The sequence below is a fragment of the Vigna umbellata genome, chromosome 2, assembly GCF_029865625.1.
Source record: "Vigna umbellata cultivar VRB3 chromosome 2, Vumbellata_1.0, whole genome shotgun sequence".
NCBI classification, from domain to species: Eukaryota; Viridiplantae; Streptophyta; class Magnoliopsida; order Fabales; family Fabaceae; genus Vigna; species Vigna umbellata.
The window spans coordinates 45,622,391-45,693,156 of record NC_142166.1 but is presented as its reverse complement, the minus strand read 5'-3'; the positions used below and the strand labels follow the sequence as shown (position 1 = coordinate 45,693,156).

Sequence of the window (70,766 nt, the reverse complement as noted above, 5' to 3'; positions counted from 1 at the left end):
GATTTTTTTTTCTTATAGATAATGAAACATTGTTCTCACTTCACGTAACTTGGATTATAAAGATGACCACATACATGGTTAACTTGGTGAACGTGAATGAAGAGGTGGTAGATCCAATGATTGGTGGTGGTGAAGTTGAAGGTGATAGTTACGTGGAAAACCCTGAGAATAGTTATGATGGTAAGGTTGGTGAGGTTACGTATTATAAAGTGGGTTTAAACCAGCTTGTAAGGTGAGGTTTGCATCTCACTTATAAACAACGGGTGAAAACAGAAATATTCACTTAGAACTCGCTAGGATAGACTCTAACCATAACTCTAATATCATATTAAGAAGTGAGTTTTAAACCTAACTCATTCCTACAAAACTGGCTTGTAAGGTGAGGTTTGCACCTTATTTATATATTATAAATTGGCCTTATTTCTAGTCGATGTGAAACTTTAACATTACGTAATAAAGGACCTCAAGTTCTTCCTACTACTTCCAAACCTAACTTCATAAGACGGTGATTCAAGAGTTGGAGTATGTGTTTATCTTTGTAGCCCTCGCACATGACACTATTAGTTGTCTTAAGACAATTAATATTCCTGAAATTTCAAAATGAGGTTGTTTGTGATTACTAGGGAAACATTCTAATGTTGTTTGTTGTCAAATATGTTTTACATTATTTTATAAATTGTGATGATGAAATTAATACAACTTAAGTAAATAATATTGAAACATAAAATATATATTGAAACACAAAATATATTTAATTTTTCTTACTTTTACTTATTTTAAATATTTTTATTATTTATTTTTCAACATAAAAAAAGTCTTTTACTCTCAATTGTAAATGTTTAATTAAATAAATTTTTAATTTAAATATCTTTACTTACATGTCAATTAGGCTATTTCATTCTATCGATGCCTGAGTTACTTAGTTTAAATTGAACTTAAATCGATTTAACTTGATTTAGTTTTAATCTATATTATTTCGGTCATTCTATAACCTATACTATTTCGATCATTCTATAAGTTGATGTTCTCTTATCCAATTTAAAATTTCATAATTTGAAAATATTTTCCTAAAGAAAAAGTTTGAAAATATAAAATTAAAAAACCTTAAAGAACTTTATAAAAAATAATATCAATAAACATTAACTACAAAATATGATTAATATTATATTTTTAAAATTTTTAACAATTATTTGATAATTAAGTAATTTTTTAAATTTGATAATAGTTGAAATACCTTTAAAAAACTGTTCACTATATTTAAATTGTTTTATTCAAAATAACATTTAAAAAGAATAAATTTAATTCAAATATAATGTATTTAAATGTTTTAAAAATAAAAATTGTAAAATTTTCTATCAAAATACAAAACTAGTTATTTATTTAAATAATTTTTACATTCAAAATTAATTATTTATTTGAATATGCATTTAATTTACTATTCTCATAATTACTTTTTTTTTCTTTGTTCCACTTCTAATTACTCTCGTTTTGACCTAGTTCTATCTATTAAAGATATTTAATGTTTATCGTAATAATTTATCATACAAAACAGTAATTTATTTGATGCAATGTAAAAAAAATTATAAACTAGAATAACAAATAATAATTTTACAAATATTATTATGCAGGTATAAAAAACTGGTTTTAATTGTCAATTATTTCCAACAAAAATAAATAAATACAACATATATTTTTAAAATAACGAGGAAAAGACCCTGTTTTAAGAATGACCAATGCGAAAGAGAGAGAAGAGAAGAAACATAGTATTAGCAGATCGAGTTAGAAAGAGAAAAACAAAATTCAATATAAAATCACCAACAATTAGAAATAAAAGATAAATAAATTGGAGAAAAAAAAAGAAAAAAAAAGGAAGAGAGAGAGGCAAAGGCAAAGCTTGGAAGATTGAAACCCAGTGAGTGAGGTTCGAGATTTGTGAGCAATTCGTGAACTTTGCGAAGGTCAGAGTTCAATCAATGTATAACTACTTTGTTTTTCCCCAAAACACCTAGTATTTCTTCGTGTTCTTCTTCTTCTTCTTCATTGTGCTTCCTTCCATTGTAATTTGAATTTTTTGTTTCTTTGGTTTCGCTTCCTATTTTTTTTTGGGGCACCTCAGTTTTGATCTCTTCTCATCTACTTCGAATTTCGGAATTCGAAGTTCGAAGGCACAGAATTCGGCGAAACAATGGGGGTTTAAATTGGTGCAGTGGTGTAATGTTCGCTTCGCGTTGTTCGACACGACAATGGTGTTTCGGACCCGGGTTTGGTGATTCAGACTTAGGGTTTTGATATGCCATTCAATTCGATGAATTCGAGTTTGATTTGGGGGTTTTCGTGCTCGGAGTTGGGGAGTTTTGTTGCTGTTTGATCTCTAGGGTTTTGGTGGGAGGAAGATGGGATTTGGCTTTGCATTGCATGTTCTGTTCGTTTGCTGAATTTGGGTTTTTTTGGGGCGTAAGGGTAACCCTGTTTTTGTGCAGAATTGCAAGTTTGACTGTGGGTTACTCTGCCATTAGTATCACTCATACATCTGGTGTTGATATATGTACGAATTGTAGTTATCTGATTAGGGAATTGGAATAAGGTTGATATGGGGGAGGGGAAGTTTAGTGTTATTTGGAAACGGAAAGAGCTGCAATTTGGTTCAAATTGAGGCTTCTGCTGTTTTTTTTTTTTTTTTTAATTATTATTATTTGTTGGGTGTTTTGTGAATCTGTTGGTGAGAAATGCAACCCCAGCAGAGCTCAAGAATTGATTTGGGTGAATTGAAAGCACAGATTGTAAAGAAGCTTGGAGCGGATAAGTCAAAGCGGTACTTTTATTGCTTGAACAGGTTTTTGAGTCAGAAACTGAGCAAGACTGAGTTTGACAAGTTTTGTTTCCGAGTGCTTGGGAGGGAGAATCTTCCATTGCACAACCATTTTATAAAGTCAATTTTGAAGAATGCCAGCCAAGCCAAGATCCCACCACCAATCCATCCGTCAGGTCCCCAGAAGTTTGGAGAACATGCGTCAGACATATCTCCTGGTAGAGAAGATGGGCACGAACAGAGTGTTGGCAGCTTCCACACTCAGAATCAAAAAGCTCCCGTTTGGTCAAATGGGATTTTGCAGGTATCCCCTAAGGTTAGGCCTGGCATACGTGAGCGGAAGCTGAGAGATAGACCAAGCCCTCTTGGACCAAATGGGAAGGTTGATTCTGTTTCTCATCAATCCATGGGTACAGAAGATTGTGGTAGTAAGGTTGATATGGAGAATGGAATTCTTACTCCTTGTGATTATCAGACACCTATGCAGCATCTTCAAGCAGTTGCTGAGCTACCTGAGTATGAAAGAGGAGATGCTGATCGGCGACCTGTAGAAAAGCCAAGAATACATGGGAAAGGGCCAGCTGAAATGTCAGTTGTTGAAGACGGGGAAGAAGTGGATCAGTTAAATCGCTTTGGCCTTTCTAAAAGTCCCTTGATAGCACCACTTGGGATTCCTTACTGCTCAGCAAGTGTAGGAGGAGCCCGCAAGGCATTGCCAGTGAGTAGTGCTGGCTATTTTGATAGTTGTTGTGACAGTGGCAGGTTGTCTGATACAGAAACACTCAGGAGGCGCATGGATCAGATTGCTGCAGTACAAGGTCTCGGAGCCATCTCTATGGAATGTGCAAACATGTTGAATAATATGTTGGATGTCTACTTGAAACGGTTGATCAGGTCTTGTGTTGATTTAGTTAGAGCTAGGTCTACAAATGAGCCGAGGAAGACCCCTGCCCCCAGACAGCAGATGCAGGGTAAGGTCATCAATGGTATGTGGCCAAACAATCATTTACACGTGCAGTGTGATGGTGCGTCAGCAGAAGCTGTGTCAGAACATAGACCACCATGCTTAGTTTCTTTGCATGATTTTAAAGTTGCCATGGAACTAAATCGACAGCAACTCGGAGAAGATTGGCCACTGTGGTTGGAAAAAATATCCATGCAATCGTTTGAAGAATAAAACCTTCATGAAAATTTGTCTTCTAGTTCCAATGGCTCAGCAATGGTTGATCAGTGGTCCTGTTCTGTGTTGGTATGAGCCGGAGGGTGACAAATAGATTCTTCTAGCCCTTTCAAGATGAAATATTGATTTTGATCTTCAAAGCATCTTATCTCTGGATTCTCTGCTATTTGTAGGGCTCGAATAGGTCAGATTTATTTAACTGCAACCAAGGGTACCATCAAATCAAACCCATGATTGGTTGCTCTGTTGTATGTTTTTAGCATTTATGTTGGCTGTATTTGCCATTGCTAGAGATCTTGATGCTTTTGTATGCATTACAGCCAATGAGAAAAGAAAGAACTAAGGAAGTTTTGCAGGGATACTGTTGTGTAGCTGGGTTCAAGGAACTATGACTTGTATAAGAGCTGCAGGGTCGCTCTGTATGTATTTTTAAAATCTGAGGATTGATTGAAATTCAATATCAATAACACATTAACATCTATTGAAAATTTCCTAGTCATTTTAGTTTTATGGTTGAAGTCCCTCTGTCCAAATTCATCAAACCCAAAGTAGTGTTTTTGTTTTCTAGTCTTGTGTAGATCTGTAACTTATCCTATGTTTTTCGTGCAAATTAATTTGGTGACTGTAATTGTTATTTTCAATAAAAATGTGAGATTTATAAATTTGACACATCTTTTCATCAGTGTACCGTACAGTTTTTTGTTTCATGAATGCCCTATCAGGTATCCTGTTCGATTGATGTTTCATTATCTCTGGTTTTAGTCTGAATGAATATAGTAATCTTTATCCTTTTAGTAGTTGATCATTAACCAGTTTGATGAAGTTGTTTAAACTTCGATCGATAAAAGTCACTTTTACATTTGTTGGTCTTAGTGGGATATATGATTTGATATGTAATCTAAGGACTTTTGGAATTAAAAGCAGGGTAGGCGTATAGTGCATGAAAGTTCTGCAGGAAAAGCTGAAGAAATAATAGATGTCTACATTCAATTCTCTTATATGATTGAAAGATTTCAACTCCTATATATGTTTGTGTATTATCATATTTTATTATACTGACACTCGTGACATTGAAAAGTGGTGGCATGTTAAGCAAAAGTCTTGCAGAGAATCTGGTGTGCCTGTAAGTTGTGCAAATTCATAGAGACTGGAGGAGGTTACTTGCAAATGGTTTGTTGCTTGTCGTTTATGATTATGAATGCTGTGGAGGGACAAAGAAAAAAAAAAGACTTTATAATCATGATCTTGCCATATCTGGATTTTCTACTATTTGTTATAACTTGGATAGCGATGCAATTTACACAATATATGAGAAAATTTCATGAATTTATAAAATCAGTAAATTCACAGATCAGTGGAAAATAAAATTTTCAACATGTTTGAGCTGCAACATGCGAATGCAGTAGTGGTTGAATTTTCAAATGCATTCAACATTTAGTCATTTTTAACTGTCTATATGTTATTGTTCACTTAAATTTCTTGACATGTGATTTTGGTAGAATTTTTTCTACTGTTGGGAGCACGCTTGGAGGAAATGCAGAAAATCACCTTGGATTTGTCACAAGGTACTGATTGTTTGATGGTTCATTTTTTAACTGATGCTCCTTCTGATCATGCTTTGAACACACTATTGTTTGGTGGTACACGGGTGAGTAAGTACTTATTTTGATTGGATTTTTTGTCTCCTTATTACCATAACTTATATCTGTGGACATCGCGCTTCAAGTGTTAATGCCATTAATCCATAGTATATAACAAAATTATGGAAACTGATTTGATTTCAATGCTAAAGGATCATTGAAGTTTCCTTCTTCATTATTACTGCTTGAATATTTAGAAAAATTATCCTTTTCTTTCTTCTAGGTTGTAACTAACTATCATTGATTATACAACGTAAAACATTTTTCTGGACCAAAACGATACGGGAAGATTTGTGTTTTGAATATAGTTGCAGGGTTTTATTTGCACTGTTTCTTATAACTTTGAACAGCCATGTGTTATCTGATTGGCTGTTGTGTCTGGCATCTTTTCAATCTTCTGCAGGTGCAAGGTAAGATTCAGGTAACTGGTAGAAGATTTGTCGGAGCCCTCAGTGAAGTATTGTAGAGACGATATTACATTGTTTTGTTTAGTAGAGAAGAGAAAAATAGGCTGGATGAAAGTAAGTTGGTAGAGTGGAAATAGATGGGAAATAAAGGGAAATTTAAAGGTGTTTCGTTGAAGAGAAATAAAGAAATGAGGAGAAAAATAAGTAGAAATAGGTGAGAAATAGTACATTGAGTCCTATCTTAAAATTTATTTATCTCCTTTGTCTCTCTCTCCAAACACACTATTTTAATTCTATCTTCACCCATCCCCGCTACCAAACCTACTCTAAGGATATGTTTGGTAGAGATAAGAGAAACATGTAAGATGGAAATAAATAGGTAGAGTGAATATAGACGAGGAAATAAAGTGGAAACTAAATATGTTTGGTTGAAGAGATTAGAGAAGAGTATAAATAGATTAGTGAGTCTTACTATTTTGTTAAAATTATTTTTCTCTTTATCTTTTACCAAACACCCTTTTTTAATTCTATCTTCACTCTTCCTCTCCCATCCTCACAACCAAAGGGAGAGAGCCTAGGTTTGGGAAAATTTGCGTATAGAACATATATATGGCTGAACTTTAAAAATCTGCATAGCCACTTTCACCTATTCTGTTATCTTCTGTTGAGTGTCAACTCCTCAGTTTGTAGCTTTAAACTTTTTGTTCGAACGAGGCAGGAGTGCCCATGTACTAGTTTATCAAAGTTGAGACAATGATTTCCAAAAGGCTCAAGTTGAAGTGGATAGCAGGGTACTCTGTTTTCTAGAAGACCTTAGTGTGCTATTCTGCTGTGTATTTTGTACTTGTTGACTGTTATGAATATTTATATTGATCACTGAATAAGGTGAAGTGCACTCTCTGTATAAAGTGGAACAAGCATATTCTTAAGATCTAAACGATTATAAGTCTAATAGGCTGTCAGATTCGGGAAAGTTAAGAATGTACAGGCTGGAGAAGGATAGGATAGTAGAATACGTAATGCATTTGACTGTTTTTCTCACTGATGTCTATCTTTGGTTCTGCATATCACAGAGCTTGAGGAAACTTACTTTGAATACTCACACATACGCACATTTTCAAAATGGCAATCCAGTGGATTTCGAATTTATTTCTTTAGTTACCATTTATGCATAAACTTCTTTACATGTATTTGCTAGAGTTTTGTTCTACTTCTGACTGATATTTATTTTTATATTGTCAATCAATTATTAGAGTTTGAATAGTCCCTAGCCAGTTGAGTAAAAATTTAAGTTTGTCATGGTAGTATATTTTTATAAAACGTAAAATCAAGATGAACGAAAACATGCAATGCATTTCATGTTCTCCTAAATTACAGTGACTCTGAGTCTAGCCAGTAGCGGTTGGCCATGGTTACTACTATTAAATGTTTTCATTCTTGTTCTTTGCTACGCTAATTTAAATATTAAGTATTCATACAAAAAACAGTTGTCTGTGATTACATACTCTTTGTTATCTGTTGAATTTGAGACTGCGCATTTCAGTGCTACTGATTAATGTCTGGTTCTGTATGGTATTAATTTCGTCATTTATTTTGTCATTACATTTTGTTGATTTTGGCAAACATACTAACACTAGTGCTGCCAAAAGGGAAATATTTGCATCCCTCCTGCTGAATCATATTTCATAATTTCTCAAGGAAGATATAAGTATGACTTGCAAGAAATCTTCAGCATCAGAAACTTTGTACTGGTCTTAAAATAATTCTATTCGGATACCGCCAATTTGTCTTTCTTACCAAATGCATTTAGTTGGTTTATGTATGTCAGCGAATTTCACAGTAAGGAGGGGTTTTACACTGCTACTCCTTTCAACCAGAGCCAGGAAATGGAAGCTGTGACCTTTACACAGATTGTGTCTGCAGGCCATGATTTCTCTATGTACATTATGTGTAATTTTAAGTATGCTACAATTGATTTGTGTACAGAATCTCTTGTAGTAGTAACTTAGAGAGCATTTTCAATGAAATAATTAATTTGAGTTATTAATTATATATTTTAATGGACTTTTTCGTTTGCCGCTTAAGATTTAAAAATACTCACTATTTTTCAATGTAATTGTTTCTTCCTGCACTCCCAAATTTTTTATAATGGCAATTTTACCTTTTAGTAAATGAAGGCTAAAACCCCTAAAATCCTTTTTCCCGTATGTGCAGCTGCAGCTGGTTCTTCCTTTTGTTTTCTTTGATCCTCGTGTTAACAGGAACAGAATGGGGTAAAGTTATTTATTCAATAACAGAGAGAAAGCTTTGTAGAAGAAAAGAGAAATCAAAGAGATGAAAGAATTGTGCAGGAGAATAAAGGTCGAGAAAATTGTGAAGAAGAGGAAGAGACACCACAACACCCTTCGTCTTCTCGTCCGTCGTATCAAAACAGTTTTTTTTTTTCTCCTGTTTTTTGAGATTATTATTTTGGAATAACCCTTTTATTTTTTAACATCATGTTGCAGTTTTTGCTTGGCAGGGAATCATGTTAACCACTGAAGAATATGTAGAATAAAAAGAAGGTTTAATACATTTGATTCTTACTTTTAGGGAATTAGTTCAAAGTGATCATACCTTTTAAAAAATTCAGTAAGATTCCATATTTCGTTAAAAATGTTTAATCCAGTCCTTTTCACTCAAGCCGTTAAAAACATAACGGTGCAAATGCCACCGTGACTAAACCTAAGTGAGCTGTGCAATTTGATTAATAGGTGACACGTTTGAAGAAGTTGCATTGTGTAAATATTTTAAAATAAAATAAAATGACATAAGTTAGATGCAAATCCCAACAGTCACACCATCTGCAAATCCTCCAACCTGGTCCAAAATCACTCTCTAATGATGATGGAATGATAACGTTATTGCATTTGCATCAGAGGGCTCCACCCCAATAATCCTCAGCTTTGGATTAACCCTCTTCACATAACAATCACTGCAAAGCAGATAACTTCCTTTTCCAACAACTCCCTAGGAAGTTTTGCCATCATATTATAAGCTCCACGAATCTTAAATGAGAAAACGGGTTGCAAATCCTCTCTCTTGAGCCAAACTTTAACCCCGAGTTTCCCAGAAAGCTTTGGCGTCAATTGTAGAGAGGACTCAATTGCTACGTCGTAGACCTTCGAAGTGAGAATATCCATCAAATAACTCAACGCATTCATCACGTTGTCGCTACCACTGTCGGACCGAGACGGGTGGGGAATCGCACCGACGTATCCCGGTGGGTACTGGAAGGAATCTGGCGAGACTCGGGGACGCGAGGGAGCCACTAGCTGGGTATCTTTTTGCAAGTGAAGAGTTTCAATGCATGTGGGGGCCACGGTAAGATGAAGAGAAATATTATATTTTCTTCCTATATAGTGTAGATGTTGGAATCTAGAGAGTTAGAAGGGGTTCTTGATATTGGCATTTAATGGTTTTCGGGGTAATCATAATATGGTTAATACTAAGGGCATGAAATTGTTGTTGGGCATGTGCCGCTATGTCCCTTGTTGATAGGTAAAGTACGAAAATGATATTCTAGGGTTGCATGAGTGGATTATAAGAATGGTGAAGGGTTACAGGCTAAGGTTTTCGTTGTGCAGATTTTAAATTTTGGGTCTATAAAATAGGTCTAGGGAAGCTAAAGGAGTTTTCTTTGAAGATATAAAGATTGATAAGAGAGATGCAGAGGTTATCTAATGGTCACGGTTTTGTTGTTAATAAGCAAGGATTCTTTGTTTTAGTTATATTGATGTTGTGCTAACAGTAAAATATCTAATTTTATGGGTTTCGAAAATTATATCATTTTTGAGTTATTATTGAGTGAAATAGTATATAGGGTGATATAGGGTGGAATCTGGAGGTGGGTGTAACTGGTGCATTGTTGGGTAGTGTACAGGGAAATATTATCTCTCTAATCAATACATCAATATCTCTCTCTTCAACCATTAAAAGTCATTTACGTTTATCTCTCTGCATTTAATTGTTTAAACAATCATTTACGTTTTTCTTGGCCACGGTTGTGCATTCTTTGTAGAGGAATTTTTCCGTTATGGTTTCCATTTTTTTTTTCATTTTTATCCTTCAAATTTTTATTTTATTTTAATTTAACTGATTTTTTAAATTTAACTGTTTTTCAAGTTTAACTATCTTTTGAAATTAAATAAATAAAAATATCAACAAAATAAATAAAAATTATCTATAATTAAATTATTAAAAAAATATTTATATTTATTTTCATAATTATAATTTCTATATTTTTTATTATAAAAAAAACACAAACTCATATTTTTACTAGTTTAGAATTAAAATTAAAAATGCAGGGTTTGGTTGTTTTCTGCACATTTTTTCATCATTTCATGTATCAATAAAATTGTACAATTTCTCTTGTTTCTCATTCTATTCCCCGAGTAGTCCTTTTCATAACCTTTCCCTTAGAAGATACAAAAGCGAAAAAGATATTAATCTTTCCGTACAATCCGCTTTCCCTGGCTGCTCCAGATTTTTTTGTTCACATAAGGAATGAATGAATGGTTGAAAATGAAAAATTCTTTATAACAGGACATAGACATCATCTAATGTTGTAAACATGCATCTTATATATCAATTCTTAACAAGACTTCTTATGGTTGGGTTCACACTGAGCTTTGATATTGAATTTATTTATTATACAATATAAAATATTGTTATTATCAAAGTGTCAAAGACCATCCTTAAAAAGTTAAAAATGAAATATCATTAAAAAATAATAAAACTACAACCTTTTATTACAGTTTCTAAATTCTAATATAAGCATTATATTTATTAATTCTTTTATCATTCTTTCATACTTTCACTGAGAAAAAAAAATCTATTTCTTCTGCCTATTTACCATTTGGTAAATTAGTAATTCCTTATCTCAAGCCATTATTATTATTTTTTTAAAATTGAGTTGAGAAGATCCCAAAAGCTTCTTTTATTAGGTGAAAACTAAAGCTGCCTATAAAGCTTAGTCCCTCTATTCCTAAACATCAGGTTTTGAAAACATGCAAAACTCCTTACTTGCACTACACGTTGAACTATAATGAAAGAAAGAGAACAGCTTTTTTGCCTACACTTTACTTTTCCTTTAAATTCTTCAGTGCTTTTTATATGAACTGGAAAAGAAAAAACAACAAAAACAACGTAAGAGGAGGGCTATAAGATATTGCACCTGCAGCTTAACATATAAGTTTCAGTCTATCAAGCCCAGTGGCTTGCTTGGATTATTGTATAAGGGGGATGAAAATATTGGCTATGTACAAAAGACCAATAAAAATAAGTAAAGACCAACTGCATTTTGTACAGAAGTGAAGAAAAAAACGAACAGAAGGAGGGGTACAAAGAAATTAGTCTCCCTCGTCTGGCCTAACATTGCAATTGATTGAATCATTGAGATGTGGATGGATTTGACGGTACCACAGATGCTTTGCAAATAGGGCACCAATTCTTCATCCGAAGCCACTGCTGTATGCAAACCACATGATACATGTGCTCGCAATGCAAACTCCCCAATTCATCCGCAACCGTATATTCCTCCTACAAATCAAGTCAATTAAGTGCATATCAGTTTGAGAGGCTATGGCTGGTCCAGAATTCCTTTTTGCAATGAATGAACATGTGTGTATGAAATGATTATATAAGCCTTACACCATTGTCAATCAAATTCCACAGGAGATGCAGGTAGATCATAAATCCATCACGGAGAAAAAGCTTAGAGCCATGATGATGCTAATGACACACTCTCTGCCACGAAAGTGCAAAAAGACTTCATTTAACTATAGAAAAATACCTGGCAAATGCTGCATTTGGTGTCATCCTTGGCTTCCTTGCAACTGTTGACTGCATTTTCAGAGGGTGAGGACTGGAAGAAACTTTTCTTTAGACATTCTGATAGCGCTTCCTCTGTTAGAGCTGTGCTCACAGAACCCATCCTCTCTTCCAGAGCCAGCAGTTGCTGTCATTTCCAGAAAATTTTGGGATGTGAGAATGATTAGACAATAAAATATTGACAAAATATTTTCATCCAAATCTGTAGTAATCACAGAACTATCAAGCCACAGTAGATATCATCAGAAAAAGAGGAAACAAGCAAACAAATATAGCAAGCTGTACTGTGGCAAATTATGACATTAACGAACCTCATATGACATGTTATCAATGTCCAATCGCATGTCTCTATGCGGATCGTAGAAGTTAAGCCCAGTAAGGAACAAGTTGGATTCCAGTAAACGAATTTGCTGCAAAGACGCCAAATGAATGAATAAAATAATGGAACATTTGGTCTAATATTTTTTTAGTCGGGATTTACCTCATGTGTTAGCTCAACATCTTGTTCAATCCTCTCAAGTGCCAACAATACCTAAATAAATTATGAAGAATTAATCTTATAAACTTACAGTAAAGACCATGATAAAATAAAATGCAATACTCATGTTAGTAGTGAAAATTACCTCAGCAATACTATCCACGTTGTAACGCCTTCGAAAGCTATCCAGATTCATTATAGAATGAGTGAGGCCATATTCTGAAGGAGACCCAGGCATAACACCATATAACTCCTCACTGCTAGTACCTGGCCTACTGTGAGAACTAGGACAACTTAAGGAACTATCTACAGAAGTACGATGTGATACACCAGAAGCATTACGACCACCAGAATGAGACAAAGAAGGTATCATGACAGGGGACCGATTGGGTGACACGGGATTGGCATTTCCTTGGCTAGAAAGCCTTCCCCTGGCATGACCACTAATTGATTTTCGAGTTCTAACTGGTTCCATGTTGCTGTCTGACCTGTCCCTGTGAGGAGGAGTATTCCTAGATATTCTTGAATCAGAAATGGATATGCCATTTCTGGAACCAGAATTCCGTCCTTCTAATGAAGACCCGCTTATTTTCTTCCCTCTTGCAGACGAGCTACCTTCCCCTTCACAATTCCTCTTTTTTATCATGTCCTTCCTTCTGTTAAGGGTTGAATCTGAAGGTGAACAGCCGGCGGGGAGGACATCAGAAATAGAGTTGCATTTGAGATTCCTCAATCCATACCTACTGGTACCAGCACGCATCACTGGACCAGTGTTTTTAATTTCCTGACCACTAATTCCAGACTTTGGATGAAAATTCCTCCGAGATCTTGAATTGGATACCACACTTGAGCTACCTACTTCCATTATGACATTACCAGACACTGTCTTTTCCATTTCAGCTTGAAGCCCTGTCTGACTTTTTACAGGGGAAGGGGCGAGTTGTGAAACCTCTGACTCATCCAATACACTACTAGTTTCAGATGAATCTGTCTCTAACTGAGATGATGCTTTTTTCCGAGGCTTTATAAGCGGTTTTCCAGGGCTACTAGTCTTGGGAAAAGTTCTAGAGGAGCTTCCAACAGCTTCCTTTCCAGCAGAAGAAGATTGAATAGAAGGTTTCAAAGATTTTCCTTTTTCAGAAGAACCAATTTGAGCACCTTTAGAAGTGTTGACTCTGCTACTGCAAGTAAGGCGGCTGCACACCTGACCATTTCGATCTTTAGCATTAGCAGTGTCTCTAAACACATGGCTCACCCCTTTTCTAGGGATTACCATCCCATCAATGGCTCTTTTACCAGAATATTCATCCATCAATGGCGTACTCCCTTCAAATCTGTAACACGTTATCGTGGTGTATTAGATCATAAAAAATTCCAACAAGCTACACGATTGTCAAAAGCTTAATATATATTGTATAAGACTATATTTTTTCAAGTATGATGATAGCAATCACTTATGTGCCGAACTCAATTCAAGCAACAACATATAGACTGGATAAGACACTAAACCCTTGGTCTATAAATTTGGGTTCAGATACCATCAAGGAATAGCCCAATTTCCTAACTAATATCTACAAACTGTTACAAACTAGTCCTATATACCACACCGAAATTTTTTCACAACGATACCTTCTTTATAATCTCCTATAAATAATTCTAAGAACAATTACATAAAGTTAAAATATATTTGCATATACTTGAAAATTGGAGCTATAGCGCAAATTTCATTTAGATTCTTAAGAAGAAGCTTCAATTGAAGGAAGCTAAACAAAGCCTTACAGAAAATATTGAAGTACTTGGAATTTAAGTGAAAAGGGAAAAAAATATTTTCAGCAATTTATAAGATAAAACAGGGGCCATAAGACAATGTTTGTTAACATGATCGTGATGTGTTAAGGAGGTAAAAGCAGTCAATCTCAGTGAGCACTTAGAAAGCTCTTTGACTAGAAAATTCAATCAATGTGAAACATTGTTACAACATTAAAGCTATTGTAGTACTTGGAATTTAAGTGAAAGGGGCGAAAGGAAACTTTTTCAGCAAATTATAAGATAAAACAGGGGTTATAAGACGATGATTGTTAACATGATCGTGGGGTGTTAAGGAGGTAAAAGCCAGCCAATCTCAGTGACCACTCAGAAAGCTCTTTGACTAGAAAATTCAATCAATGTGAAACATTGTTACAACACTTAAGCTATTCTCACGCCAAATTCATCCTTAGAAATATTTGTTTCTCAGAATATTGTCGTGGATTCAGCAGAAACAATTTGTTAGATTATGCATGTTCAGTCAAATACATGTCAGGCAATTTGAACTGCACCGAAGCAAGCGAATTGAATAACATGTCGAAAAGTTAAAATAAACAGGTAATATTGAAAAGTATTGCATTTATAAAAAAAATACGAAATGCTAACAGGGGATAAAACAAATACCCAGAAAATAAGTTTAACAGAATAAATATATAAAATCTAATCGCATATGGTTAGAGTTCCAAGAAATACATTAAATAAAGGCTCTCCAACTCCAACAGAGTTTTTTTCTTCTTCTCACTTTCCCGTGAACCAACAGGGTGCGAAACCTATCATCTATGCGTGATGATTCTCCTTTAACTTCTGAACATTACCAAAACCTGAAGCAGTAACCCTCATCCAGAACAATTCAAAAACGAAGTGAAACAGAAAATAACAAACAGATACACGATGACATGACGACGAACCCCAGCCATCACGAACCATGACCGATCAAAAAAGCAAAGCAACCTTTTTTACGAGGAATCACATAACCCCAAATCCTCAAAACCATCCTATTCCAAATACCCAGAAAACTCGAAAAACGAACATGATTTCAAGAGTGAAAGAACAATAAGTGAACGAACGAGAAAGGATAAGAAGAAAAAGAGTAAAAGGGGGGCGTGAAGGCTGATTCCACAAAAAGTGGGAGGACGCTTCGTTTTGAAAGGACGAAGGTTTGCATCAAATATTCTCCACACAATCACAGAGACTCCGTCTCCGCCATTTCAGCGCTGAAAAGAAGCTCAACACTAACCACACCATTGACCATACTCACTCCAATCCCAATCCCAATCCCAAAATCCCAAACCAAATCATTTCACCTAAATAGTTAAATAAAAATCCCACCTCCACCTATTCCCCCACACAACCAAACATCTCCATCCCTTAATTCCAATTTTTCACCACCAAAATTCAAATTCAATCACAAATTAAACACCGTCTATTATTAATATTTATAACAAACTATACACATATATACATGGCCATGGACCAACGCCAATAAAACTTACACACACAGACAAATTTGAACCATCCATTTTTTTCAATTCAGATTAATTGAAAAAAATAAATAAAGCATAATTGCTTGAGCAGAGGCAAAAATTTTGAATTCTGCTACTACCTTGTTTTCTTGCGGTTTGAAAGGTGGAAGATACAGAGAAGAGAGAAATAAAAGAGGTTTGATACAGAGAGAAAGAGAGAAGAAATGTTCAGTATTCTAATCCAATGAAGCTGTTTTAATAATAAACTTTTATTATTATTATTGTTATTATTTTATGGTTAGGGAGCGGAACCTGAAGGGGGAAAAAAACGAAAAGGGTGGTTGTGGCGCCGTCCTAGTTGAAGAGCGAGAGGAAGAGATCTGGAGCGTTGATTCTGAGCGTGAAAAATGGAGGGTGTGGATTGAATGTTGTGTCACACTCAAAGAACCTGTGTAGGAGTAACCAATGTGAGGTTCATTTTGTGGGCGCAAGAAAGGAATGGAAAGCCACCCTCATACTAGTATCACTCCTTAAATACATTATTAAAAGTAAATTTACACATGATAGATATAATTATATAGGTTTAATCATTCACGAAGTCTCTAATTTTGTGTACAATCTCAATTTAGTCCCTTTGTTTCTGGAAATCTCAATTGGGTCCCAAATTTATGAAAATTGCAACAATTGGATCCTTACCGTTAAATTGTCTCCAACGGCATTAGTGTGTGTTTTACGTGGCACGCTGTAGTCAGTTTCTTAACTGACGTGGCTGACTGAACGTGGATAATAAAATTTTTTAAGTAAAAAGAAAATGAAACCCAAATCCCCCACCAAATCACGCAACTTCCGCCGCCGTGGCGACAGTGACACCAAAGCCAACGACGAAGGCGGCGATACCTCCACCCTCTTGTCTAGACCCCTTCGTCCGCCAAACCCAAGAAGCCTCAAGTTCCCAAACTCCTCAGCTTCGCCGACGACGAAGATAACGAAAACCCTCGTCCATGATCCGCAAAACCTCAACGTTCCACGAAACCCTCTTCTGCTCACAAAATCACCACTCATAAAGACCGAATGGCGTCTTCTTCCCCTTCGGTTCCTTCCAATGTTCAACCCCAAGCTGGAACCTACACAAAAGAAAAGGCAACAATCATGGTGCTGCTGAGGGGCTGAGTGATGAGGAGCTGGAGTTTCGGGGCCGGATTGCAATTTTGGGTGACAAGGTCAAAGGTGGGAAGAAGGGGGGTTTTGAGAAAGTGGAGAAGAGGAGAGTAGGTGTGAGGTTTAAGGAGGAAGAGGAGGATGATGAGGAGGAGGAGAAAATGTGGGAAGAAGAACAATTCAGGAAAGGGTTGGGGAAGAGAATGGATGAAGGGTCGGCTAGAGTTGATGTTCCTGTTGGGCAAAGTGCTCAACAGCACAAGTATGTTGTTCCCTCTACGGCAACTGTGTATGGTTCTGTTCCAAATGCCGCTGCATTAGTGAGTCCTGGCATCGGAGGAGCAATTGAATCAATGCCGGCTTTGGATGTCTTGTCGAATTTCGATTTAAAACTTTCATTTTCTTTTTACTTAAAAAATTTTATTATTCACGTGCTTCACTGCTCCTGCTTCAGTCAGCCACATCAGTTAAGAAACTGACTACAACGTGCCACGTCAAACACACACTAACGCCGTTGGAGACAATTTAACGGAAATGATCCAATTGTTGTAATTTTTATAAATTTGGGACCCAATTGAGATTTCCAGAAACAAAAGGACTAAATTGAGATTCCACGTGAAAATAGGGACTTCGTGAATCATTAAACCAATTATATATTATTTCAATCGTTTTTAAACATGTTTTATATTAAAAAAAATAAATAATAATGTAAAGTGATCGTGTTTTATATGAAAGGTATCTTATGAGATGACAAACATAAATTTAAGTGGAAAATAATTATTTTGAATGATAAAATCTTTCTTTTAAATATTTGAAGTAAGTCAAAATTATTGATACAAAACATCTTTAAATGATAATATAAATATGAATATTTCGTACCTCTTTTAGAAAATAAAGAATAGTATCATAATTTTTTTCTATAAAGGAATAATATCACCAGTTGATAATAATAATAGATTTGGATGAACATATTTAATTTAATTAAATCGAACAAAATTTCAAAACACTTATTGCATGGTTGCAATATTGTTTTTTTTTTAATTTTCTTCTTTCTCTCGATGGCACTTACCAGAAATAACAAGTCAAAAAATCCTTTAACCTTTTTTCTTTTGGTGATTTTCTTATATAGCACTGGAGATTATCTTTTATTCTGAGAAAATAATATAGAATTATCTAATCTTCTATGCTGTTGATTTTCTTTTATATTTTCAATTAATTTGTTTGTTTAAATATATCTCTCGTGCTCAAAGATGTTTTGTATACTCTTGATAAAAAAGAATAAATTTAAAAACTTTATTTTAATAAAAAAGTTATATTATCAGTTATCGGTATATCACTTTTCATCTATAAAATGATACGAATTGACTCTTAAAAATAAAAAAGAAATTTAAAAAGGTAAAAAATAAGAGTTTATAAAGATGACAGCATTTAAAAATAAATAATTAAATAGTTAAATTTTTAATTTATAAATTTAGTATAGCTGAAAATCTTAAGTTGTATTACTTTTTTAAAATCATATGCAGCAAATGTCACTAACATATTATTCTTATATTTAATTAATTAAAAATAATTGAATTAAATGCAAATACATGCAATTAGGATGTAATCAGGGGTAAATCATGTCAGTTGCTCACAGATTTGTAATTAAAAGGGTAAAATTAATTAAATATTTTAACTCGATAACTCGATCGACATAACTTATTGAAGAGGTTTATCCATGTTTTAGAAATCCTTGATTTAGAAAAATACGTAACTTGTGAAAAAGAAAGTATACAAAATGTTCTCATTTAAAATACATGTGTGTGGTGCCAGATTAGGCAAGTAAAAAGAAATTGGGTAAATTTAATGTTTAAAAATTTGAAAATCTGATTTAATATATCAACGAGCGAAGAGAAAAATACAAACTACCCTTTGAACTTTTTAAAATAAACCAGCCCTTATATAATTATATGATAAAATAGTTTTATTAAATCGGTCCTTTATAATTGATTTTTTTTATAAATAAATCAGTCCTTATAATTGAATTTTTTTTATAATAAATCATTCCTTCTAATAAGAAAATAGTTTAATTGTTATTTGTTAATTAAAATAATAGTTTGTTTATTTTATTTCTCGAACCTTTAATTAAATATGATTAATTAAAATTCTATTTTAGTTATATTGTTTTGTTGCTTTTTAATTATAGGCCATAGTTATATTTATTTAAAAAAATCAGTGCCTTTTAATTAATACGAGTTATAAATTTGTATACAATTTTACTATTTTTGCTATAAATTTTTATATTGGTGTATGTAATATGTCATACTACTAAAATAGGTACGTTACCTAATTTACAAAGTGACATTTTTATAAATAAAATTAAACAATTTAAGACAAACATTTTTATCTCACACTTAAAATTGATCATTTATTTTAACTTGGTAATGTTTGATGTAAAATTTACATCGTACATTAGACATAAAGATATTTAAGATAAATGCTTTTTTATATATCAAAACATAGTTCCTCATCATTTCTCACTTCATTTAAATAAAGAAAGTGCTTTTGAAAATTCAATTACGCATTTTTGTTAGTATTTTTTTTTTTCGCCATTGAAGTTTGTTTTGTTAATCTTTCTTTTTTCCATTCATGACCGTTATTATTTATTGAAAAACTCAATCATAGATTTGTGTTCCATTTATTTTGTTTATGGTGTTTGTTTGTAAAAATAGGTTAGTATTGTTTGTGGTTTATGTTAGTAAAAACAAATTTCTTTTTTTTTTACTTTCGTGATATTTAAAATTGAAATCGAATTTCTATCACTAAATAAAAAAGGTTATATTCAAACGAGTATATCTGAATTTAAATTCTATTTGGGTGTTGTGTATGAAATAAATGATTTTTAATAAAGTGAAAAAAAATGTGAATAGAAAAGTCAAATTTTGGAGAGAAATTGAACTAATCCCGAAGAAGATTAATTAAGCGGCACAGATTCAAAGGTATGTACTCTAAAGACGAGTGAATCTTGAAATTATACATTTTACTATTTTTTTCTTTTTCTTTTTAAGTTTGACTTATTTATTCACTAACTATTCTTCTAATTTATCAAAATCATTTATTTGATGTATAATATGCCAAACTCATAAATGCACATTTCAATGGAGGTATTTTATTAAGACATATTGTTCAACCTAATAATCTACATTTATATGAGACTTGTAGAAGTGTCATTTACATTAAATACTTTTATAAATTTAACACAAATTTCATAGTCTGATTTCCATATTTTTTTGACGTAAAAAATTAAAAATAACTAACGTAAAATACCTTTGTTATATAATGAAATGTGGTAGTATTAAGTTTGAGGATGTGAAATCATAATGCATTTTATTGTTTTATTTCAAATATTTTTGTAGTCTATATTTTAAATGTTGTGATGCTACAATTTTAACAATTTTTTGTGTCATACATTATTTTCAGTGAATTTTAGTTTCCAATTGGATATTCTAAAAGAAGTAATCTGTACTAATTCTGTTTAAATTGTTAATGTGTTTTATTCGTCTATAAAAATAAAAATAGAAAGCAATGATAATATTTTGAAATTTAAATTGAAAACGTAAGAAGATTAAACATTTTTTATATAGTTCATTAGTGTAAATATTTTAATTACATTATATATGTTTCATGACATTTTATTTAATTATTTTTTGGATTGATAATTGTATTATATCTTATTGTAATTAATTTAACGTTACCATTTTATTTTTGTGTCATCTCTTTTAATTACATTATATATGTTTCATGACATTTAATTTAATTATTATTTTTAATGTGATTATTATATTTGTGGTATTATATATATACCTTTTTACTTAACCAATGCAATTTAAATGTATTTCTAATACATGATAAATAAAAATATAAATGTTTGACAATAAAAATAATTATATACAAATATTTACAAGTATATAGCGTATTTGTTCTTGACAAAGTTTAATCTATTATATGTTGATAGTTTATATTTTAAAATAAAGAGACAAAAAAAGTGGAAATCAATAAACGAAATGGTGACTGAAAAGGTTATTTGACATTATAGTTAAAAATATCTAATGATAATATTGCTAGTCGTGACTATAAAAAATTCATACATAACGATATAAAAAACAAATATTAATTTAATTTAATATTTATCATATAATATGATAAAGGTCGGATAATAAGTGATAGTCTTAATTCAACGGTGCTTGATGAGGGTAATAAAAGTGAGTTAAAAGTCACATAAACTTTACCAGTTGAGTTCTTCCAAATGAATAGTAATAGCCATTAAAAAGTACATTAACTAAACGTTCATAAACTCTATTCTAAAACTTTTCAAGTTCTATCCCCACTTAACCACTACACATACCAAATCGGACCATTCTACAAACACTCTCACTTATCATATTATTAATAATCCTTCTTTCATAAATCAATCACCTGGTCAACTCTCTCTACCTACCCCTTTTTTCATATATTCGTAATTTTCAAATGCCACCCATAATTTTATGAAATTTTATTTATAATTTTGATATATTTTAATTCTCAAATTAAAAATAATAAATGTTTCTGTTTACATAATGGAAATCAAATCTTCTTTTTGGATATCATTTTCAAACTTTAAGTATCAGTTAAAGGTTTTTTTTTTTTTAATTTTACGTTCGTTATTGTTTAGTCAGACTAAAATTATAGGTAGAAGACACTATTACTAAATGAGTAAAAATTCGACCGTATTATTAATGAATGTGTAATAAGTATAATCAATTTATCATTTTATTTTAAATTTATATTTATAGATTTTGAGATAAATTTTAATTTTTTTTTTCATACCCTAATCCATAGATAAGCTTGGTTGATCTATCTGGCTACATACCAAAACCCACAAAACAAACGAGTGGGGTAGGCTGACCAATCACTCACTCCATTCAATACATAACATTAATATTATATTTAAATCAAACCAAATAATAATGAACAATTTGGCTTCCTCCACTACGGTTGGCCTTAGCCAACATATACTTATTGGAGTTATTGGTGTGGTCAGTCAACCTCAACTCATTCCGTCCCAAAACCCAAAACTTTTAAAGTTACTACAACTTTTACGTTAAATAAAAATAAACAAAATAATTAGTATATAAATAACTTATTAATATACAATTAACTTATAAATCTATTTTTTATTCTGTAATTTTAAAATTTTATATTGAAATAAAATTCTCATATTTTATATAAACTTTTTACATGCCATATCTATTTGATGGGTTTCTCCAATTCTTTCCAACCATTAATGTATAATCAAGATTTTCCACATTTTTAGCTACAACATGAAGTGCCAAATGGAGTTACATGCCACAGACAACCTATGAGCCAACACCAATACTAAAATAAAAGAAAAAAAACGTATATGGCGGTTTTTTAAAATTGTGAGGCTGTGCTCTTTTCTACCCAGTGACAATAAAATGAAGCAAACCACATGTCTCTCTCTAACTATAAATTTTAATCCTCAGTTGCGTATCAGTATTTTCTAATAAATGTGAATCAAAATATATAAATAGACAATGACCTTTCTCAATTCTCACATCACACTCTTTATTAACGACAAAAAAATTGAAAAAAAAAAATAGAAAAAGGGTATACATACTGCCAAATGCAATGCCACCACAATTCTCCGGCATTGACCGCCTCAGGGTCTCATACCACGTCATTTCTACTTGGGCCAGGCCCAATAAGGGAAAACTAAAATAATAATTCTATACAATAATATTTATTATTTTAATTATGATTCACTTGAGTGGTTTATATATTCCAAACTAACGATAATATGCAAATAAATAAATAAATAAATTATAGGGTGTTTGGAATTTTGTTCTTCCATCTTTATAAATACGTTTATATACATTACTTACAAAGAAGTTGTTTTTATCAACTAAACTTTAATTAGCATTATTCATTAATTGAGAAAGGAAATCCATAACATTACGTAAAAACATGATCTTTAAGATATTTGCATTGGTCCACATCCAACTTTCTAATTTCTTTACGTTTTTTTTAAAGGTAATTTAAATTATTTGGGATAATGTTTGCATCAATTGAATGCGTGTAATATTTATATATCATTATCCAGATATTTTTTTTGAATTTATTTTTTCATATTGCGATGAACTACGTTGCAAGATAGTTATTAAATACATATTAACATGGAGTGAAATGAATATTAAATACAATGCATATATATTACAAGCTAAAAAATTTGTTTTAACATTTTTTTATTTGTTTTGGATTATAGAAGGTCAACTCTCGAAGGCAGCTATTTCGGTCATTCACAGCTTTGTCTGATAAAATAAGACAATTAATCGTTGAAAAAACCGAGGTTAACTTCACAAACACCTTTACATCCTTAAAGTTTGTGCAAAATTTACGGTTATTTACGATATTATTAGAAATAAAAATCCCATTTTTTGTTTTTCTCGTTTTGCCTCTTTCTTCATATATTCTCATCTTCAAAAGCAATTTTCTGTGTGTGCCCACAAATTCACTCTTCCATGAACATTCTTTTACGAAGGTACGTTTTCTGAACCTTAATCTTCTCCGCTTTGGTTGTCGTAAATTTACTCCTTTTTAGCTTCAATTTGCATCGACATTTTGAATATTGTTTGCTTCTCCTGCCACCAAAAAAGAAGTGTAAGGTAATGATTGTGCCACATGCCCATTAGTTGTTTTTCTTCTCTTTGCATTTTCAAGGAACATGTTTATTATTTTTAAAACTGTCCATATTCCACACATGATGATTAATTTATTTAATTAAGTATATCACCTCATCTTTTCTTTTCGTTTGCAATGAATTTTATAGCAAATAAAAACAAATATTGTGGAGGATTTGGATGCAAAGAAGGAATATGTAGTAATGAGCTTAGATGTTCAATTATGACAAACTTTCTTATTTTCAGGAGTTAATATAGTTTTTTTTGGATAAAGTTGGAGTAGACTTTTCATGTTATTCCATCACAGTACTACATTTATTTTGTCTGAGTTTTTGATAATTTATTGTGGATATATGTTTTTTTTAATTAATTGTGATCATGTGTGTATGATCTAGCATGTGTGATTGAATTAATCCCGTTCACCTCTTGGTAATATTTCCATATATTGTTTTAATTTATATAAAAATAACAAAAAAATGTAATAATATTTAGCTTGCAAAATGAGATTTTTGAACTCTTTTCATGAAAGCATCGATAAAGGGGACACGATTTGTATAGTTCATTATCTGTTGTATGTTCTAAGAAAAAAAAAACGAAAACTAATTTCTAAGATAATTCTCACAATTTATTTAGAAGAGCAAAATTGACGCGACAAATTAATTATAAAAAAAAGAAAATATACTTGTAACATTATCTTCAGCATGTTCATTTTAGGTTTGTATATTCTTTTCTGAACTTCTTTTTTTGTTGAAGTTGATTGAATTCTCGCATATATTGTTAACACTTAAAATTTCTTAGAGATAATTATTATGCAGAAAAAAATACCCAATATTGAGAAATGCCATAGAATTAGATTTGCACAACAATAAAGTAAACAGAAATAATAATTAGTAATTTTTTTTATATAAAAGAGAGTGTAAGGTATGATGGTTGATAACATAATGAAAGAGTTTGAAAAGAAGGGTTTTATGAATAATATATCTCTTAAATAATTTAAAAGAGAAAATTTTGCAATACATTTTTCTCCTTGTTCTTTTTAATATATTTTTGTTGATTGTAATTTATGAGTCTTATAAAGCTTTCCTTCGAAATAAATATTGTGGAAGAAATCATACTTTGTATAAAAAAACTATTTTATTAATTGAATCTTAATAATCATTTAGGCTATTGAAAAAAAAACATTCTTTATATTTTATTTAAATAAAGAATACAACATATATGTTAAGATGTGTATGTTTTTTTTGGAATAAATTTATAGGCAAGGTAGCTAAGTATATATGGCAACAAAAATAAAAGACACGAGTGTGCTGGGGAAGGAGAAGAAGGTTGCATCTTCAAATTCTTCTACCACAAACGCAAAAAAGACCACAACAAAGTCATCCTCAACAAACAAGGTTACTTCAAATCCTACGTCGGATAAACAAATCCCTAATTATTTAAAGCCAACAATAAGTTCAAAACGCCTTGACTCTCACTCTTCTTTCAAGTTTCCTAAGAATGATCCTCCCCCCAAACCCATCCTAAACAGAAGAAGATCTCTTGAACCATCATCATCTTCACGAGTTCATAAACAAGCACTTTCACCTTCTCCTTCAAGGCAACACAAAGCTCTTGTGTCCCCTGGTCCACGAGAAAGGAATATTCCACATAGAGCTTCAAGTCTTCCAAATAAAACTACTTTAAATCCTTCAAAACCTACTTCGGATGCACTTACAAAGAACCCTATAAAAGGAAAAACACAATCATCAAGTGAAAAAACGGTTAAGAAGAGCAACAATAATGCTTCTACTTCCAATCCTAAACATGATGCTTCTACTTACTCAAATAACATTTCAAAAAGTAGCGATACTACTCAACTAGAAGGTAAAGAATGTACAAGTGAAGTGGTTGAAGAAGCAGAAGAAGTGAAGAATAATGAAAAACTGACACATAAAGTAGTTGACTCTGAACATGAAAATGAACACGGACATGAGCTTCATCACCAAGAACATGACCGTGCATATGAGCAAGATCATGAAGTGGAGCATAAAGGACATGATCATGGAGAACATAAGCATGAACATGATTCTGAAAAGTATGATCATAAACACGAGCATGATCCCGAAGAGCGTGAGAATAATCACGAACGTGAGGCTGAAGAGAATGAGCATAATCATGATCATGATGAGGAGTTTAAACAGAAGCTTGAAGAGACAGATCAAGCTCATGTTGAAGATGATAATGAGAAGGACGTTCCCAATGTCTCAGAAGAAGAGAAACAAAATGAGAATGACAATAAAAATAAAACTGAATGTGACATTCAAGAAAGTGATAATTCAACAGTTAAAGAAATTGAGGCTAAAGAAGAGGAAGAAAAAATAGAAAGTGAAGTTGTAGAAGAAGTTTGTGAGAGTAAGAGCAACAATGAAGTAGTAGAAGAGAGAAAGGAAGTTGAAGATTCAATAGAAGAAGAAAGAGAAGGTGAAGTAGAGAATGAAGTTCAAGAAGAAAATGTTGCAAAGAATGAAATTAAAGAAGAAACAAGTGATGTTGTGGAAAAGGGCAAAGAAGCTGAAACTTGTGTGTCCAACGATTCCATTGAAGAGAATGAAAACAAATTATTGAAAGGGAAGAGGAATAGTGTAAGAGCATTGGCCGGTGCATTTCAAAATGTCATTGACCATCAAAAATAAACAAAATAATGTAAAATAGGAAAATGAAATAGAAACAAAGAACAATACTTAAATTAAACACATTTTAATGTTTTTACATTTCTTACCCAAAGATGAGAAAATCATACTAGGCATTTGTTAAATTTTATTACCTAACTGGGTTTCACAAATGTAATCCACTAATTTACTTATGTATGATTACATAATTCAAATGCATATACTTGTTATTTTAGTTATTGTGTGCTTGTAATAGTTTACACTATGTTTTTTCAACATTCACATTTTAAGTTATTCATTTTTCTATTTTGCATTTGCTATATTTATACACAATTTTTTTTTTTATCAATTCTTATAATATTTAGTAGCATACTAAATATACATTCATAATTATTTAATTTTGAATATTCATTTTTATGAGTATTATGTTCACATGACTTGAATTTTGTGTGTTTATAATTAGTCATTTTGAAATTTATTCATCATAAAAATTTAAAATATATTTAAAAAAGATTTATATTTTATAGATCTGAAAAAAATTTAAATTGAATAAAATAAAATAACAAATGTTAAAAATATTTTTGTTTAAAAATTAGTTATGAATAAGAAAAATTAAGATTATATTATTATTGTTATTCGTGATAAAAAAAGGTATATTAATATATAATAATATAATCCCCCCCCCCCCCCCTAATTTTAGTTTAAAATAAAATATTATTATTTATATTTCAATTAAAATAATTAATTATTAAAGGTATGTAATAAGCACAATCAATATGAGCTTTTTTTTATTAAACACAAATATATTTGTTAAATTTGATTAGATCGTATCAACAACTACAATTCTAAAAAGTTGTTTATAAAAATTGAATTATTTTTCTAAGTTCAAAGATTTAGTTACTATTAAGATTTTGAGGCAAGCAAACCAAATTATTTATTATTAAGACTGTACTAATTAAAATTTGAAAGCAAAATATTTATAATTGATATAAATATATTATTGTTCACTATTTGGAGACAAGCGGACTTAGAAAAGATTTTTCATTTCTCCTGCCAAACGAAAAGATTTATAATTAATCTAAATAACTTAATTATTAAATTTACCAATTAAATAAAAGTATATAAAATATAGATATTCTTATAAAACTAATAATTTTACGTTAAGAGTTAAAGTAAAAAATATTTCTCTTTCAACACTTCAAAACAACATTTTGTAAGGACAAAATAGAAGTTTATGATAATAATACTGAAATATAGGTTATGTTTACCTTTAGGTTCACTCCAGGGTGATGATTTGAGAAGATGAAGGGATGATTTTGATTGGATTTGAAAGTAAATTTTATGTTGTTATTTTAATGGATTTGAAAATGATTGAGATTGGGTTTGAAAATAAAGTTTGTAAAAATTTGTGTAAGATTTGATTCATGTGATAGATAAAAAAAATGTATTAATCGATAAAAATTAAAGATTATCAAAATGTCTTTAGTAGTAAAAATAAAATTATATTTATTATATAAAATAAATTTAAATATGAATAAATAAATAAAATTAAGTAGAGTGAAATTATTTTTTTTAAACTTCACCCAAAAACATAATTGCAAATAAACTTCACTCACATAAATCACCATTATAACAATTTTGTTAGACTCAAATATAAATTTCTGAATTATAAAAATGTATAATTTATAATAGTGAACGAAAAATAAGTTGAAGTATTATTTAGGGTTTGTTTTCTTCCCTCCTAAACAAATGATGAAAGAAAGAGATTAATTCCATAATGGAACAATTTTGTGGGTGGTGGAGGTGTATGAACATATGTGGAGTAGTGAATATTGAATTAGGGCAAACTAGACATTTCATCAAAAGTTGTTTCAAATATGTGCAAATAGTGAAGATTGAAATTTTTACGAATCTCACAAATTCGTGTAGGGATCACTTCTAAATCAATGAAAACGAACACAATTTATTTTATAATTCTGTCTTCACAAATCTGAATAAAAGTAGTATCTATTCATTCAAACACACCTTTAAGGAGGATGAATTTGAGAGGGTGAGTGAGTGAATTTGAGAATAAGGTCATTATTTTTTAAGAGATTTGCATGTGAGTAACATTGAATTTGGAAATAAACTTTGTAAAAATTAGTATAAGATTTGACTGACAGATAAAGAAAATATTTAATAAATAAAAATTAAAGATTACTAAAATATCTTTAGTAGTAAAAATAATATAAAATTATATTTATTAATAATATATTTATTGATAAAATAAATTTTAAGTATTAAAAAACCAAAAAGAATTATTATTATGAATAATAGTAATATAAAATTATATTTATCAATAAAAAATTATTATTATTTAAGTATATGATTACTTTTATTATATATATATATATATATATATATATATATATATATATATTATAAAATATAAATTTATTGTTTCACAAACAAATCTCTCATGTACAATAAAATAACAAAAGTTTTAGCGTAAAATCTTTATAAAAGTATAAGGATATTTATACAAAAGTATTGAATATAAACAATAAATACCATTAAAGTAAAATCCTATTTTAACATCTATTTTAATTGTATAAAGGAAGTGTAACATTCTATTTTAATTATATAAAATTACTAAAGTATAATATTACATATATGATAATAGAACAACTAAATGAAACAAATTTACCACAAAACGCAAGAGATCTACATATGTAGGACCATCTAACAACTCATCTACATCACTCTCATCTCTTGCTGGGATAACTGACAAGAAGTCCCCCTGAGCTCATACCATTTAGGTGATCGATGTAAAAGAGAAAAACAACACACAGATAGACAACACAAAAGCAAGGGTAAGCAAGTGGTAAAACAGTTCATCATAATCAAATAAAATTTCATCATATATTTTATTACACACATAATAAAACATCCATCTTAAACATATTAGAAACTTAGACCTGACTCATCTAGATATAGTATAAATGTCGAACTATGGTGATTCATGCACTTGTAGTGGTAATACTGTTGGCCCACCCCAAGCTACCACACAAAGTTAGTCCTTAACAAAAGTCTTTGGCCAAGGTAAAACTCATAAACTAGAACCTCTTACTTTCTCCACGACATAACCATCTATCTCTACTTGAGATTGAGGTTATTGAGAGCGTCAAGATAAACCAATAGTACTTAGCTTCCTACATTCGTACAAACAACAACACTTTGATACAATCATTAAAAACCCTCAGGATTCTTGCACACCTCATTCCATTCAAACATAAGTTCTAAACATTTCCATAGATCATACAACAAATCAGTATAACTTTTAAAACCATACACATAGGTAAAAGGATTCAAAAACACTTAGGAAAACAGACTCACTTGCTCAGCTAACAAACTCTACTCACCCAGCTAGAGGCAAAACAATAAGTTTCCCAAGATGAGCAAACTGGCTTGCTCAACCACTACAACTCTGTGCCAAAACCCCCTAAAACTCGCCCAGCTAGCCAATTCTTCTTGCCCAACCGAACTGCATAATTCTGCAGCACTAAAACTGCAAAATTAGCAATCCTAGACCACCCATTACCTTTTCTAACCACTTTTACCAATTTGTAACATTCCTAGATTCAATTATAAACTATTTTAGACTTAAGCAAAAGTGTATAACCTCTTAAACTATTAATAAATTGTTTATAACAAGACATCAACTCAAAAGCCTCTAAATTCTCAACTTAGAGACCAAATTCTCATTCTACCTATTGTAGCTCATTTATAAGTAACTTAAGGACTCGAACAAGTCAAAAATGACTTATCAATACCATTTAAACTTATTAATAGAGTATAAACGTAGACCTCGATGTTGTGATCATTTAGACACTTCTTGATAGTCAAAAAGATGACTCATGAGTTAGAAAAGGTAAGGAGAATACACAGAACTCAAGAGAAGAGTTTTTAAAGAGATAGTTTGTGTTTTAGATAATGAAACACGATATAAACTTCTATTTATATTACAAAATTTTTATTATTAAAATAAGTCGACTTCATTAAAATAAAACACTCATTTATTTTATATACTCAAATTTTTCGATTCTTATAGGAAATGTATATAAATTAATGGTGATCTGCACACTATATTTTTGGGTGTTAATTCTCTTAAAAAATGTTAAATATACTAAAATTAAAAATAATATTTTTGGTTATATATTAATTTATACATGTTTAAAATTGTTGATAGGATCAAGAACTCATAAGCACCCAAAAAAATCCGCTACTGTATAGAAATATTAAAACCAAAATCATTGTTTTACAATGATTCATATTTTTTTTCACTTTTTATTTATATGAATATTTTTATACAGAAAATAATTTTAAGTCTAATTTAATTTTACAAAATTATTGTTTTAAAATAATTTATATTTTTTTTTATCTTTTATGCGTTTTTGTTTTTATTTGAATATTGATATATGTTAAGAAAATAATTTTAATTCTAGTTGATGTGAAAATTTTAATAGGACTTTATCGTCTTTATCAGTCAAGCAAACATATAGATCCTACACTTGAAACTATAATTAGTGGGTGATTGGTGAATACTAAACCCAGAATGAATAAAACAAATTTTGCTCGACTATACCTTTAATAAATTATCACAATTAACAGATAAGACTCTCTCACTATCTTCATGTTAACTCACTTGAATACCAGATTCCTTTTGTAAGTGTTCTATCACTGATTGAATCAAATACATGAGAAGAGAAAGGGTGGAATTTTCAGCTAGTTAACAAACACTATTTCACTGTTTCTTTAGCAAGAAGAAATTCAAATCAAGAATCTTCAAGACACTTCCTACAAGTGCATGATCGACCAGAAAAAAAAAACATAACACGACAACATGTACATCAAACAATGTCGACTTATTTAAAACAAACCCCAACACAAATTTCACACACAGAAAAAAACATACAAAATTAAGTACTTTGAATGACTTTACTTAGTCACTATAAAAACTATCTCTTATATAATATACTTTGGTTCAGAATAAGCTATTCTCTCCAAGCTTAGTTGCCGCCGAAATTTTGCTATAAAAATCTCAGCTCTTTTATCAATATCATCTTCTGAAGCACACGCCATTGTTCTTCTACATCGAACCGTATAATCCTCAGTGATTTCTTCATCAACAAGGAACCTTTTCTTGCCCATTTGTTTGTGGAAAAAACTGCACCATCTTTGTTTTAATCTTGTGGATACACTGGAATGCACTCGCCAAGAGTGCATCAGAGTCTTCAGTTTCCTCACAGACCTAATGAGTGGTGTAGATTTCTGTCTCTTCATTTGCTGACGTAGAAGCTAGACTGATTTTGATGATATATAACTGATGATCATATATACAGTGCTAGTTGGTGCTTTTATAGGATAAAAAACAAAGAAGTTTCTTGCAGAAATTACGTTGGCGTGTATCTTCAAGCTGAAATGATTGAAAAATGGAAGATTTCTGTTAATTGCGCAGCGGGTTTCAGGAAATAGTGTGACAATGACGAATGTTTCTTCTCAAAGTTGAAATTAGTGAATTACTATGATGTTGGCACCAGCCAGATTGTAGATGTCAGATTCATTTTTCTAGGAAGCCATTCATGTATTTTCCTGGTATATATATAAAATTGTCAACTTAAGGTTTGATTTGAAAAAAAAAAATGTTTGTTGGGTTTGGGCCACACCCCCTTGTCTCTTATTTTGGTAGATTAGGTTTTGAGAGTCTTACTCTCTACACCATCCCACGTTTCTCTCTGCATCCCCACATTTTTTTTAAATTCTAAAATTGTTCCTGTATTTCAAAAAAACCCACACCTTTTTTTTCTTCAACTGATATCGAAATTCATTGAAGTTTAGACACTCAGAAACTACTTTGAAGTTTAGATTTGAGTCCATTAAGTTTTATATAGATCAGTTTGTGAGGTAAGAGCTGTCTCATTTTCTAAAGATTCCATTTTTAGGTGACACGAGATTTGTGTTTTTCAACAGAGAAGGATTTGGAGGAAGAAAGAAAAATAAAAGTATTGACAGAAATCAATTGATGGCGTATTGATCTCTTATGAAATGAGTACAGTGAAAGAAAAATGTTTCTTGGAGAAGTTGGTTGTGTTTTTTGGTGGGTCCTGTTCTTGGCTTAGATGCATGAGATTTTGGACATCTTTGCTGGTACGCTTGGTTGGGGTGGAAAGTGACTATTGAGAGATTCAAAAAGGCAGAAGAGACAAGCCAAAAAAATGTTGGAGGTTGGGTTGTGGTGTGTTTTTTGAACTTGTTAAGGATAGGGAGCAAGTGATCAACAAGGTATGAAACTAATTTTTTTGTGTGTTTGACTATTGCAAAAAGCTTATATACTATAATGTTTTTTCACAGTGACACATTACTAACTTAAAAAGATGATCTTTGTAATTGTTTCTATCATCTACAGCAGTATATACATTCACATCCCTTTTGAAAAATTTATAAAAGCAAAACTGTGACGAGAGAAAAATTTAAAATGAATTATATGTTATATGTTAAATGTACGGTGGTAACGAACTCTAATAATGTTAAACTTTAAATTATTAAAATGTTTTTTTTTAATATATTTTTAGAAATATTTTCATCATTAAAAAGGTTAATTTTTGTAACAGTACCCTATTATTAAATGAAAAAATGACGAACGTGAATTAGTGCGTGGTTGTGTTCGGAAAGAAGCAAACAGTGTTTGAAAATGTGGATGTTGGGCTAGTATTGGATCCGACATATGATAAGGCATTATTATGTGAGAGTAGGGCATGGGCCACTACGCATTTAAGTGTTTTTGACATTGTTTGTACGACATGAATTAGGTTTACATTGTGTCAAATCATTCAATGCTCCATTATGCATCACCCATTTTACCCTCATTATTTTCTCTTTTATTAATATTATTATTGTTTAATTCTTTTAGCATTGTACACTGCGAGTTACATAATTCTTAATGGACACTAATATTTTGATACCACCATTTTTTTTATTACTTGTTTAGTAGGAAAGAGTTGAAAATTACTCCTTCACATTTTTATTTTAGACATTTGAAAATATTTTTTTGACAATATTTTAACACTGTCTACGTGTCATTTTGTGATTGGTTTAAAATTATTCTACAATCAATAATAATAATCATAAACACTAATATAGACCAATTACAGAATAACACGTAGACAGTATTAAAATGTTGTCAAAAAATATTGTCATACTTTTATTTTAGATGTTGTCTTGCGTTTTTGACATAATAGTTTTTAATTTGATTGAATATTTTAATAAAATTTTTAATTCATAATAAATGTAATTATTTACATCTTTATTTTATCTCTGTATTTATAGATTTTAAAGTGTACTTTTAAATAAAATTGACCCAATTACGATTTAAAAGTTCATAAACATTTTTTTTTACGTGATTTTACTTTGTTAAACATGTTGGATTTATGACGATAATTTAATATGTAACTCCGAAGTGAAACATTACTTTGAGTTTGAGGATAGCTTGATCACTATAGAATATGTTGACCGAGTGATCATTCAATACACTACTCTGTAATATTATCCTTCATTATTATTTATTTTCTCTTTCTTTTATAAATGTAAAAGTTAATTTTTAATAATATCATTTTAGCTCAATAAAAGTAGTGAAATAGTAATTAAAGACTTTTTTCCTTGTTGGTTCAGTGACATTTTCTCTCATGCGTTGACGAATTTAGTTCCGCAGTGTTATTGATTTGTGGTGCTGGAGTGGTGCTTTTCATATCTGGAAAGTGAAAGAAAAGTAATTTGAAGGCATTTTTTTTCTTAAGACTTCAAACATTGCTGTTATGATTGCGTGCGTGCCAAAACTCAAGGAGTATACAATGTCAAATTGTTCCTGTTCAGAGAATACTGTTCCGCGTAGGGATTTTTTTTTCAAAATTTAAATATATTAATTTTTGAATTCTTTTTATCCAAATTATTTTATTCTACAAATATTTAAAATAAATTATTTTTCTAATTTGTAAGATTTTTATTTTATTATTTAGATAAAAGGTGTCACGTCTCATTAATTCGGTGATGATTCACCACTGTGCTTCCATAAATGCACCCATGTCCCACGTGCACGCCATTAAAACGCACTCACATTCCCTGACCCCTCTCTGTCATGTGTCAAATTGGAAGGTTCTGAACTCAAGTCTGGAAGCCAGGTGTCAGCGCATGAGGGAACGTCCGTTTGACTTGGGAAGAGAATTAAAATTTTTCTGAAACACTCTTCCCCTTCTCTGCGTGCACTTTCATCTTCCTCAGGAATCCAGAACCTCCATTTTCTCTTCCTTCTCTCTAGAAACCCCTTTTTCTCTCTTCGGTAACTTACCACCCTTTTACTCCGTTCACGTTTCAGCACCGTAGAAACGTCCCCTGCACCGTGAGCTCCATATTGGACCGAACAACTTCCGGTTCTGGTAAGTTTATACTTGGACGCTCTTTTCTGGAATTCTGCAACCAGTTCCGTCTGCATGCATGGGTCTAAACCGAGCTCTTTATGTTTCTTTTAGTTTTAGTAGAAGAGTTCAAGAGAAAAGTTGATAGAACCATATTTGGACAAGCCAAGACCACTCGTTTTAGAACGATCACTACTGATCCGGGTAAGGGAAGCTTATTAGATTTAATTCATGTGATGTTTGTACTGCATGTGCGTTTATGGGATGCTTGAAATATGATTCATGATATTGGACTGTTGGTATATGAAAATGATTCTGAAATGATGTATGAAAATGATGCAATGTTCTATGGTTTGATTTAATTGGAAAATGAGTTGTATGATGAGATGATGTGTGAAAATGTATGAATTTGTACTATGATTTGAGTAAATTGATGTATGAAAGCTTATACTGGAAAACTTTGTATACTGTAAGATGAGTTTGATTATTTAAGTCTATGAAAATAAACGTTCGTTATCGATACGGTCATTGACCGTTCGGTATTCATAGCAAATTCCTTGAAATAGTCGACCCCTTTCATTTGGAAAGGATTTCCCTTTTAGGACGAACGCCCTCTTATACATAATTTACGTTTGAGCGTTCGGCCAAACGTAGATCTCATGAGTGTTGTGTGAGGAATTGAGAAGCTTGAAAATCTACCATTTTACACTTAGTCAAATTGTTAAAGCATGAACTTTAAGTATCCCATATTATGAAAATTCCAAATTTCTATGATTTTGAATCAGCAAATAAGTTTAGACTCAAAAGCGTACGTCCTAAGTAGCGCTCGGTCTTATACCGAACGCTCGTCCAAATGCGTATGTGGTAAAAGAACGCTCGGTCATATACCGAACGTTCGTTCCTTCCTTAATTATCAACGAACGGTAATAGTGTTCGTCCTGAATTGAAATAGCGTTCGTCCATAAATCTAAATAGCGTTCGTCCAATAAATCTAGTAACGTTCGTCCAAGATTTCAGTGACGTTCGTCCAAAACTTCATTAAATGCCTATTTTCACGCTCGGTCATTGACTGGCGGTTTGGCTTCTGAATTTACTCGTGTTCGGTTTAGTTATCTAAACAAGTTTGTGATGTATCTATCCATTGGATTCGCTCTAGCGATATTGAACTTAAATTATTCTAAGTATTTTCCAGATCGTACTAGATTCAGTTCATCTAACTGATTCAAGTTATAACAAAGTCTGTCTAATAACCTGTCTTGGTTTTATTCTACTCGTGAACGAGCCTTTCTTGTTATTTTATTAACGTTCGTCCTCTATTACAAGGAGGGCTGGACGTTCGTTCTTTTATGGAAGTGGAACTAAAAGTGAAAGTGTGAACAAGATGAAATATGGAGATGTGCGAATGGTGTATGAGATGAAATTGTGATTGTGGTTTTGAACGAGCGTTCCAGGGAGGAACGACTCTTGAATGGAAATTGAGATTTTGTAAAGTATGAATGTGGTAAGCTTAGCTGACGGGTCATCCTAATATTCCGTGAGTGCTCGTTCTCAAGTAGAGAGGAGCATGTCATGTATGGGAATGGCAGGAGGTCTTAGTCCATAACTGTAACTTGGACAGAACGGACTAACCTCAGGTGGCAGCTGACGAGTATTCCAGCTCTTCCACCTGGGTGCACGGACGTCGTAGCTACACAGAATTCATACAGTCCGGACGGTCGGTCTAGTTCCAGGATTTTGATTGAGTTAAGGGATGAATTGAATGCATGTGTTGTGAGTTAAATGATATATTTGGTATGTATGAACTGTATGTTTTACTTGAATTAAATTCAATAAGCTTACCCTTGCATTTCCATTGTGTTGTCGGTATATGTATGCCCGTCATGTCAAATGCAATGATCATCCGTGTGGATGTGAGCAGAAGGAGATGCCTCATTGGAGCAAACGCTTGATGAAGGATTCATTGCGGAAGAAAATCTAATGGAAGTAGAAGTGAAGGCCGAACAGTAGTGCGTTCGGTTTTTAGTTAGTGTATTTTGGATAGCGGGCCGCTTGCGAGCGAGCGCTCTTTTGCTGGATGTAAATACTTGGACGTTCGGTATTTTATTTTGTAAACCGTTCGTCCTCAGTGTTTTGTAATCGCTCGTTTCTTATGTTTGTATATTAGGCCGTTCGGCCATTTATGAATTTCTGCTCCCTTAAATTTTAAAACTGTTTTGCCATATTAATATATGTGATTATTCTATTATATAGTTGCTGACTGTATAATTTTGGGATGTTACAAAAGGCTTCTATAATTTCTAAATACTAACTTTATTTTAATAATAATTAATATTTAATAATTTAAAAATTTAATACCTTTTTTAGTCCCTCGAAAGAAGAGTTATGTTCAAAATGTTGGTATTTTTTTAAAAGTAACAAATGATCCCAATTTTTAAATACTTCTAGGTTAAAACTATTTTTTATTAAAGTTTTCTACAAGGTTTACATCTAAATTTTCTATCTTTTCCCTTCTCTTCTTTATCTTTCTACTTCCATCCCAATTAATTTTAATGTTATTCATTAATGTTATTTTTTAGTTGAAAGGTTCTTCTCCTTTGTTAAAAATAATAATAGTCAAGATTCAACAAAATTCTTTTCATAAACATTAGAAAAATGATTATCTAACTTTAGGCTAAAAGCATTTATCATTTTGGAAAAAATCACGATTATTTTTAACTTAAAGGAAAATCATTGTCAATTCGTTTGAAAAAGTAATGTTGATTTGATAATATTTTGGTAGTTGATGATGACTATTGATTGAGTTTAATAAAGTTTCACACAAAATATGAAAAGGGGAGGATTAAAAATATTATAAAAATAAACAATTGATTTAAGAGACGTAATCACAATATTTAATAAAGCATTTTGGGTGTAAAAAGATTTGGATATTTATTAAAAACAATTATATGAAAATGTTTGTAATTTTTGTTAGGAAAATTGAATAGAAAGATTTGTAACTATTGTCCAAAAAATTGCATGATGAGATGATTTGTAGTTTTTGAAAGAAAAAAAATTACATAAGGTTGTAGTTTTTGTTAAAAAATAACAGCATATTGATTAATAATACTTTTCCGTTGCTGAAGTATGTGAGTATTGTATTTTATTTATGCTCTTATATTTATATGTGAGTGTCTCTTTTGATGAAAGATTATTTTCCTATTACATGATTCTCAACTATGATATTAGAGCTTTTGTTTTAATAAAGAAATAGGAAAATGATGATGACCAAAATATCATGTCAAAAATTAACATTGTGTTGTGTCTTTCGAATAGTACTAATGTTTTTTTTTGCAATGACTTTTTTAATACATGTGTGGTAGAGTCCAGGTTGGCCGAAGCAGTTTTGATGATAGATACCACATAGAATTTCATATATTTTTTAAAAATTTATTAATTCAAATAACATATTTTTCCTATAATATTTCAAATTATCTTTTAACAAAGACTCATCCATCTACTGATATCTCTGTTTTTCACTATTCTCTCTTTGGAGCACTAATCTTGTCTTGCTCGTTAAGAATAGAGCATTGCATTGCATTTTGAGAACTCGTAATCCAGAGAACATACAAAAGTTATAAATAGTAATTTCACTTTGACATGGTTATATTTCTTTAAAAGCAACGACAACACTACATTTTCTGTAATTTTTCTGCTATGTATAGTTTGAGTGTCAACTAAAGAAAGGTTTGGTGGTGAGAGCAGAAAGAGTAGGAGAAATGAGTGTGTAGTGTCTTGGGTCTATTAAAGAGGATGTTTCTTGTGGGTTACATAAACATCAATGACATCTGAATTAACTATATAAAGGATCGACACCACTTTTTATCCAAAATCTTAAGATAATAGGTTAATAAATCTTTCACCTTTATATACTACTTTTTCATTTCTATTCAATATGGCACTTAGACTTACACTTGGACGGTGATTCAAAATTTTTCCTCCAAAAGCATAAAAAAGGTCAAAAGATTCGATTCACATTTGTATATTACTTTTTCATTTCTATCCAATGTGAGACTTAAACTCACACTTATATTTTCAACACAGTGATTCAAAAATTTTCTTTCAAAAGCACGAAGAAAGGTCAAAAGATTCGGTTTGATGTTACCTTTTTTCCAATGATGTTAAGTAAATCTTAAAAAATGATTCGGATGGCTGTAAGTACAACTCGTGCTTTTTCCAATCAAGATGGATATGAGATGCTTCAGGGTCAAGGGATGAACGCCATAATTGTGTAACTGGGTCCAGCACAAACTAAAGCATCATTAAAAAAACCTTATTGCACTTAACTATTCTAAAAACCAATATAAAGTTCAGGAAATTAAAATTGAGTTGTAACTCTCTGTATACAGTAACAACCTCAGTTATTTGTCTTCTTATAACGTTTTTTTCAAAGCTGAGAAAGCATGGAGATGGGACCAGTACCAAGTAGGAACTCAAGAAAATGGTCACGGACCATCCTTGCTGCTAGAGGTTACATTGTATTTTCAATTCATTCAATCAATTCTTCTGTTCAAGCATTCATTTTGAAATGCTATTTGGAGCTGTATAAATTGTTTTTAGGTATTTCCATTAAAGAACATACAAAACAATATCTATATACATGTTGATATACATATTGTTAGGTTTATGTTTATCGAAACTCTTTATTAGGAAGTAACTTTTAAATTAATCATCACATATTAATATCATTTTTTACCAAAAATCTTTAAATAATAAATTAATAATGGATCTTCATTTTATATGTTGATCTATTTTTATAACGTTCTAAAGGACTATATGATGTTTGCAGTTCAATCAATGGTGATGTGTACTTATTATTATTAAATTTAATCATATGCTATATGGTTGCTAATTAAAGATTACGTGTTAAGACTACTTAATAATTTATGCCGTTTGACTTTCTGGACCAAAACACTGGTGCGTGATGTGATGCAGGAGAAAATGATTTTGTCCTCTTCCTTTGTCACCTCTTACTGCTTCTTCCCTTAAGTAAAGGGTTGAGATTCATTGAACTATGAAAATGTTTAATGCTATAAACATGTATCTATTCCAGCATAATATTATGTTTTAACGAACATATAATCGCTACAAGAATTTCTATTCCGTCCTTAGAATTTTCTTTAGTAAAATATTTTTGTTTCGTTTATAAGATCGAGGATTTTTGAAAACATACTTTTTACATTTTGTTTCAAATTTGTTTAAGTAAATATGTGTCTTAGTTTTAAATTCTCTTTTGTTCACATTTCAAACTGTTCAGAAGTACACGTTAAAGGCACTATGATGCTTAATCAGTAATTGATTCGATCGGGATCAAAGCGAAATCTTAAATTCACATTAAATGAATTCAGATACTTTTTTACTTGTGATTTTTATTTATAAGTTTCGATATGTGTATGAGATTAGTGGAACCTTAATTGCGGCCAAATCATGATCTAAATGCTTATCCATAATCTTAATTTAACATGGTATTCAAGAATGGCTGATACTAGGTACGTCTGTTCGGCTTCCTCTCCTTTTCAACCATTCCGTTGATGATCTATTTATCTTTGATTTGATAAACTACTTATGTTTGATTTGTGACTGATACACTACTTGACCGGTCGAATTTCTCTGGTGATCTCATCTAGTCAATTATCGTCTAAACACAAAGTACAATTTCGATAATTTATAATTTGTATTATTAATAAATATATTTTTTAGTAACTTAGTAATTTTTTTTGTTTTAGTCTGCTTTTAAGTTGAGTTAGTCCAACTAAACTCATTTTTGGTAGATCAAGAATTGATTGAGTTAAAATAGGTTGATTTTCTTTATTTTGATGGAGTTTAAGAAAAAGAAAGAAAACGATGATGAGAAAAAGAGAATGAGTAGGAAATATATATTGTGAGGATAAACATAAAGATAAGACAACACTAATAGCAGTGTGGCGAGGAATAAAAAAAAGAAAAAAAATTATTATATAATTAAATTAAACTTAAAATTAAATTAATATTCAAAATTATAATAAATTTGTTAAACTTATATTATGAATAATATGGAATATATATTTATTGACATCCATAATCGTTATAATTTATTATTTCTCAAATCAATGATAATTCATTTATTATTATTAACATTTGTAAAATAACTTAAAAGTATATTAAGATACATATCCTATATAAAGATTAATTTTAAAAAATGTTCTAATTATAGAACGAAAAGAGTATGAAAAATCCGAGGTCAGACATGAAACAAACATCAAATGTTAAAATGTTAAAAACAATGAGAAAACAACAAAAATAAAAGAAGCTTCCTTTGGCACCGCGGGCTAAAGTACAACTGCATAACACAAGTCACACCCTTAATTTCGGATTCATATATTAAAATGTTAATAAAATAGAAACCAAAAACAAAATAAAACATTTAAGCAGTTGGATTGTAAATTCTGAATCTCGTCTCGTTCTAAAAATTTTAACATATTTTGTGTTTATTACTTCTTCTCGTTCTTTAACACCACCCATAATATTAAAAAAGATTTTAGAAACTCTGAACTTTTTTACGAGGGAGAAGAGAGAAAGAGAACAATGGCGTTGCGTCCTAAGAGTCAATAGGTTTTTTTTAGATATGCTGAATGTATATAATAATATATAGCGGTAAAACTTAGTGATAATATTATGTAAGATGACATTAACAATGAAATGAATAACATTAAACACAAATATTAAATAAATAATGATGAATAATTAGGAAAAAATTACTTTAACACTTTGGTTAAAGTACATATATTTGAGTTCTTTTTAATAATATAATAATGTATTATAACTTTAAATAAAAATAATATAAATATAAATAAAATATTATTATTTTAGATTATCAAATGAGTGTATTTATTCCTTTTGTTGTGTCAAAGTATTATTATTAAACAATTAATACTTGTTGAGAATTTAAGAATGAGTGTGAGATTTTAGGTTTGAAGTGATCTTATTATTGATGTTATTATTATTTTAAGTGAATTCTTTTAAAAAATCATATGTGAAGTTTCATCATTTTCTTTTTTAAGGTTTTAGGATAAGAATGATGTTAATCTCTTATTCAATTTGGTTCAAGTCTTATTATTATATTTTTTATTAAATTCGTTTGATAAACACATTAGTTGAAAACCCATAAAATCATTATTTTAAAATGTTGGATTGTAAGTGGTGTTAATTCATCATGTGAGTTAGATTTATGTTCGACAATCATATCCTTTTTAAATTTGTTAAAATGCATCAATAATTAATAGTGATACACAATATTAAATTGGGTTAAATATGTTTTTAGTCCCTAAACTATTGACCGTTTCTGGTTTTCGTCCCTCTTCCAAAGTAAGGTACAATTTAGTCCTCAATCTTTAAAAAAACGTTCGTTTTAGTCGAAAAAACGAACGTTTTGAGGACTAAAACGAGGACTAAAAACAAAATTTTGAGGACTAAAACGAACGTTTTTCTAAAGAATGAGGACCAAATTGTACCTTACTTTGGAAGAGGGACGAAAACCAGAAATGACCAATAGTTTAGGGACTAAAAACATATTTAACCCTATTAAATTTGAGGTATATTTAATTAAGTTTCAAATTTATGATAAATTTAAAAAATTTTAATTGAGTTTTTATTAAATATTTATAATCAATTTAGTATTCAAAATTTAATTAAGTTCATGTTGTTTAACTTTTTTTAACTAGGTGATGTGGTGGTCAATGGATGATAGGACTGTTATCATATTTGTTACCTTATTTAATGGTCCAATTTTATAATTTTGTAATTTTACAATTATAAAGGTTTTTAAATTTTAAGCTTTTGATAAATTTAGGCATATTCACAAGATTTTCTATTAAATATTTATTCTATTGAGTATTAAAAAAATTATAACTTTTAATTAAATTTTTCTCATTTAATTTTTCTGTAACTAGGTTAGGTGATGTGAGTGTTGTTTTGTTCCTTTATCCTACTTACATGTCATCACATGCAATTTCATAAATTTATTATTTTATAATTTTATAATATAATTTTATAACCAAAGGTGGAGGTTGTTTCTCTAAGCCTAAGTTAGATTGTTGAATGTACCTTAATATCGAGTGTGTACTATAATGGCAAATGTCATGCGCATGTGGAAACAGAGTTTCATTGCAGCATATTAGACATTTTCAACGGCTATTTAGTAATGGAAAATGATACTTGAACAATCATTTTTGACAACATTTAGACACGCGCACACGTGTCTAAATTTGAGTGGTCCAGTTAAAAAAATTAAATAAAAATGGATCACTCAAATTTATACACGTGTGCGCGTGTTTAAATGTTGTCAAAAATGGTTGTTCAAGTGTCATTTTCCTTTAGTAATACATTCTTTGCTTTCAACTATCTACTGCACATAAGAAAACGAAAGGTGACGGAATAAGGTCACTTTCTATTTATAGGCCGTGAAATGCATATACTAAAAATGAGGAGGGTGAAAAATACACATGAGCAGAAAATAACAATCATAGCTTATAATTACAAATTTATCCTTTTATCACATACTTTTCATTGTCATGGGATTTAAGTCAATAGATATATATATTTATACAACTAGACAAGCAATACTGATACCAATGTATGACTAAAAAAATATAAAAATTGGCATCACAAAAATAAAATTAACTTACACAAACAAGGAGACATAGCATTTATATTACCTTTTCTTTTTCCCAAGGTTTAAGTTTGTGATCTATACGTGTGTTATATTTATTCGAGATTATTTATTATTACAAAAAATATGGACCATACCTTGTCTCCTTGCGAATGTAAGGAAAAGAGTGCATAGATACATAGCATATAATGTTTTACAACCTTGTCCTCGTGAAAAAATGTTTTGTTTTTATTTACCGCTTGAAGAAAAATTAGACTACGTTGCAATTTTTATCTGCAACTACACATGCATGTTTTGTTTTATTTAAAAGTTGTTAACTTTTCTCTCAGTACAGTTTATCGCAGTTTTCTGAAAATAAATATTCTAATAAAAATATAATTTAGATGAAATGGTTGCTTTAATAATATATTAGTTTATTCTGTAAAACCCGTATATTTAATTTTTAAAAGAAATATTATTGTGGAGCATAAATTAATTAGTTTCTATTTTATGATTTTTAAAGATTTAGTTTATAAATTGAAGGGTAAAAAAGAGTGAAAAAGGAGAAAAAGCATGAAATGTTATTTAATGTTAGGAGTGATCGATATGGGCCCACAAACGCCATGGCCCACTTCCACTGCAGTTCCCATCATCTATCATCCATCATTCCAACTCAATCATTCACACTTTTCTTTCTTCTCTCCTTTATCATCTCTTCTCTTCCGCTCTTCATTTCATCATTGCACACCAAACATCATGGTTTACTTCGAAGGAGAAAAGGAACACAGAGACCTTATTCCGGGTTTGCCCAACGAAGTAGCAGAGCTATGTCTTCTTCACGTTCCCTACCCTTACCAGGCTCTCTCTCGCTCTGTTTCTTCCACTTGGAACAGAGCAATAACCAATCCTTCCTTTATCTTCTCAAAGAAAACGCTTTCCCATCCGAACCTTTTCGTTCTCGCTTTCCATTCCCAAACCGGAAAGCTTCAGTGGCAGGCGCTTGATCCTTCCTCTGCCCGTTGGTTCCTTCTTCCTCAAATGCCCTCGCCGGAGGACACCTGCATGTTGCCGCTTGCCTGCGCCGCCTTGCCGCGCCAGGGGAAGCTCTTCGTCATCAACGGCGAAGAAACCCTGACATACCGCGCCGCCACGAACCAGTGGTCGGTGGCTGGGGGACCCAAGGGGAGGGAGTTTGTGGCTGCCGAAGGAGTGGAGGGAAGGATCGTCGCGGTGGGGAGAGCCGGTGCCACCGGCGTGTACGATCCCGAGAGCAACACATGGCAGGAGGGGAGTGAGTTGGGAGGGGAGTTAGAGAGGTACGAGGTTGTGGCGGCAGGGGGAAGGGTATATGTGACGGAGGGGTGGTGGTGGCCGTTCATGTTCCGGCCTAGGGGCTGGGTTTACGAGGTGGAGAAGGACACGTGGCAGGAGATGAGCATAGGAATGAGAGAAGGGTGGACTGGGGTGGGTGTGACCGTTGGCGGAAGAGTTTTTATGATTGCCGAGTGTGGAGATTCCGCGGTGAAGGTGTACGACGAGGAGCATGACACATGGTACCCTGTGGCAGGTGATAGATTTCCAAGAGAAGTTATGAAGAAACCGTTTTGTGCCACGGGGTTGGATGACAGAATCTACGTGGCATCTTGTGGGTTGAATGTGGCAATAGGGGTTGTTGAGACAGTCTCCAGCATGGAGCAAGATGTCAAAGGTTGTGCTGCTGACGTTTGTGTGACATGGCAGGTGGTGGAGGCTCCTAGCTCATTTAGCGAATTCTCACCTAGTAGCTGCCAAGTGATGTATGCATGAAAAGGGTATACCATGTATTGTGTTTTTGCTTTCTAATCTAATTCTGTTGTATTAGGCTAAGCGATGATGGTTTTATTTTACTCACTTTTTTTTCTCGTCCATGGATTCAAGATGTTTGTGACTGCATCTTCCGGTGATGGGGAATGAATCATAGCTTCAAGCATCATCGTGGTCACCATGTTCTCAGCTACTACAATTATTTATATTAAAACCAATAATATTATATTAGAAAGTATACATTTATTTTTCTTTATCATAGTTGTCACTTCAATAAATATATTTTCAATGAAGAAAAAAAGGAACAAGCAAGTGGAAGAATATTATTTTCTCCACCACAGGATCAGATTGTGGCCATAGGAAGATATATGCAACTCCTACTTTATTAGGTTTTTCATTTTTTCTTTGTTAGAACAAAAGGAATGCAGATGATTTCTTTTTCCTTTTTAAAGATGAACGTGATGGAAAATAATAAGAGTGTTTAACTAATCTCATTATTTAATTGGATTAGGTTCACATAATCTTCTTGTCAAATCTAACCAAAATCAATCTCATAAGAAATAGATTGATTTAGATTGGATCGATGGGACTTAAGTATTTAAATTTATTGTGCAACTTATAAATAATAATTATATATTTTTTGACTTAAAAAAAAAACTTTTGACTATTTTACTAAAACTAAGAAGAAAGATGACGTAAAATAGATAAAATATGTCTGTTAGCAAGTAAGACTGTAAAATATCTTAATACACAAATAAACAAATCTGTGCATGAACACAGATTTAAAATTATTCAAGATACTAAAATGACTAAATCATAAAATAAGATTAAATTGTATTGATAGAATAAAAGTTTTTCACCCAGATTCCTTAGTTTAAAAATTATTCATGAAATTGATAAGTTTCGTGTTAATCAAGATATCTCAAACCCGGATAGATACAAAATTGATGTGAACACGCAAAATAGAATCTAATACTCATTTTTGTTTTTGTGAACAAAACAATTCAAAAACTGGTTAATAAAATATAGTGGATTTCTACTTTTCGAATTTGGCCCATTACAATCTGAAGTCGAATGTCTTTGTCAAATTCCACCCCAGTATGTTACTATACCCAAAATAGCTAACCTTCAATTATTTTTTCTAATTTGGTGGGTTAACTTTGTAATGATCTATTTAACCTAATTAGTTATGATACCCATTCTATAGCATAATTTTACATATAGGATCATTTCCGTATCTGATTAAATAGATTATATGATATACGTGTCTATGATGCAAATCCCAGAATTTATTGATGGAGCAGTGGAGCAGTTAGCACCACTTCAGAATCTGCTTTACCAACAACTTGACCGCATAAATAGACGTCAGCCTTTATATAAATATTCTGTGAGCCAGTCTATATAAATTAGCGTTATATTTTGAGGATTTATAATAATCATATTATTTTGGAAAAATTATTAATGAAATATTATTTTGGAAAAATTATTAATAAGAGAAAGAGACAAGAGTTGACGCGAGGAAAGTGTGGGCATAACAGGACGCGGAGAAGAAAAACATTGATAAGAAAAGTAAAAGGGATTGTGGGAAACGCGTTTCTTTGGAGCTAAGAATCTGAAGCGTTACCTGGAAGACATCATTATATCTTGCAGTGTTGGATCCAAGGTCGTAGAGAATAAGAAGTTGCACGACAAAACAAAGGGAGAAAGAGATTAAGGAGAAGATCATGTGTTTAGTGTTTGTGTGTGGAGAGGATGAGAAGGTGTTGTCCAGACAGCCAGCACCTGGTGCATGCCCTTACTGCGGAGGGATGATTCAAGCTATGGACGTAGAGACCCGATGGAATTTCTGTTTTCTGCCTTTATACTTCAAAACCAAACGCAGGTATTACTGCACCATCTGCACCAGACCACTCGTCCTCCAATAATATATATATATATATATATATATATATATATATATATATATATATATATATATATATATATATATATATCAGGCCTTTTTACTATGTATTTGTAGGGATTTTATTTTCTACTTGGTAGGTACCAGATGATATGCCATAGTTTTTGTATCCATGTATATTACTTTTCCTGTGAAATATTTGAACCTGATGAGATGACTTAATGATTTCTGAAATCTAAGTTTTTATCTACTCTCTGTCCACACCTTTTCCTTTCACTCACAGTTCTTCCATGTTCTGCGATTTTCTACTTTCGAGATCATTAATTAATTGTGGGATACTTCTTTACATTCAAACATTTCAGTGAACCTAAAGTCAGTAGAACAATCCAATTTTGTTTGGAACAAAAGTAAATGGGAAATAAACACTAAATTCAAGAACCCTAGTAAACTTTAAGGAAAGAAGACAGTCCAATTTGAATGCTTTTTATATGTAAAAATAGTAGTCTATCTTTTTTAGCAAGAGTGAGTGACTATAAACACTTAATTAGGGAGCTAAGCAACCTTTTGTCACAATCTTAAAAACTTGTAAAAGCCAATACTAACAATGGATTTTACAGCTATAAAATAAAATAAGGGACTAAACTTCATATTCATAAACAAGGCACCAGATTTAATAATTTTTACATCATGCTGCACATTTAACAGGCATGCCAATCCATTTGTAATGAATTTGCATAGTTTTTGCAAATATGCTAATCACTACTGATTTGTTACAAAATACGGATAAGGTACAAATTGAAATCTGAAACTAACATAAGAGAAGAAAGCAATTATTTTGCCGATCTTTTATGTTAATTTTAAAATATTAGTACACAGAAGAAAACAATATTTGAAAGGGGAGACATCAGTTAATGTAGTTACATTGATTTGAGATAAGAGAGGGATTCTATAACTCATGCAAACTGGATAACTCTTTGGGAGATCACTGGGACGTAAGCCCAAGAAAAAAGAAACTCCAAACCCTCTCTTTACTGTATGCAAACAAGCACAACCCCAATTAACTTGCCAGAAGAAATGATGAACTTCTTTTATTTTTTACGATAAGGTTCATTCAAAAATCAAGGCACAACATCCCCCATCCCGGGCCATTAGTTAAAAGAAATTGATATCGGACTTGAATTGCTAGTGACATTCACTACAGTTGCTCTAAAGTTATTTTCAAGGGGAGAAGACAGAATAATAATTTCCCTGATTATCAATCATAGTTCAGTACATTTTCTACCAAATTATAGCAACAGGGAAAATAGAAGAACCATCAAACAAGAAATCACTTACAGAGTTTCAACTTCTTAAAATAAGGAGATACGATTGACTTGGGGTATGGTTTTGTGGCAAGGCATGTAGGTATGTTTTCAGGTTGTTCAATCCACAGTTTGTGAATGATCCCACCAGATGTAAGCTTCTCAGACAAGTTTTTTATCTGGGTTTCTCCCTTTACTTCGAGTGTAACCTACAAACGATTTTCAGCGGCCACTTAACCATAAATTGGATGCTCAGTTATACCAAAAAATCAATCAGAAACACCATATGCATATATACATGCTATTGCCTCTAGATGATGGGAATATGAAATTTGGTTTATTTAATTAGTACTAGTAAACTTATCCACAATTTGAATCGTTTTTCCAAAATTACCTTTAAAATGATGGGAATTTCAGCAATCTAATTAATTAATGCATATCCACTTAAAGATATTCATGCAAAATAAAATTAATGCAATAAACAGTTTGGATGGAATCTAACGTAAACTTCTCCAAAATTTATTACAAAGGTAAACAGAGGATATAAAAAATAGTTAAGTGGATAAAATTGAACTAAAATTGATGTCACAAAAATATCACAGATAATCCAGAATTGCTGTCCAGAAACATTAATGGTCAATTGAACATAAAAATGATGAAGAACAAATTATGAAATCATATATTGACAATTACAAAACTTCAGCAATGTCAAGAGCATATTTGTACTTTCAACTTTAATATATTGTTATCACACCTCAAAATGCTGGAATTCAGTATTCCAGCATGATATATTCAAAATCTCGATTCACACAAAGGATGGCAATCTCGATATTGTACAATACAGCATAAAATCATGCAAATCTAGAGGTTGATATTTTAGGGCTCACATAAAAAATAAAACAGAGACGCTGAACCATTGTTCTAAAGGCTATTATTTGGCAACCTCAGCAAATCATAGGTAAATTCAACAAAGAAGTGAACAAATTTCCATCCATCATGAAGAACAATGCAACGGTATACATTTTTTCTCATAATACAGACGCAGTTTGAAGTTGATTGATTGGGAATTTTTTTGATTTTATCATACTATCAATGACTAGCTAAACAGAGCACGTAACGAACACAGCATGCTAATATCCAAAAAAAGTTGTATTCAATTGGGATTTCAAAGTATTTTAAAAGACTTTAATTAAAAAAAAATGTAGTATTCAACGAAGATTTTTAAAGATTAAAAATAATCTTATGATATTCATTCAAAACTATTAGGATGTTTTCACAGAGAACAACAAAATTTGGTCGTTTATTTTACAAGACCAAGAAAGAAAGAATCCTTTGACTTTCAAAATCATATATATCCCAATGAATAATTTTGTTGATTTGATTTTTATGCATTTTGTGTTAATTTCTATTTGTTTAGAAATATCACCCGAATGTGAGACTTTTCTATTCCCATCCATACTTCGACAGTAGTAAAATTCTCATTAAAACCATTTTTTTTTTACATGTAGTAAATTGTTTTCTGCTACAGGTCAGGGTTATTACTTTCTTCATTCAATTTGTGGGCTAGTGATACTATTTATATATATAACTGTTTAATCAATGAAAATAGAATTTCTCTTTTCTTATTTGCCTTTTACAAGTGATGTTGATCTTTAGTTTACTGGATTTATCATGTAGAAGGAAGGGAAGATGGTCACTAACATTCATGGTAGTACAATGCTAATACGTTGAAGAAGTTAAAGATTTAATAAGGCCTAGTATTAGAGTTATCATGATTCTATTTTGTCTTGATGAATTGAAAGCATCATAATCAACATGTTCTGAAGAATCTATGTCAACACTATTTCACCTGTTCCTATAAATAAGTTCAAGAAAGGTTCCTTCCAACACCTCAAATTTCAGCAATGTAAAAGTTTAGCCAATGCCAATATGAACCATACGTCTAGCTTTATCTAAAGCTCAAGAAATAAGGTGAAATCCCGTTACAAGGTTGAAGTTCCATGTTTTTCTTTCACTACTCTAGTTTCTTCCAAGTAATAACCCACTGCCATTACAATAGATTAGGTTTTTAAGCATTACTAGGAACAGATAAAACGCAAACTTTAGGAACCATACCAAGCAAGGTTTGCCCAATTCAACAACAAAAAGTCCAAAGAATAAACAAATTCACGTACTAGAAGGCTCAATTTGACAACACAACATGAACATTGTGATCTAGAGTTTGACTTTCACTTATCAGACGAACAAAAAATAACTGAGAGAGATAAGCCTTACTTTGTGCATAGAATCAATTTTGTCAGGGCTGCAATAATCAACTGTGTCAGGATCATCTTTGTTGGACCAGACGGCCGAAACAGAAGCATGGCAACCTTGAGTGACCACACTCCCAAGTGGCCAAGTGTCAATCAGGTCCCGCCGGAGCACCACGTACTGCACCACAACATCTGTATTTTCCGGCTGCTGCAGTCCATCTTTGGTTGTGGCAACAACATTGAGATCAGCGGCGGGTTGACTCATTGAGATTGATATGAGTTGACTCGGCCGAGTTAATATAGAATGCGTAACCCTAAAGCTAGTATTTGAGAAAGCGAAGTTGGAACCGGAGGGAGTGAAGAGGCGTAATGGAACGGCGCAAGCTGATAGGTAACGCATTGTAACATCTAATACGTGGCGCATACCATAATGGTTTGATAAATTTTTCTTTCTTCTCCCCTCTTTCTTCTTAGAAAAAAAAAATGTTAATAATATTTTTTAAAAATTGTTAAAATTAAATTAAGAAATCAAAAGTACTGGTAGAAATGGATAAAAATGAGAGAGAAAAATCTGTTAAACCAAAAATTAGATGAGTTTGAAGTATATTTTTAAACGAAATAATATGTAAATATGATAATTCATTCATGATGATAAATTTCAATATTATAATTAATAAAAGGATTTAACTTTGCTAGCATATATTAAAGCAACACATACCAACATGCTAAGAACAGACAAAATTTAGATATTACTGAAAATAAATTAAGAAAGTGAAAATGTCTATCCATGTCTTTGAGAAGCATATAATTATATGTGTTTTTATTCCTCGGATGGGAATTATGTTTTATGTTTTTTTTCTATCTGAATTATGTTTTATATTTTTTTCTTTTTTGCATGTGAATTATGTTTTTTTTCTATAAATTTTATTTTCTAATAATGTAAGAAAAAAGAAGAAGAGATCTTTACTCAGTATTATCTTTCCTAACAATAAATCCTTTAAAACAAAAGTATATATTATGAATGTTATTAGACTATAAGAATGTGAATTTGAAGTACATCATTTTTAAAATATAAGCATCACTTGAGCTACTAATAAAAAAGTATTTTTTTTAACTTTCATAGGGTATTTGGATGTGTACACAAATTTATAGTACAAGGAGAAAAAAAATACAAAACAATGAAAAAATAATCATCAAATTTGAAAATAAAATAAAAAAGTATTTCTTTTAACTTTCATAGGGTATTTGGATGTGTAAACAAATATATAGTACAAGGAGAAAAAAATACAAAACAATGAAAAAATAATCATCAAATTTGAAAATAAAATAATAGTATATATAGTTTTTAATCATAAGAAGGAAGATTTATACATAAATAGAGACACATTAGTATTTTTTAATATTTATGTTTTTATTTACTATAATAAAATAAAAAATTAGTATTATTAAAGTAAACTGAAACAAAAAATTTAATCATATTTATTATAATCTTTTCTTTATTTTTATAAGTTTTTCCATAATTAAAACTATTTGTCTTTTTATTTTCTTTTTCTCAAATAAAACTAACTTTGAATGTTCAAATTAAGGAAAAGTGGACAGGGTTAAGTGAAAATTTTATAATAGACGTGATTGATATGATTTAATAAAATAATTTTTAATATTTATTTTAATAATATTATATCAGTTATTTTATTTCATTATGATAAATAAAAAATATAAATATTATATAATTATGTTCGTTTAAATCTTCATTATAAAGAAAATTACATAAAATAGTTTTTGAATTTTTTATCATTATCTTTTGTTCTTTTGCAATTTTTAAAGTAAATTTATGTCATTCTATCTTCAAATCCAAACTAAGTTCTTTTTTATGAAGTGATAACTCATCTAAAGAAGGTTAGAAGAGGTTCTCTTGATGATATTCCGACAATTTCAAAGGCTTGAAAGTGTGTCTCAAAATACAATATCACAGTTTGACCAAATAAAGTTTTTTTTTTTAAAGGTTATTTCATTTTAGACCAAGATTTTAAAATGTGAAAATGAAATAAGAAAAGTTGATGTCATGAAGTGTTTGCACAAATTAGAACAGTAATAACACAAGAGAATATCACTAATACAGACTGAAAAAGTAATATTTTACACGTATTAGGACAAAGTTCTTTTATTGAAAATAATTATTGTATAATTTTCAATTGGTGTTTTTTTTAATGATAAAAACTATTTTTTTCACTTTTTTAAAAGACACCAGTTAGCAAAACTATGTGTCTGTGGCATAATTTCATTACAATTCCATCATTTGCACAAATCCCCATATAATACAAAATTTTAGGTAATTTACTTTGAAATCATTCATTAAAAAAAAAAGTAGTAGAATTTATAAACCATGAATACTTATTATACCTTGTCTTCCAAGAACTAACATGCAACTTTCTTTCCACCTAACTATTATTACAGAATTTATAAACCATGAAAACCTATTATACTCTTGGAATTCAATCCTCTTTCAACCTATTTTTCACATAGATTCAATGGGTTTCCTCAATATAAAAATCACAGTCTCCTTTTGTGAGTGTTAAAAAATAATGCAGAGCATAACCATATATTGTTTAAGATGCATTTCATTAATTAAGTTTTTCTTAAGTGCATAACTGTTTGAAACCCAATACTAAATAAGAAAAACACAAGTGGAGTGTAAACTATATAGCATAGACCTAGTTTAGTTTGGAATTGTTTAAGAAAAAGTCCAAGTCAAATCATTTTGGTCTAAAAAGGATTAGTTATAGTTATTAGAGTTTGCAATTGGTCATAAAAACCTTGGTATTTACATTTGAGTGAGAAAAGAATTTCGAAACCAAACGTAAATTAACTTTCAATATGATTTTTTTATTTTGGAATTTATATGATTTGTTTGGTTAGTTTAAAAACGATTTGATGAATATTATGTTGTTGTCTTGTTAGGCTTCATCTCATGTATTTGAATAAACAGAATTATCAAGAAAAAAGATAAAAAATATATATATTGAATACTTTTTAGTTAAGAGTATGAAAACATTGATTTGGAAGGATAAATTTTTGTTTTTGTTTTTGAATTCCTTAGGAAGTGAGGTCTTGGCATAGGCATCTTTATCTGCAGAATCTTAATATTTTATGGCTCTATCAGAGTTGTTGTGTCCGGATTCATAATGAAAATTGAATACAATAGAGAAAAACAATGAAAGAAATAAATATATTATCTATTGGCCTATATGAATAAAGATAAGATGGAAGATGTTAATGACTTTTTTCCATATTTTATTAGAAAGAAAACTAGAAAAATATAATAAAATTATCGTTTATTAAGAAATCTAATCATCTTAATCAAAAACTATTTTAATACAAAATATAAAAGTTTTTTTTTAGAAAATTTTTAGTACAAAATATAAAAGTTTTCTTTAGAAAATTTTATTAAAAAAAACACCATGTTTTTTGGTTTTGTCAAAGGACTGAAAAATAAAAATGGATTATTAATATCTAATCTAATTAATAGCATCATTATAAAAACAAGGTTTAAGTCTAATTTTCCATTATTATTCTCAAAGAGTTGAATAATAAAAATAGACGGTTATTATTTAATCTAATTGATCACATCATATAAAACTAAGGTTTAAAGCTAACAATTCATTATAATTTGATTGAACAATAAAAATGGATAGTTAATTATCACTTTAACACATATAATTAATTAAAAAGGGATAGTCTTCTTTTAAATTATCAAAATTTCTTGGTTGTATTATCATAAACTCTAAAAAAGTTAAAACAGGAAAACACTCATTTTGAAATAAGTTTCATACTTAAATGTTTTTAACACTTATCCCTTCCACTCTTAATCAACATATACACTAAATACAATAACTTACATATCAGTGTGTCATTCCCAATCTTCTTGTACTAAGAAAATGTTCTCTTAATACTCTAACACCCAAACTACAATATGACATGTTTTATTTAAAACGATTTTTGATATAAAATTACGAGACAAAAACACAATAACAGTAAAATATAAAATGTATGAATACTTAAATCCAAAATCTCAAGCTCTCCTAATTTTCTTATACTATATAGTAAAATCATTGAAAAATATTTAATATTTATTTTTGTGGATAAATTCTCCTCCCTTCTCTTTCTAAGAAAGTAAAGAAAACATTATGTTTGAACCAAAAAAATCATTGACTAATTGTTGGAGATAAAGATGGAGAAATGACAACAGGAAAGAAGAAAAAAAAAATGTTTGTTGGGAGTGAGAAATCATATTCCATCCAGTCTTGCAGCATCAACAAGGATGACTAAGATGCAACCCTTCCACCAACATCTTGTCAACCTCTTCAACCACATCGGAATCTTCAAACACCAACTCCAACACGGAATTGCCCTTGTATCAAAACTTCAAAAATTACACATTTTTTTCATACTACAGTACAAGTTTAAGATAAATTGTGTTTAAAAGATAAGTAGTGTTTAAAAGAAATAAAACACATGGAATCCTATGTTGTTTGCCATTATCATTTGGGAGAAGAATAGAAGGGGCCCACACTTCCCCATCCACACAGATATTCCAATGGATCCTATAACAGATCTCTCTTCTCCTTCAAAAGTCAGCATTAGCCATCTTGTATTCTTAGCCAATAAGCAAGCAAGTCAAGTTATGATATACATAAATATTACTCATACCAACAAACCTAAATCACAAACCCTACCCTACCTACATCAAACACTTCAAATTCGTTTCTCATTGAAGAAAAGACAACAACACTGCACAACTTGCAACCCATAGATAAATACCATTTTTAAATAAAAACTCATTCTTTTTCGGTACAACTATTCATAGTTTAAAGGATAGGATAAGATTTGTTCAAGATACGCTCCAAATCCTCACCGAGTGACTGCGACCATGGTTTCACCCAATTTTCCTTCTTCCCAATATCCATATTCCCAACCAAACAAACAAACCCCATCGCACAAAAGTAAACTTCGCTGCTTCTGTCATTATATGAACCTACATGCTTTCATTACTTTCCTACCACACACCTACAGGATATGCACAGTATATTCCTTAACAAAATTCATCTTCTTTGAACGTAAAGCAAAAAGAGAAGCACAAGTCTTTTTTTGTTTTTGTTTTTCACATAGTTACTTTTACTTCATACTATTTAATTTTATTTAGTAACAACAATAACAAAAGAATAAACCAAAACAGCAAAAAGGAAAAAAAAAAAAAAACAGCCTATGTTAAATGTCAATTAATCTTCGTCTTCTTCCTCGTCATCGTGCTCTTGCAGATCTGCAAGAGAAAAGCTTCTTGCCTTGAAGCTTCCAAGTCTGAGCCTCATATGAGCAGCATAAGATTCTGGTACTCTGTTGAGTCGCAGCTGAACTTGATCTTCTGGTTTTTTTTCCTCAGCCAAGGAGGAAGAGGAAGAAGAGGAAGCAGAGGGAACTTTCCTTGCCTTTTCTTCTTCCTCTTCCTCGTCATCATCGTCATCACAATCCTCATCCACAGGCAAAAGAGGCATGGACTGTGGGTTGGACCAGGAATAGAAAGATGATCTTCTGGACCACTTTGATGCAATCAGAACCCTTCTTCTCTTGTTGAAAGGACTCTCCTGCTTCTGCAACTCCTTCAAAGTACTCACTTGCGACAGATCTGAGAACGATTTCGATTTTCCATCAAAGTGACTAGACAATCCCCTCCTGCATCGCTTATCAAAAATCCCAAAACATCCCCGTATCAGATACCACAATCCAAAGCTAAAAAATTTGAATAAAATATTTCAATTGGAGACAACCCAAAAGAAAAAGAATCCCAGGGAAAAAAGCATTTGATGTCTACGGGAATCAAATCAAACGAGAGGGCTTTCGAGAGAGCGAAAGTAAAGGAACTAACTTGATGGGAAGAGAATCTTCCATGGCATCCAAAGACCCCAACCCAGTTCGTATCTTCAACTTGCTCTGCACTTCCTCCTCGTTGTCACTGTCGTCGGGGCTTCCGATCGACGACGAAGTTTCCGACTCGCCAGTGAAGAACTTGGGCGGCCCCGAGATCCGAATGTTCGAGCGGTCACTTTCTGGTGACCCATTAAGAAAGATCCGATCTTCTGAGGAGTTTCCGTCGGCCGGAACGTCGATGGTGAAAGCGGGACCCACCAGAACCTCCATTTGTATTCACCTTCTTGTAAAGAGAAAAACTTAAAGTAAAACGAAACAAGAAGCCCCTGAAGCGGCGATTCAGTCACCCTTGTCCTCTTCGTCTTCTCCTCCTCTTAGGCTTCCACGTAATGGGGTTACTTGTCATCAATCTGCACACTCCCAGAGAGAGACAGAGAGAGAAAGTTGCAGAAGATAGAGATAAGGCCGAAAAGAAATTAAGTGGAGATGATGGAGAATGAGGAAGGATTATTATTCATATATATAAAATTAATAGAAAATAAAAAGGAAAGTGGCATGGGTGAGAGAGAAAGAAGGATTTGACACGTTGGGTGTGACGTGGCAAGAACAGGAACCAGAAAAGCCCGTTTACCTTGAATATTATGTGTTTAATGTTGTTCATCATGGGTGTCCGATGCTTATCCTCTCAGTGTTTCCTTTTATTATATCAGACCAAGCGCATGCTTCCTAATTCGGGAATTTCGATTCCGGATATTTCAACTGAATCATTTTCTTTCCTCAATTCTCACCACAGCTCATCTAAACTGAATTAGGGTTCTTCATGGGAACATCTTTTGTTTGTAGAAAAAAAGGCACGTCTTTCGAAATTCACTTTAATTTTTCTTGCTGCACTGTATATTGATGAAAATAAAGTAATATAATTTTGGATGTCGAGACCTGAAACCGCATTCCCTTTACATATTTTAACCTTTTACTCCAATGTGAGATTAGTTTTATAGTTTCTGTGTTGGAGAAAAAGTTCAACAATTGAATTTTAGTTTATTTAGAGGAATTGCATTACAATAAATGGCAATAACGATTATGCCAAAATTTCTATTTTTCGAAACTATTCTGGATAAGATGTAGATGCTGTAGGTGTAGGTGGATAGGGATGAAATGAGAATAAAGACTTTGATATTGTAGTTGGTAGGAGAATTAAGAGAGAGATTGCGACAATAATAATAAAGAACGGACAATATTGTATAATTGTTTGCCATACATAATTTGTAATTGGTAAATTAATTTATTCCTTTTAAGTTGTCATTTCATGTGAGCTTGAGGTTATTCTATTTAAGTCTATACTATTGTAGATCACAAATATAAAGTTTAGCTTTAAATTCCATAAAAATAAATATTTAGTAAGATGTTTCATGAGTCTAGAGTATTTACTTAGAAAGATAGAAAAAAAAAAGTTATTTTGATGTTAAAAATAATCGATTGATTCTCCCTGCACCTCACGGTCTTCCTCCTGCACCTCCAAAACATATTTTAATTCCAATGATACCCTTCACAAAGAAACCGCATTTTGAACTGCGGCAACTTTCTCCTGCACCTCCAAAACATATTTTAATTCCAATGATATCCTTCACAGAGAAACCGCAGTTCGATCTGCGGAAAGCACAAACCCACCAGCGCAGCTCAAAATGCGTAAAGCACGGAGATCCCACCGCATTTTGATCTGCGGCTGAGACAAACCGCACTTCTTTTAGGGTTTAGTTTCTTAATTTTTTTATTAGGTTAGTATATATTTATTTTATTAGGTTTTATTTTTATTAGGTTAGTATAATAAATTTAATTTTTTATGTTAGTTGTTAAATAAAATGTTTTGTTTTAATATATTTTGAATTATTTTATTTGTTTGTTAAATTTTGTTGAATTTGTTATTTTTCAACATATTATTATTTTCTTAATATATTATTTATTATGTATTTAATTTTATTTAAGTTTTTTAATTTTTTATGAAATTGAAATAATTATTAAATTGTTTATTGAATTAAATAATAATTATTATATGTAATGTTAAATATTATTTTGAATTTAAAGTGCAATAATTAATTAAAACGCACTTCGAAGTGCGGTTAGGAAACAATTAATTAAAATAGGAAACGTACTTCGAAGTGCGGTTAGGAAACAATTAAATAGATAGGAAACGTACTTCGAAGTGCGGTTAGGAAAGAAACAATTAACAATTAAATAGATAGGAAACACACTTCGAAGTGCGGTTAGGAAAGAAACAATTAATTAAAATAGAAAACGCACTTCGAAGTGCGGTTAGGAAAAAATTAATTAAAACGCACTTCGAAGTGCGGTATTAATTTTTGATTTTTTGTTAATAAAGGATAAAGAAGTAAAATTGGAGGTGCAGGATGAAGACAGTGAAATGTAGGAAGAATCACTCAAAATATTCTCAAGCTTGAGACTTGTTATGCATTTAAGACTCTTTTCTCTGTCTTACGGATAATTTAAAAAAATCTCACATACATAAATATATATAATTTTAAAAAAAATTACTCTTTCAATAAATATATTACTTTATTGATGAAAATTCAAAGTAGTCCAAGGTCTCTCTCGTTTACATCAAAACCCATAATCCATCTGACACCTTTAAAATCTTCATATCTACTTCACACATCCATCGAAATCTGAAATTTGGCCATCATATTTTACACTTGTGCATTGGCTTTGTTACTTCACTAAACTCTCCTTCAAATTCTGGTAAATGCCTTACCACTTGCATTAAGGCCCAAAACTTCTCTAACTATGCCTTGTTTATGCATCAAATCTCAAAAGTTACTATCCTTTTACATTGCTTAATTCTTGGTCTGATTGAGATCCAAAAAGTCTTTCAAAACTTTCAAAATAAAAATCAATATTATTTTAATATATCTAATATTCTTCTATTTTTTTATTTATGAGAGAACAATTTTAATATATCGTTTCTTCTTTTCATATTTGAGATATTTTTAAAGGTAAAAATATAATAACAAAGTTTAAAAGAAAAAATATGTACAATGATTAACCTAATAATATTATTTCAATAAACTTAACATTGAAAATTGATATTATTTATGAAAACACACAAACTTTCTTAATTTTCAATTGAGAACTTTTTTATATAGACCTGTTAATTTTGGGTGGTGTAAGAATCATTTTTCAATGTTCTGAAATATTTTATCTTAGCCATAATTTTTCAATCAATTATTAGAAAGAGATAATATTTTAAGGAGTTTTTATTTTTAATATTCTTTTGAAAAAAAAAGTTTTTTTTTCATTAACAGGAGAACTAAAATATTTTATAAATTAAATGTTAAAATAATTATTTAAAATATTTTCTAATATAATTTGATCAATTTATTTCTAATATAAAATATGAAAGTTTTTGCACAAGAACATATTATTAAAAACTTTAGAATTAAAAAATATTTTTTTTAACTTTGACAAACAACATAGTCGTTGAAGATTATGTTTTACTATATTCCAAAATTATGTAATGAGTAGACCAAAATTTTTAGTAAATAAAGCCAGAAATACCAAATTACAATTGTATGTATCTGATGGTTAGTAAATAAGTTTTAACGATATTTAAAGTTCAAAAATTTTATTTATAACATGCCTTTATATTATATAGTTGTTGAGGTATGTTATGTATGAGGTAATTATTTTTAATACACTTCAAATACCTCACATAACTATCTTTTATAAGAAATTTAACTAAGTACACCTTGTTTGAGTTATACTCGTACTTTTTTTTATACTCTAAAAAAAATCTATAACTTTCTTACTTATTCAAGTTTTAGATTTATAAGTGAAATTTTTTCTATCAAAAGTTACATACAAGATGTTACTACGTGTCTTGTATCTCAACATCTCAAAACATTTTATGCTTATCGGTAAAGTTATCCTCGACTTAACTTAATTATTCTTACAATTAAACCGAAACACCTCAGACCAAAATAAGCCACTTAGGAGGCAACACTAGACGAACCTACAAGTTATGCAAGAACAGCTTAAGACTTTACTAGTAATTCTAATTGAAACTCTAACTCAACAATTGTATTAGCAACATCATGCTAATCTTTATTATAATCCAAATTGTACAATTTAGAAAGGGAAAGATCGTCACGACCAACCTATTCCCATGAATGATTACTCATAATTGAGACGTACCATTCTTCAACAAGTGAAGCACTTCCCAAGAAAAATTAGAGATCGACAACCAACTTCGAAAAACATAAGTTAACCACAAAGACAACTTAGTGAACTTCAAAGAGAATCTCGATGCTTCTCAACCCATCTCATCACCATTTAAGATGAAATGAGTCTTAGGTTCCGCTCGAGTTCACAACCTTTAGAGGCATACATCTTATTGCCTGGCCAACGATTTCAGGGGTACACAGGTTCGAAATGAATTTTCAAGGACTTCCATCCCTTCAGCTCAATCCCAAACATAGCTCATACTAACCTCTTGAAATATATCAACATCAATGCACGTAAGCACGAAACCACTAATTCGATTACCCATTTGAAGTTTTATTTGACTTAGGTACATATCTATATCTGGGATAAGAGAGTATATTGCTAGCTATTTTCCACCACTTTGAATACTCAAATTCTAAATTTGTATTATGTGTTACTACAAAATTCGAAGTTTCAACCATGTTGGCTTCCCTGAAATACACAAAGTAAGGAGAAAACAAGATTCTATAACACTTTATAAAAAGATTCACTATTGTTATAATCAACTTATTCATTTTGACTTATTTAATGATTATGCATTTGTTGTCAGTAAAGATGTTTTCTCAATTAATTTAAGATTAGTCAGAATCATTATTTTGTGAAGTTTTTATTTTTAATATTATTTTGAATTTTTTTCATGAACAAGAAAAAGGTAAAATATGTTGTAAATTAAAGTTTTTGAAAAAAAATAAGTTTATTCGAAACTTTAGAATTAGAGGTCTGTTTCATCTATGGAAGTCTGGCAAACAATATAATTGACTAGGGTTAAGTTTTACTATATTCCAAAATTATTTAACGAGTATACCACCTTTTTTAATAAATAAAGTTTGATATAAGCTGCGCTAGAAATATCAAATTACAATTAATATAATATAAAAAGTCTCAATGCAGCATAACAACCATGGGACTCCCTTTTCCAAACACGATTTAAAACAGTGCATGTTGGCCAAGACAAATTTATATTTACTTTACAATTTTTTTAATAATATAATAATATATATTATAATTTTTGAATTAAAAAATAAAATAGATAAGATTAATATTTTTATTTTAAGTTATTAAATGAGTGTTATTTTGTTTGACGAATAACAAAATATCATCGTTCTATGCTTATAATAATTAACAGCAGCTGCTCCTTTGATATTGAGTTTGTTAAATAACACTCCTTTTATTTCCCATTCCTGCTACCTCTTCTCTAAATAATTAACAACAATGCTTTAATTCGTTTTCATATTTAATATTTCCATTCACATAATTGAAAGCAAATTTTATCTAAAAGAAATACTTAAATTCTTAATTAATTAACATTATAAGAAGATAAATCATTGAGGTTAAACATATTTATAAAATTGGTCTGCAATATAAATATTTTATACATAAATTTTGTATTAATTGTAAAATATTAAATTAAAATACTTTCATTTAAATTGAAAAACAATGTGTTTACAGTGAGAATTTACATCAAATCTAGTTCACTATAAAACACACTAAATAACCATCGAACCAATTTACCGATAAAATACAATATTAATAGAAATGTAATGAATAATGTGAGAAATGTAAAATAAAGACAAAGAAAAATTAGATTTAAAGATTAAATCGTGAGTTAAAATATTTAATTTTTTTAATTTATTTTAGTAAGTGTAATACGTACTAATAATGGAATGCAAGAAGAAGAATTATCTTTTTAAGACAAAGTTACACAAGAAACGAAGAAAAAAGGTTAAATTGATCCGTAATATTAATAATATTATCACTCACAGAAAGTATTTATCAAATAAGACAAAATGCAAGATGGTGACATTTTTCAACGGGTTCATAATTTATTTATATTATTATAAATAAATTATTGTTTTCGATACTATATAATAAAAAGAAAAAACTTGAAATGATTGAAAAAGGCTCATCTTAAAATGACTAGGTTGGTGGACACATGATGTGATGATTTCCAAATCACGTTCAAGTTGAGCTTAAAGTCTAGCATGCATTTAGTACGAATTTGACCACATAAATTAAGAATTTATTCTAGTAATATTAATTATTTCAAAATAATAAACTTGTTCTAATGAGGATTTATCCATTAAAGGATGCTGATAATAAAAGAGTAACGACCCACACATAACATTTATTAGAGCTGTTAGAAATATTAATTATTTATAATATGTATTTTTGGTGTTGTTGATGTTCCTACTAGTTGCCAACTATGGCAATATTCAATGAATTTTGTTTTATGGGAATGTGTGAGAAAGAGAAAGAGATAGACATAGTTAGGTGTTTGATTTAATTAAACAGAGAAAACCCAGAAACAAAATATCTGAGTTTCATTGATTATTGCAGACAGATATTCCAAAAAAAAAATTATAATAAAAAGAAATTAGAAACAAACACTGCGATGAGATGAAAAGTATTAGAAAAATGGGTTGAATGTGATTATTCATGCAGACCTACCTTATCTCTTTCAATACAATAATACATGTAAAGCGAAGTTGGGACATTCGTTATCTGATAAGGGTTTGCTAAGATCTTGATACAGTGATTTTGGAATCCACAAAACAATGAGATAAACTCAAATAATATTTTCATTTTAAAAAGTTTAAATATTATTATACTCCAACGGTAGTTTATTCATAAATATCATAGAACGTTGATACTCAGTCATTAAAAATAATTATAGTTTTTCAATCGTAAAGTGATAAGCAACTTTTCTAATCTAGAAACCAAACTTTGGTTTTTTTCACCAAACTAGGCATATTTGCCTTCAATATTACTAAAATGGACAAATTCAACCGAAATTACGAAAATGGAAAAGTCGTGGGGATCCAAACGACTTCAATTGAAGAAGTCGTCCCCCCTGCACAACTTCACACTGTGCATTTCTACAATGTTGAAGTCGTGCACTCCAAAAACGACTTCTGGGTGCTGTAATCGATTACATTGTAATGGTAATCGATTACAGAGTGTGGTTATTGTGACACCCCTGCACGACTTCAATTCAGTAGGTCAAATACGTACTGGTAATCGATTACGACACTTCTGTAATCGATTACCAGTGTGTTATTTGTGCAAGAACCACTCTGGTAAGCGATTACAAGGTTGTTGTAATCGATTACCAGTGTGTTTTTGGTAGGTTTTTGAAAATTTGGAAGTTAATTAAGTGTATTGATATGAATTAGTGTAAGCACACATTATTGTTGATTACATTGTGATGTATTGTTATGTATTGGAAGAGTTTTTTAATTTATGTATAAATCATAAGACAAAATCGTAAGACAAAATCATAAGACAAAATCATAAATGAAATTTGTAGTATTTTATTGAATGAAAAATGCATTACAAAAGGAAGAAGCTTAAATTAAAAGAAAAGGACACTACAAATTGAAAGGCATCTAGGAAGATGATCCACCATGTGGACCAAAATGACGACGCAGATAGTCAATGTTGTGCTCCACATGCTCAACTCGAGCATCAATAGTATCGAAGCGGTCACCCATGTTCAGCTCCACATTTGTTGATGTTGTTGTAGTGTGGGACTCTGCGTGTGTTGGTCTTCATCCGTGGGATGAGTTTCATTGGACTGCTAAAGGTTTTGGAAATCATATGTCGGTCGATACACGTTATGTGACGATGAAGCGTGTTGATGTGAAGATGGTGGAGTCGTTGTCGAGGTTCCAAAATAATTGGAAGGACCTCCAATAAAAGGTGATGGACCTCCACTGAACGGGTGTTGAAGGTGGAAAGGCGAAATAAGAGGTCTCAACCCCAGGATATGTTGATGTCGGTGGGATGTGTTGTTGGAACCTTGAATTCAGACCGTAACAACCAGTTACCAGTTATCAAAAGTAACCTTCCCCTCCCCACAACTTCTATATATATCTATATATCAATCTTTAACAAATCCATCTTCGCATCCAAACTGCACGCCCAAGAGCTTTCCTTCTACTCCAATCTTACATATTCTCCCAAACATCTATAACATTATGGCATCAGGGAACTTTCCAGCATCTTCATCATCGCAATTAATCGACGAACAACCTTTGATATTAGATAACGTTGATGACTTCAACACCGATGATGAATTAGACAACATACTTGAAGATGACAACAACGACAACCACATCACACAATCATCTGCACATGTCGTTGCAGAGTTGAATGAACGTATGCAGTTCCAGTCAAAGGACGAAACTATTGCTGCAATCAAACATTATCACATAACCAACGGTTACAAATACACCGTCGTTGAATCGAAGCCCAACATTTATGTTATTCGTTGTGTGGAATATCACAACGGTTCTTAATGGCGTTTGAGGGCAGCTTATAGCAAAGTCCGTAAATATTGGGAAATAAAAAATATAGACGGACAACATTCCTGTTTCTCAACAATACTATCTGAAGATCATACAAATCTTGATAGTACTCACATTGCCGCGATCATATCAAATTCAATCCGGACAAACCCATCCATTCCAATCAAGAGTTTGATTGCAGATATTAAAGGTCGATTTGGATATTCTGTGTCATACAAAAAAGCTTGGATCGCTAAACAAAAGGCTCTTGCTATGGAGTTTAGAGACTGGGAGGACTCTTATAACCACATGCCGAGGTGGTTGCATGCCGTCAAGGAAGCAAACCTAGGTACAATTTTACAATGCACTGGTTCTCCAGTGCAGATTGATGGACAAACCGACAATAATTGCTATATTATGGAAAGATAAAATCCCGTTACAAAAATAGTCTCAGGCTTTTGATGGAGGGAGAAGATATGGACATATGACCACTAATCTTGCTGAGTGCACCAACTCCATTTTAAAGGGAGCACGTTCATTACCAATATGTGCTCTCATCAGAACAACATTTGAGAGGACACAATCATGGTTTGTTGAACGGGGATTAAAGGCAAACTGTATGCTACAAGCAGGACACCAATATCCTGAACAAATCGCCGACATCATTAGGAAAAACCAACAACAATCCGCATTTTGTCATGTTCATCGCTACAACCGTGAAAATTCTGAATTTGATGTTCAGGAAATTTCAACACCTCACCACTTCCGCCCTGTTCCACTTTCCTATAAGGTCAGCCTAAATGAATGGTGGTGTGATTGTGGTCACTTCCAGGCTACTCGTCTCCCATGTCATCATGTCATTGTTGTTTGTGCATTTTCGCATATCCCACTAACCCAAATAATCGATCCAGTGTACAGTCTTAACAACATTTTCAAGGCATACGAAGTACAATTTCACCCAATCCAAAATCAAGATTATTGGTCTGCGTATAGAGGTCCAAACTTCATACCAGATCCTAAAATGCGACGCAAGGCATCCGAAAGACCATCTACAAATAGGCTTCATAATGAAATGGATCAATCCAATCCAGATAAGCCAAAAAAATGCTCTTACTGCCGCAATGAAGGTCATCATAGGGGAAATTGTCCATTTCGTCATTAGTTTTTTCTTAATCTTACCCAATTGTAATCAAATCGATTTTTTTTATATTACTATTATTATTTGTTATTAATATTTATTTTCTCTTCTCGTATAGCACAATCAATACATAAAATATGTTAATTGCAAAATCATTTTCAAAAACCAACCAAAAACACACTGGTAATTGATTACAACAACCTTGTAATCGCTTACCAGAGTGGTTCTTCAACCAAAAACACACTGGTAATTGATTACACAAGTGCCGTAATCGATTACCAGTACGTTTTCTGCCTACTCAATTGAAGTCATGCAGGGGGGTCACCATTTCAACAATCTGTAATCGATTACTAGTGCATTGTAATCGATTACAGCACTCAGAAGTCGTTTTTGGGCTGCACGACTTCAACACTGAACACATGAACAGTGTGAAGTCGTGTAGGGGGGCACTACTTCTTCAATTGAAGTCGTTTGGGCCCCCCACGACTTCACTTTGGGTCAAAATTTGCCCATTTTGGTAATATTGAAGGTGAATATGCCTAGTTTGGTGCAAAAACCTCAAACTTTGGGATAACAATCAAGTAAGACAAGAAATGAAAGTTGTAAATAATGTATCTAAAGCATAAACTAATAACACTTACCATAGTTTATTTTAACCCAAATACCTATATATATTAACTCCAACAATTATAACTTTTTGCAATCTATATATCACTCAATTTATTCACTAGTAAAAAATATCTTTTTATGACTACCTATTACGACGGATAAAAATTATTCATCACAATAGGTTGATCGATGGCAGAATCGTAATAAAAGTAAGACATATTATAACATAATTTTATACCTGAATCGTAATATGAAACGCGGTGTCAAACTTGTAAATAAGTTTAAGACATACTATGACGTAATTTTGTATATAAGTTATAATATGAAACGCGGTGACAAACTTGTAAATAAGTTCAAAACCTATTATTACGTAGATATGACCACCTGTCATAAGGTGTGAAAATTTCTTGATGTATTATGACAGACATGGTTATCGAAAACGCGAGTTAACTCGTTAACTCGACCGAGTTTACGAGTTCAGACAATGCTTTCGAGTTAACTCGTAAGAAAACTCGTTTTTAGAGTAGGATCGTTAGACTCGGTTGTTGACTCGCTAAACTCGCCTAAAATCGCGATTTTGGTTCCGATTTTGCGAGTTTGGAAAAAAAATTTGAAAACGCAAAACGACTACGTTTTTAGGACGCATCAGATTAGGATTTATAAAAGATTCACTCACTGTTCATCTTCTTTCTCGCACTCTCGCATTCTATCTCGTTCGATCTCGCCTTTCGTCGCTTTCTCGTCCATCAGGTTCGCAGTCCGCCGCGTCGTCGATCTCGACTTTCGAACTCAGCCTCCGTCGCGCCGTCGATCTCAACGTTCGACCTTGCCTCTATCGCACCTTCGTTCTCATCGTTCTGTAAGTGCAAACCCTCTATCACGTTCGACCTTGCCTCCCTCACATATATTTTAAACACTTTCTGGCACTCACAGGCACTGCAACATGATTTTTTTATTGATTTTAAGTTGAGTTGATGTCACGGGCCAACAACATATTTTTTAAACATTTTTATGGCACTGCAACTTGTAATATTTTATTGATTTTAAGTAAAGTTGAGTTCACGGGCAATGCAACTTATAATATTTTATTGATTTTAAGTAAAGTTGATGTTACGGGCACTTTACTACAGCAAATATTTTTTTAATAATTTTATGTGGGGTTCATTGGTATGCAACAGCAACACGTATTTTAAATATTGTTTTGTTTTCCAGCTGCAACATAATAGTATGTTACGGGCACTGCACCACTTTACAACATCATTCCTTTTATTTTTTTCAAAAATAAAGTGTTGCATACTGCATTGTTAAAAAACCGTGCTGCCACAATATTTTTAAACTTTTGGACATTTTATTTTTTATATTTGTAGTGAAAAAGCTTACCTTACTATGTCGGGAAACGCATCAAATTCAGGAGAAGTTAATCCAAGTGTATCTTCATCAGTTAGTAGAAGTAGAAGTAAAAATGCTCCAGGAAACCGATCTGATATTGGATGGAAACATGGATTTGATGTTAATGGTAATGGAAGAAAAGTGAAATGCAACTATTGCTCAAAGATTGTAAGTGGAGGCATATTTAGATTTAAGCATCATCTTGCTGGAACTAGAGAAGATTCTGAGCCTTGTGCTTCTGTTCCGGATGAAATAAAAAATTTGATGATAAAAGTAGTTGCAGAAGCTAAGAATGCTTCATTAAAGAAAAGAAAGATAAATATCGGTGAAGACGAGGAAGAAAGTGAAAATTTTGAAGGAGGGCACAAGGTATTCGGTTTTAAAGGAAAAGAAAAAGTTGCTACTACTAGTAAGGGGGGAGTTCAAGCAACTATAAATCAAATGATGAAAAAAGGATACAAAGAAGAAGTTAATGCTCAAGTTGCTGAATTCTTTTACACCAGTGCCATTCCTTTCAATGTAATTAGAAATCCAACAATTGCAAAGATGTGTGAAATGATTGGTAAGTATGGAGTTGGATACAAACCACCATCTTATCATGATATTAGAGAGAAGCTCTTGAAACAAGCTGTGAAGAAAACAAATGCAAATCTTGAGGAATATAAGGAGGAGTGGAAGAAAACTGGATGTACAATTATGTCTGATGGTTGGACGGATAGAAAAAGACGTTCTATTTGCAACTTCTTGGTGAATAGTCCTAGAGGGACGGTTTTTCTTTATTCACTTGACACTTCAGACATTTCAAAAACAGCTGATAAAGTTTTCAAAATGTTGGATGATGTTGTCGAGTTTGTTGGAGAAGAAAATGTTGTTCAAGTTGTCACTGATAATGCTGCAAATTTCAAGGCAGCCGGAGAGTTGTTGATGCAAAAGAGGAAAAAATTGTATTGGACTCCATGTGCAGCACATTGCATTGATTTGATATTCGAAGATTTTGAAAAAAATTTGAAGGTCCATGAATTGACCATTAAGAAGGGAAGAAAAATTACAACTTACATTTATGGGAGATCAATGTTGATTTCCTTATTGAAAAAGTTTACTAAAGGTAGAGACCTTATAAGACCGGGTGTGACTAGATTTGCCACGGCTTATTTAACTCTTGCTTGTCTTCATGAATTGAAGGCATCGTTGTTGACCATGTTCAGCTCTGAGGAATGGAAGACAAGCAAGTTTGGAACTTCACAAGAGGGGAGAAAAGTAGCACATGTAGTATTAGATAGCCGATTTTGGAAGAATGTCTCCATATGCTTGAAAGCTGCTGCCCCTCTCATGGTTGTCTTAAGATTAGTGGACTCAGATGTAAAACCTGCAATGGGTTTCATTTATGAAGAGATGGACTGTGCAAAAGAGAAGATTAGGTCTAACTTTAACAATATCAAAAAGAGGTAAATTTTCAAACTTTTACTCATTCAATGTCTAATTACTTATGTGTAGATTATTTCTGATATAGCATGATTGATGTAGTTATGAAGAGGTTTGGAGAATAATTGATGCTCGATGGGATAATCAACTTCATAGGCCTTTGCATGCAGCTGCCTATTTTCTAAACCCTCATTTCCACTATGAACCTAACTTTAGATCTGATGATGGTGGAGAGGTGAAAGAAGGATTGTATTTTTGCATGAGAAGATTGATACCAGATATGGCAAAAAGAAGAAAAATTAATTTACAAATTGTTGAATTTCATAATGCTAGAGGCCTGTTTGGAATGGAAGATGCAAAAGAGTGTAGGAAAGAGTTAAATCCTGGGGAATGGTGGGACATGTTTGGTGATGGAACTCCAGAGTTGAAGAGATTTGCTATTCGAATTCTAAGCTTGACTTGTAGTTCTTCTGGATGTGAGCGTAATTGGAGTTCATTTGAAATGGTAATTTAAATTATTTTTAATTTATAAATTCCTTTGTTATGTTTATATCTTCACTAAAAATATTATCTTTCATTTTAGGTTCATACAAAGAGAAGGAATCGTTTACATCAAAAAAAGATGAATGATTTAGTTTATGTGATGTATAACTCCAAGCTGAAAAGTAGACAGATTCGAAAAACTATAGCTCTTTCATTTGATGACATAGAATCAGATGATGAATGGATAGCTGAAGAGACAGATGATGTTGTTGAGATTGATCAAGTTGAAGGTGAAAATGATAGTGAAAATGTTCACTTAGATGGAGCAACAACAAATCCTGTTTTAGATGCTCTTGATCTTGATAACATAACATTTGAGAACAATGAGGATGCACAAGCACAACATTCATTAGAGGAAGAGTTAGATGATGATGATGATGATGGAGATGATGATGCCATTATTAGAGGATTAGAGGATTAGGCATAGAGACTTTGACATTTCAATTTATATTTTACATTATATCTTTATGAACAATATTTCTATGAACTTATGTATTTCAATTTATATAATTTTGTTATCTTATTTGAATTAGAATGTTATTTATATTTTTTTCATACAAAGTAAACTCTTACAAGTTTACGAGTCGAGTTTACGAGTCGAGTTTACCGGACTCTCACGAGTTTACGTAAACTCTCGA

The 70,766-nt window shown here is 31.4% G+C and overlaps 8 protein-coding genes across 11 annotated transcripts; 5 read left to right on the top strand and 3 right to left on the bottom strand.

The window, feature by feature from the left end:
* Positions 1 to 1,746: 1,746 nt before the first annotated feature.
* Positions 1,747 to 4,470, top strand: LOC124833799 (uncharacterized). 3 transcript variants are annotated; one of them, XM_088107071.1, is made up of 2 exons: positions 1,747 to 1,958; positions 2,159 to 4,470. In XM_088107071.1, exon 2 carries the CDS (start codon positions 2,727 to 2,729, stop codon positions 3,984 to 3,986), a length of 1,260 nt encoding a protein of 419 aa, XP_087963197.1. In that variant the 5' UTR covers positions 1,747 to 1,958; positions 2,159 to 2,726; the 3' UTR covers positions 3,987 to 4,470. The 3 variants fall into 3 exon arrangements, with proteins under 3 accessions (XP_087963197.1, XP_047164305.1, XP_047164306.1); XM_047308349.2 differs by having other exon boundaries at positions 2,117 to 4,470; XM_047308350.2 differs by having other exon boundaries at positions 1,747 to 1,975; positions 2,117 to 4,470.
* Positions 4,471 to 11,236: 6,766 nt separating this feature from the next.
* On the bottom strand, positions 11,237 to 15,927 carry LOC124833798 (uncharacterized). The gene is made up of 6 exons (XM_047308344.2): positions 15,795 to 15,927; positions 12,531 to 13,719; positions 12,389 to 12,439; positions 12,219 to 12,317; positions 11,870 to 12,034; positions 11,237 to 11,616 (listed from the first exon to the last, which is right to left on the bottom strand). The coding sequence occupies exons 2-6, from the start codon at positions 13,695 to 13,697 to the stop codon at positions 11,467 to 11,469; spliced, it is 1,632 nt and encodes a 543-aa protein (XP_047164300.1). The 5' UTR covers positions 13,698 to 13,719; positions 15,795 to 15,927; the 3' UTR covers positions 11,237 to 11,466.
* Positions 15,928 to 43,843: 27,916 nt separating this feature from the next.
* Positions 43,844 to 45,344, top strand: AFR (Galactose oxidase/kelch repeat superfamily protein). Its single transcript, XM_088107069.1, has 2 exons — positions 43,844 to 45,096; positions 45,203 to 45,344. Exon 1 carries the CDS (start codon positions 43,859 to 43,861, stop codon positions 45,089 to 45,091), a length of 1,233 nt encoding a protein of 410 aa, XP_087963195.1. The 5' UTR covers positions 43,844 to 43,858; the 3' UTR covers positions 45,092 to 45,096; positions 45,203 to 45,344.
* A 1,257-nt stretch (positions 45,345 to 46,601) lies between these two features.
* LOC124836464 (uncharacterized) lies at positions 46,602 to 47,050 on the top strand. The gene has a single exon (XM_047311662.2). The coding sequence runs from the start codon at positions 46,813 to 46,815 to the stop codon at positions 47,011 to 47,013; it is 201 nt and encodes a 66-aa protein (XP_047167618.1). The 5' UTR covers positions 46,602 to 46,812; the 3' UTR covers positions 47,014 to 47,050.
* Positions 47,051 to 47,616: 566 nt separating this feature from the next.
* Positions 47,617 to 50,991, bottom strand: LOC124836368 (Peptidyl-tRNA hydrolase II (PTH2) family protein). Of its 2 annotated transcripts, XM_088107070.1 has the most exons (3): positions 50,567 to 50,991; positions 48,327 to 48,501; positions 47,617 to 48,022 (listed from the first exon to the last, which is right to left on the bottom strand). In XM_088107070.1, exons 1-3 carry the CDS (start codon positions 50,966 to 50,968, stop codon positions 47,838 to 47,840), a joined length of 762 nt encoding a protein of 253 aa, XP_087963196.1. In that variant the 5' UTR covers positions 50,969 to 50,991; the 3' UTR covers positions 47,617 to 47,837. The 2 variants fall into 2 exon arrangements, with proteins under 2 accessions (XP_087963196.1, XP_047167510.2); XM_047311554.2 differs by lacking the exon at positions 47,617 to 48,022 and having other exon boundaries at positions 48,160 to 48,501.
* Positions 50,992 to 55,633: 4,642 nt separating this feature from the next.
* Positions 55,634 to 56,981, bottom strand: LOC124836280 (KID-containing protein 1-like). The gene is made up of 2 exons (XM_047311447.2): positions 56,465 to 56,981; positions 55,634 to 56,271 (listed from the first exon to the last, which is right to left on the bottom strand). Exons 1-2 carry the CDS (start codon positions 56,734 to 56,736, stop codon positions 55,821 to 55,823), a joined length of 723 nt encoding a protein of 240 aa, XP_047167403.2. The 5' UTR covers positions 56,737 to 56,981; the 3' UTR covers positions 55,634 to 55,820.
* Positions 56,982 to 65,511: 8,530 nt separating this feature from the next.
* LOC148204107 (uncharacterized) lies at positions 65,512 to 66,189 on the top strand. Its single transcript, XM_088107850.1, has one exon. It carries the CDS (start codon positions 65,512 to 65,514, stop codon positions 66,187 to 66,189), a length of 678 nt encoding a protein of 225 aa, XP_087963976.1.
* A 1,971-nt stretch (positions 66,190 to 68,160) lies between these two features.
* On the top strand, positions 68,161 to 70,549 carry LOC124836112 (uncharacterized). Its single transcript, XM_088108012.1, has 3 exons — positions 68,161 to 69,608; positions 69,688 to 70,090; positions 70,169 to 70,549. The coding sequence occupies exons 1-3, from the start codon at positions 68,161 to 68,163 to the stop codon at positions 70,547 to 70,549; spliced, it is 2,232 nt and encodes a 743-aa protein (XP_087964138.1).
* Positions 70,550 to 70,766: the final 217 nt, after the last annotated feature.

What these genes read in the sequence shown, in the direction of transcription:
- LOC124833799 (XM_088107071.1), top strand. Translation starts at nt 2,727, where the DNA reads ATGCAACCCCAGCAGAGCTCAAGAATTGATTTGGGTGAATTGAAAGCA.
- LOC124833798 (XM_047308344.2), bottom strand. Translation starts at nt 13,697, where the DNA reads ATGGATGAATATTCTGGTAAAAGAGCCATTGATGGGATGGTAATCCCT. An exon ending in ACGTGGATAGTATTGCTGAG is followed by an intron (nt 12,440 to 12,530) that starts GTAATTTTCACT and finishes TAATTTATTTAG; the next exon opens with GTATTGTTGGCACTTGAGAG. An exon ending in ATGTTGAGCTAACACATGAG is followed by an intron (nt 12,318 to 12,388) that starts GTAAATCCCGAC and finishes GCGTCTTTGCAG; the next exon opens with CAAATTCGTTTACTGGAATC.
- AFR (XM_088107069.1), top strand. Translation starts at nt 43,859, where the DNA reads ATGAAATGTTATTTAATGTTAGGAGTGATCGATATGGGCCCACAAACG.
- LOC124836464 (XM_047311662.2), top strand. Translation starts at nt 46,813, where the DNA reads ATGTGTTTAGTGTTTGTGTGTGGAGAGGATGAGAAGGTGTTGTCCAGA.
- LOC124836368 (XM_088107070.1), bottom strand. Translation starts at nt 50,968, where the DNA reads ATGCGCCACGTATTAGATGTTACAATGCGTTACCTATCAGCTTGCGCC. An exon ending in AAATTGATTCTATGCACAAA is followed by an intron (nt 48,502 to 50,566) that starts GTAAGGCTTATC and finishes AATCGTTTGTAG; the next exon opens with GTTACACTCGAAGTAAAGGG. An exon ending in TTTTAAGAAGTTGAAACTCT is followed by an intron (nt 48,023 to 48,326) that starts GTAAGTGATTTC and finishes GTTTGCATACAG; the next exon opens with TAAAGAGAGGGTTTGGAGTT.
- LOC124836280 (XM_047311447.2), bottom strand. Translation starts at nt 56,736, where the DNA reads ATGGAGGTTCTGGTGGGTCCCGCTTTCACCATCGACGTTCCGGCCGAC. An exon ending in GAAGATTCTCTTCCCATCAA is followed by an intron (nt 56,272 to 56,464) that starts GTTAGTTCCTTT and finishes TAAGCGATGCAG; the next exon opens with GAGGGGATTGTCTAGTCACT.
- LOC148204107 (XM_088107850.1), top strand. Translation starts at nt 65,512, where the DNA reads ATGACCACTAATCTTGCTGAGTGCACCAACTCCATTTTAAAGGGAGCA.
- LOC124836112 (XM_088108012.1), top strand. Translation starts at nt 68,161, where the DNA reads ATGTCGGGAAACGCATCAAATTCAGGAGAAGTTAATCCAAGTGTATCT. An exon ending in TTTAACAATATCAAAAAGAG is followed by an intron (nt 69,609 to 69,687) that starts GTAAATTTTCAA and finishes TGATTGATGTAG; the next exon opens with TTATGAAGAGGTTTGGAGAA. An exon ending in ATTGGAGTTCATTTGAAATG is followed by an intron (nt 70,091 to 70,168) that starts GTAATTTAAATT and finishes CTTTCATTTTAG; the next exon opens with GTTCATACAAAGAGAAGGAA.